The 67,853-nt window shown below is 36.0% G+C and overlaps 21 protein-coding genes and 1 non-coding gene across 22 annotated transcripts; 14 read left to right on the plus strand and 8 right to left on the minus strand.

The window, feature by feature from the left end:
* The first annotated feature begins 8,207 nt into the window (after window positions 1–8,207).
* LOC132557297 (6-phosphogluconolactonase-like) lies at window positions 8,208–9,639 on the plus strand. Its single transcript, XM_060221783.1, has 2 exons — window positions 8,208–8,218; window positions 8,478–9,639. Exons 1-2 carry the CDS (start codon window positions 8,208–8,210, stop codon window positions 9,637–9,639), a joined length of 1,173 nt encoding a protein of 390 aa, XP_060077766.1.
* Window positions 9,640–9,745: 106 nt separating this feature from the next.
* Window positions 9,746–10,528, plus strand: LOC132557298 (uncharacterized metal-dependent hydrolase HI_0454-like). The gene has a single exon (XM_060221784.1). It carries the CDS (start codon window positions 9,746–9,748, stop codon window positions 10,526–10,528), a length of 783 nt encoding a protein of 260 aa, XP_060077767.1.
* Window positions 10,529–13,098: 2,570 nt separating this feature from the next.
* LOC132557299 (GMP synthase [glutamine-hydrolyzing]-like) lies at window positions 13,099–14,250 on the plus strand. Its single transcript, XM_060221786.1, has one exon. The coding sequence runs from the start codon at window positions 13,099–13,101 to the stop codon at window positions 14,248–14,250; it is 1,152 nt and encodes a 383-aa protein (XP_060077769.1).
* A 3-nt stretch (window positions 14,251–14,253) lies between these two features.
* LOC132557300 (probable transcriptional regulatory protein Dole_0371) lies at window positions 14,254–14,991 on the plus strand. The gene has a single exon (XM_060221787.1). It carries the CDS (start codon window positions 14,254–14,256, stop codon window positions 14,989–14,991), a length of 738 nt encoding a protein of 245 aa, XP_060077770.1.
* A 1-nt stretch (window position 14,992) lies between these two features.
* LOC132557301 (crossover junction endodeoxyribonuclease RuvC-like) lies at window positions 14,993–15,520 on the plus strand. Its single transcript, XM_060221788.1, has one exon. The coding sequence runs from the start codon at window positions 14,993–14,995 to the stop codon at window positions 15,518–15,520; it is 528 nt and encodes a 175-aa protein (XP_060077771.1).
* Window positions 15,521–15,543: 23 nt separating this feature from the next.
* LOC132557302 (Holliday junction branch migration complex subunit RuvA-like) lies at window positions 15,544–16,155 on the plus strand. Its single transcript, XM_060221789.1, has one exon. The coding sequence runs from the start codon at window positions 15,544–15,546 to the stop codon at window positions 16,153–16,155; it is 612 nt and encodes a 203-aa protein (XP_060077772.1).
* A 1,506-nt stretch (window positions 16,156–17,661) lies between these two features.
* LOC132557303 (DNA polymerase I, thermostable-like) lies at window positions 17,662–22,398 on the plus strand. Its single transcript, XM_060221790.1, has 3 exons — window positions 17,662–18,258; window positions 19,156–19,260; window positions 19,801–22,398. The coding sequence occupies exons 1-3, from the start codon at window positions 17,662–17,664 to the stop codon at window positions 22,396–22,398; spliced, it is 3,300 nt and encodes a 1,099-aa protein (XP_060077773.1).
* A 16-nt stretch (window positions 22,399–22,414) lies between these two features.
* Window positions 22,415–23,326, minus strand: LOC132557304 (delta-aminolevulinic acid dehydratase-like). Its single transcript, XM_060221791.1, has one exon. The coding sequence runs from the start codon at window positions 23,324–23,326 to the stop codon at window positions 22,415–22,417; it is 912 nt and encodes a 303-aa protein (XP_060077774.1).
* A 40-nt stretch (window positions 23,327–23,366) lies between these two features.
* Window positions 23,367–24,722, minus strand: LOC132557305 (probable M18 family aminopeptidase 2). Its single transcript, XM_060221792.1, has one exon. The coding sequence runs from the start codon at window positions 24,720–24,722 to the stop codon at window positions 23,367–23,369; it is 1,356 nt and encodes a 451-aa protein (XP_060077775.1).
* A 3-nt stretch (window positions 24,723–24,725) lies between these two features.
* Window positions 24,726–25,256, minus strand: LOC132557307 (inositol polyphosphate 1-phosphatase-like). Its single transcript, XM_060221793.1, has one exon. The coding sequence runs from the start codon at window positions 25,254–25,256 to the stop codon at window positions 24,726–24,728; it is 531 nt and encodes a 176-aa protein (XP_060077776.1).
* A 297-nt stretch (window positions 25,257–25,553) lies between these two features.
* Window positions 25,554–25,627, minus strand: Trnar-ucg (transfer RNA arginine (anticodon UCG)). The gene has a single exon. It is a non-coding gene; the product is annotated as a tRNA-Arg (tRNA).
* A 6,164-nt stretch (window positions 25,628–31,791) lies between these two features.
* On the minus strand, window positions 31,792–32,964 carry LOC132557308 (GTPase HflX-like). Its single transcript, XM_060221794.1, has one exon. The coding sequence runs from the start codon at window positions 32,962–32,964 to the stop codon at window positions 31,792–31,794; it is 1,173 nt and encodes a 390-aa protein (XP_060077777.1).
* Window positions 32,965–33,376: 412 nt separating this feature from the next.
* Window positions 33,377–34,648, minus strand: LOC132557309 (probable cytosol aminopeptidase). Its single transcript, XM_060221795.1, has one exon. It carries the CDS (start codon window positions 34,646–34,648, stop codon window positions 33,377–33,379), a length of 1,272 nt encoding a protein of 423 aa, XP_060077778.1.
* Window positions 34,649–35,620: 972 nt separating this feature from the next.
* Window positions 35,621–36,013, minus strand: LOC132557310 (uncharacterized HIT-like protein Mb0782c). Its single transcript, XM_060221797.1, has one exon. It carries the CDS (start codon window positions 36,011–36,013, stop codon window positions 35,621–35,623), a length of 393 nt encoding a protein of 130 aa, XP_060077780.1.
* Window positions 36,014–36,051: 38 nt separating this feature from the next.
* On the minus strand, window positions 36,052–36,966 carry LOC132557311 (ornithine carbamoyltransferase-like). The gene has a single exon (XM_060221798.1). The coding sequence runs from the start codon at window positions 36,964–36,966 to the stop codon at window positions 36,052–36,054; it is 915 nt and encodes a 304-aa protein (XP_060077781.1).
* A 51-nt stretch (window positions 36,967–37,017) lies between these two features.
* Window positions 37,018–37,794, plus strand: LOC132557312 (uncharacterized oxidoreductase YgfF-like). Its single transcript, XM_060221799.1, has one exon. It carries the CDS (start codon window positions 37,018–37,020, stop codon window positions 37,792–37,794), a length of 777 nt encoding a protein of 258 aa, XP_060077782.1.
* A 2,651-nt stretch (window positions 37,795–40,445) lies between these two features.
* LOC132557313 (uncharacterized) lies at window positions 40,446–41,075 on the plus strand. Its single transcript, XM_060221800.1, has one exon. The coding sequence runs from the start codon at window positions 40,446–40,448 to the stop codon at window positions 41,073–41,075; it is 630 nt and encodes a 209-aa protein (XP_060077783.1).
* Window positions 41,076–49,843: 8,768 nt separating this feature from the next.
* Window positions 49,844–51,130, plus strand: LOC132557315 (uncharacterized). Its single transcript, XM_060221801.1, has one exon. It carries the CDS (start codon window positions 49,844–49,846, stop codon window positions 51,128–51,130), a length of 1,287 nt encoding a protein of 428 aa, XP_060077784.1.
* Window positions 51,131–56,108: 4,978 nt separating this feature from the next.
* LOC132557316 (tRNA U34 carboxymethyltransferase-like) lies at window positions 56,109–57,038 on the plus strand. The gene has a single exon (XM_060221802.1). It carries the CDS (start codon window positions 56,109–56,111, stop codon window positions 57,036–57,038), a length of 930 nt encoding a protein of 309 aa, XP_060077785.1.
* Window positions 57,035–59,761, plus strand: LOC132557317 (DNA mismatch repair protein MutS-like). The gene has a single exon (XM_060221803.1). The coding sequence runs from the start codon at window positions 57,035–57,037 to the stop codon at window positions 59,759–59,761; it is 2,727 nt and encodes a 908-aa protein (XP_060077786.1).
* Window positions 59,762–61,345: 1,584 nt separating this feature from the next.
* Window positions 61,346–62,374, plus strand: LOC132557319 (ADP-L-glycero-D-manno-heptose-6-epimerase-like). Its single transcript, XM_060221804.1, has one exon. It carries the CDS (start codon window positions 61,346–61,348, stop codon window positions 62,372–62,374), a length of 1,029 nt encoding a protein of 342 aa, XP_060077787.1.
* A 3,590-nt stretch (window positions 62,375–65,964) lies between these two features.
* LOC132557320 (type I restriction enzyme EcoprrI methylase subunit-like) lies at window positions 65,965–67,512 on the plus strand. The gene has a single exon (XM_060221805.1). It carries the CDS (start codon window positions 65,965–65,967, stop codon window positions 67,510–67,512), a length of 1,548 nt encoding a protein of 515 aa, XP_060077788.1.
* The last annotated feature ends 341 nt before the right edge of the window (window positions 67,513–67,853 follow it).

Consider the following 67,853-nt stretch of genomic DNA (forward strand, 5'->3'; position numbering starts at 1 on the left):
CAAAAGGGTTAAGTGATTCTTGATGTCTTCAGTAAAACTTTTTTTGAAATGTTGTTTTTGAAAATCTTCTTGTTGTTTGTTTACAAATTTCCCATGCATTGAAAAAATGATTTTGTTTTTTGGATGATAGGTTGCTTTTTTGAAATGATGAAAAGGATTGGAATGATAAGAAAGTTTTTTTGAGAAACCTTTGTGACGGATAGATGAGGTGGATGAAAAAGAATCTTGATTTGAAGATTTGTTTTTTTTGCTTCCCGCATAAAGGTACGATGCTCCTGTCATGATGGATACACCGTGAAGGGAAAGTAATGCACAGATAAGAGAAAAAACTCCCATGTGGTCATTGGTGATGATATCCACCTTGATGGATTCTTTATCTTTCTTGTCCAAGGTCACTTCTATTTCCAAATTCTCTTTGTTTTTTTCTAAAGAGACCATTTGCTTGATATGCTTGAGAATTTTTTGTGAAGAGAAATTAATAAAATAATCGCTTTCAAGTTTTTGAATATGAAGATTAAAGTATGGGATAAGTAAAGATTGATCTTCCATGGTTTGAATTCTTTCACTAACCTCTTCTAATTTTTCATAGAATGATAGGGTTATTTCAAACAAGGCAGTGAATAGTTCTCGGTTTTCCAACATGATGGACTGAACTTTTTCGATAAACTGACCTTTAGAAGACTCGGGAAAGCCCATCAAGTGTTCGATGAAGTCTTGAAATTCGGGTTTTTGAGGGACTTCCCTTATGGGCAAGAAATCTTGTAGTTGGAGATAGTGCTCCACTCTTCTTAGGAAGCAATAGTTATTATATAGGCAGTTATACTCATTTTTATTGATAATTTTATAAGATGCCAGTTTTTTGAGAGTGGATAGGGTATCAGTTGAGTTCAAATAGTCGGTAATTTGACCGTGGCTAATTTGGAGAAATTGGACAATAAATTCGATGTCTCGAATTCCTCCTGGAGAGAGTTTGATGTCCTTGAAGTCTTGGGAATTGAAGAAGATTTCAATTTTCTTTTTCATTCTTGCAATGCTGAAAAGCATTTTCTTGGATGAGTGATTTTGATTGAAGACAAATTCTTTTCTCAATTCTTCAAACTGTTTACCGACCTTTTCATCGCCTCCGACCATTCGAGCTTTGATGAGGGCTTGGCATTCCCAAGAATCGGCTCTTTTTTCATAGTACTTCCTGTATTGTTTAAGGGTTAAGAAGAGAGGTCCTTGGTTCCCTTCTGGCCTTATCCTTAAATCCACCTTGAAAACAAAACCATCCGAAGTGAGTTTATCCAGTAGTTCAATGAAGAGGTGAATTTTTTTGATAATGGTAGGATAGGAAGAATGAGATACTTTGTTTTGAAGGATATCTTCTGGGTCTGCGAGAACAAACATTAAATCAATGTCGGATTGGTAATTGAGTTCTCGTCCTCCTAATTTGCCCATTGCGATAACGGCAAGAGGAAATTCTGATAACCCGATCACATCAATGACAAATTGAATGGTAGCTTCTGCAAATGAGGAAACTTTATTCACTGTTTCTTCAAAACTGTCCATTTTTAAGTAGTCCGAAATACTTATTTGTGTGAACTGCTTAATCTTAGCGACTCTTAAATAACGGTAAAAATAAGAAAGATCAGGAAGCCCACTGGGTTTGGAGGTTAAATGATTAGTTTGGTAGATCTCCCATTCATTTTTAAATTGCTTTTTCACCCTATTATCAAAATCTTGAGTGGATTCTTTAACAATTGGGAAATCATTCAAGAATGGAAATTTTAGAAAATATTGTCCTAATATATCACTGTTAGAAAATAAAGTGATTAGTTGAATGAGGGATTTAGAATTTTCTGAGAAGAGTTTTTTAGAAAGCTCTAAGAGTGTGTTTGTTGATTCATTCTTGTCTTCAATCTTTTCTATTAATGAAACTATTCTTAATACAGCTAATTTGGGGTTAGCGCAATTTTTTAGGGTTTGCTTTAAATAGAGTGAAACCTTGTTTGGATTTTGAACAGACTTTTTAAGGTAGGGGAGAATTTTATTCTTCACCGCTTGATCGATGTGGCTATTGTGTTTGGTGTCGATTAACAATGTTTTTGTTGTCATTGATCAGCGATTAGTGGCTTTTCAAATTTATCATAAACTTTAATTGTTAAGCGTTTTATTAAATGGTAAAAAGGGGTTGCAATAAAAAACTTTTTTCAAGAATAATGCATGAGGAGGCACTCTTTTTTTAGCAAGGGTGCAATCTCTTGCTTTTAAAATTTTTTTAATATGACTTGCAGGTAATCCCTTTTCATAAGTAAAGAATGCATTTCCAATTATGGATCGCACCATGCTTCTTAAGAATCCATTTGCGTAAATGTCAATCCACAACTTCCTGCCTTGCAAGGTCAGATCAATTTTATAAATGGTTCTTCGGTAATTTTTTTCTTTGCTTTGAGTGCTTGTGGAAAAACTACTGAAATCATGATGCCCTTCTAACGGTTTAAAATAGTTTTGAAGTTTGTTTAAAACCGGTTTAGGACTTGCAATGTAATAGTAATACTCAATATGATTGGCTTTCAAATAAGGTGTGGATTGGTCGGGATTAAGAAAAAAAATTTGATAGCGATAAAAACGCAATTGTGCCGAATACCTTGGGTGAAAAGATGCATCAACTTTTTGGAGTGAAGTAATTCTAATTTCTGCAGGGAGTTGGTGGTTTAAAATTCGAATTAGTTTTTTTAAAGTTATTTTTAGTAGGAGTGGAGAATTAATTTCAGCTGTGAAGGTTTGATGATCGGCATGCACTCCACTATCTGTCCTGCCCGATACAAGAGTTGGAATTTTTGAGGAAAAAAAATCTTCTAAAACTTTTTCGATATACCCTTGAACGGTAGCAAGTGAGGGTTGCTTTTGAGAACCATGAAATTTTCTTCCATCATAGGTGAGGTGAAAAAGTATTTTCAATAATTACAATAGAAGAGAGTTTAGACTAAGAATAAAAGTCTTCTTCTTGAAGAGGTGATCCTTGTAGCTTTTCAATGCTTCTTTTAATTTGTTCGTAGACAATACGAACTCTTTCAACAAGCGGGGAAGGGGATTTTTTAGAGATTTTCCCAACTCCAAAAACTTTTGAAAGTTTGATTCGCAAGCGATTGAGTTTTTCAATTTTTTCATCGTCGTTTTGAATCAAGTCAAGAAATTCATTGGATAACAAACAATTGAGTAACACCATTCCTTGAAATCCAAAATCATGATCAATATCAGGACCATAGTAAGAAATATCTATTTCGTTTGTTCCTTTTTCAATTTCTTCAGCGGCTTCTTCATAAAAGATGCTTGCTAAATAACGATAATGAATACATAAGGAATTATAGTCTTCATTTTCATTTTCCTCGGCAATTTGTTTTGCACACCAGCTGGCTCTTAAAGAACAAAGTCCCTTAAAGAAATTACTTGAATTTTTTTGAAGTACAAAACTATAACAGTGAATAGCTAAGAAATAACTAATTAGTCCATGCTGGAGATTCCGGTTTTTTTTAAAATTAAGAGGTTCTCCCTTATTGAGGGTGAGGGCTTGCTCCTGCCTTTGATCTTTAAAATATTTGATTTTTTCATTATCGTGGATTCCACTAACAAAGTGTTCTTTCAAAGAAGCAAACCAGCATGACGGACAGACAATAATGCTATAAATCAATGGGTAAATTAATCCAAATTGCTTGCTTGGAATGTAATTCCTTCTTAAGTCCAAGTCAAGAGAAGAAGTATTGAGTCTGCCTCTTCCACTTCTTAGCATCTCAATATGGAATTGGGTTTCACAAATGGGGCAAGAAGTGGCATCCTTGGAGAAGAAAGAAATAGTATTATCCATTCTTATTAATGCTTATTTTAAGGTTTAAGGTAATTGATGATTTCACTACTACCAACTTCAACATCATTAAACAACTTATCTGTCCATCGAACAAAAAAATTATAAGCGACCACCGATGGAATTGCAATGACAAGTCCTATTGCTGTGGTGATGAGAGCATCTGAAATTCCAGATGCAACGGATCCTTGTTCAATATTGCCTTGTGAGATAACGACGAATGACTTGATCATACCTAACACTGTACCTAAAAGACCAAGAAGAGGTGCGATAGTTGAGATTGTGTTAAGGGAATTGAGAAATTTGTCAAATTGCTGTAATTGTTTTTGTGTTTCAATTTGTACAATGCTTTCTAAATGTTCTTTACTTTCATTAATGTTTTCAAGGATGACCTTCACCACATAGGCCAAGGGGCTTTGGCGAATTGAATGATTACAGGTTTGCATGGCTAACTTTACTTTTTCAGTCGTCAAGTGTCCTTCCAATGTAAGTTTAATTTCCTTGATGAATTGAGCACGATTACTTTTAAATCGAATGAAAAAAAATATTCTCTCCAAAATGATTGCCAAAGTAACAATCGAAATACCAAGTAAAATCAATACAATGTAATTCTTAGTGTTTAAAATTTCCATGTTAACTTTTATTTGTTTTTTAATTTTTTTTTCTTTTCTGTCAGCAGGCTATCGATTTCGTTGAAAAGTTTTTTTATTTCATTAATATTGAGAGAAACGACTTTTTTTTTTTTTAAAACGGGTAAAAGCATTTTCTCCTAATTCCCGAAGTTTTTTATTTATTTTACTTTCCAAAATTTCAACTTCAATTTTCCTTAATTGAAGTTGAAATTTATCGGGATCGTTCTTTTTCTTGTCTTTTTGAATGGTAATCCAATCATCAAATTTTTTTCTAATTTTCATTGATTTCTTAAGGTAAATAATAACATAGAAACTGTTTTTAGCATTGATAAAACTTAAGTTAAATTGAAGCTTTTTTTAAAAAGTTTTCATTAAAATATGTTAATCTTAACTAAGTTTTTAAAACAATTATTTGACTATATTACTTTAATAATATAGATGAGCAGAAAAAAATGAATAAAAAGAATAAAGTTAACATGGTAAACAAAGATTTAGAAGCTAATCGAATTATCTCAAATTCACTTAATAAATTTAGCTTATCAAAAATAGCACTCTTTTTAATATTGTTAGTTTTTATACTTATTGCTTGTAGTGACACAGACAGTGGTGGTAGCATCATCGTGTTTGTGCCTATTACAGACAGTGGTGATAGCACCCCCGTGCCTATTTACACCCTCACCTATTCTACCGCTTTTAAGGACAACACCAATGATATAGACGGATTGGGTGGGGCGCTATCTGTTGCCGTTAGTCTTGATGGAAGCAATGTCTATGTGGCAAGTTCTTTCGATCATGCTTTGGCAGTGTTTAATAGAAATACGACAACTGGCGTACTCACCTATTCCACTAATTTTAAAGACAATACTAATGGAGTGGACGGATTGGGTGGGGCGGAATCTGTGACCGTTAGTCCTGATGGAAACAATGTCTATGTGGCAGGTCGGGATGATGATGCCTTGGCAGTGTTTAATAGAGATACGACAACTGGTGCACTCATCTATAGCACCGTTTTTAAAGATGGACAAGGTGGAGTGGACGGATTGGATGGGGCGGAATCTGTGACCGTTAGTCCTGATGGAAACAATGTCTATGTGGCAGGTCGGGATGATGATGCCTTGGCAGTGTTTAATAGAGATACGACAACTGGTGCACTCATCTATAGCACCGTTTTTAAAGATGGACAAGGTGGAGTGGACGGATTGGGTGGGGTGCAATCTGTGACCGCTAGTCCTGATGGAAACAATGTTTATGTGGTAGGTCGGGATGATGATGCCTTGGCAGTGTTTAATAGAGATACGACAACTGGTGCACTCATCTATAGCACCGTTTTTAAAGACGGACAAAATGGAGTGGATGGATTGAATAGTGTTCGATCTGTGACCGTTAGTCCTGATGGAAACAATGTCTATGTGGTAGGTAATAGCGATAGAGCCTTGGCGGTGTTTAACAGGAATAAGACAACTGGTGTACTTATCTATAGCACCGTTTTTAAAGACGGACAAGGTGGAGTGGATGGATTGTATGGTGCTCAATCTGTCACCGTTAGTCCTGATGGAAACAATGTCTATGTGGTAGGTGATTTCGATGATGCCTTGGCAGTGTTTAATAGAAATACGACAACTGGCACACTCATCTATTCCACTAATTTTAAAGACGGACAAGGTGGAGTGGACGGATTGGATGGGGCTCAATCTGTGACCGTTAGTCCTGATGGAAACAATGTCTATGTGGTGGCAAGTTTGAACGATCATGCCTTGGCAGTGTTTAACAGGAGTAGGATCCAGTGAAAATGTTGATTCTCGGCTTTATTTATTTGACTTTATTTAGTAATAAGCGGTGTTTTTCGAGCTCGAGCTTAATTCCACTTGACAAAATCATTTTAAAAAGTTTTCATTAAAATATGTTAATCTTAACTAAGTTTTTAAAACAATTATTTGACTATATTACTTTAATAATATAGATGAGCAGAAAAAAATGAATAAAAAGAATAAAGTTAACATAGCAAACAAATATTTAGAAGCTAATCGAATTATCTCAAATTCACTTAATAAATTTAGCTTATTAAAAATAGTACTCTTTTTAATATTGTTAGTTTTTATATTTATTGCTTGTAGTGATACAGACAGTGGTGGTAGCACCACTACGCCTATTTACACCGTAATCTTTAATACAGACGGTGGTAGCACGGTTGTTTCCCAGCAAGTCAATTCTGGTGAGAAAGCAACTGAACCTACCGATCCTACACGAGCAAATTACAGCTTTAGTGGATGGTACGAAGATGAATCATTGACCACTATTTTTTATTTTGAAAGTACGATAGTTACTAACGACCTAACTCTGTATGCCAAATGGAACATAATAGAATATACTCTCACCTATAGCACCGTTTTTAAAGATGGACAAGATGGAGTAGACGGATTGGAAGGGGCATTTTCTGTCACCGTTAGTCCTGATGGAGAAAGTGTCTATGTGGTAGGTTTTGACGATGATGCCTTGGCAGTGTTTAACAGAGATACAACAACTGGGGCACTTACCTATAGCACCGTTTTTAAAGATGGACAAGATGGCGTGGACGGATTAGATGGGATAACCTCTGTCGTGGTTAGTCCTTATGGAAACAATGTCTATGTGGTAGGCTATAATGATAATGCCTTGGCAGTGTTTAACAGAGATACGGCAACTGGCGCACTTACCTATAGCACCGTTTTTAAAGATGGACAAGATGGCGTGGACGGATTGAATAGAGCATCTTCTGTTACCGTAAGTTCTGATGGAAACAATGTGTATGTGGCAGGTCGGGATGATGATGCCTTGGCAGTGTTTAACAGAGATACGGCAACTGGCGCACTTACCTATAGCACCGTTTTTAAAGACGGACAAGGTGGAGTAGACGGATTGGGGGGTACTCTATTTGTCACCATTAGCCCTGATGGAAACAATGTCTATGTGGCAGGTCGAGATGATAATGCCTTGGCAGTGTTTAACAGAGATACGGCAACTGGCGTACTCACCTATAGTACCGTTTTTAGAGACGGACAAGATGGCGTGGACGGATTAGTCACCTGATGGAAACAATGTCTATGTGGCAGTTGATGACGGTGTTTGACAGATGATAACTGGTGCCTTACCTATAGCACCGTTTTTAAAGACAGAGATACGGCAACTGACCGGCGATGGAAACAATATCTATCTGATGGCAATTTTTAATAGTTTTGTTGATGCCTTGGCAGTGTTTTTAGTACTCACCTATAGTACCGTTTTTAAAGACGGTAATAAAGGTGTGGACGGATTGGGTGGGGCGAAATCTGTGACCGTTAGTCCTGATGGAAACAATGTCTATGTGATAAGTGCTTCAGGATGATGCCTTGGCAGTGTTTAACAGGAGTAGTAGCCAGTGAAATTGCGATTCTCGGCTTTATTTATTTGACTATATTACTTTAATAATATAGATGAAAAAAAAATGAATAAAAGAATAAAGTTAACACAGTAAACAAATATTTAGAAGCTAATCGAATTATCTCAAATTGACTGGAAATTTAGCTTATTAAAAATAGCATTCTTTTTAATATTGTTAGTTTTTATACTTATTGCTTGTAGTGACACAGACAGTGGTGGTAGCATCACCGGACCTATTTACACCTTTAACTATAGTACCGTTTTTAAAGACGGACAAGGTGGAGTGGACGGATTGGGTGGGGCGAAATCTGTGACCGTTAGTCCTGATGGAAACAATGTCTATGTGGTAAGTTCTCAGGATGATGCCTTGGCAGTGTTTAACAGGAGTAGTAGCCAGTGAAATTGCGATTCTCGGCTTTATTTATTTGACTATATTACTTTAATAATATAGATGAGCAGAAAAAAATGAATAAAAAGAATAAAGTTAACACAGTAAACAAATATTTAGAAGCTAATCGAATTATCTCAAATTCACTTAATAAATTTAGCTTATTAAAAATAGCATTCTTTTTAATATTGTTAGTTTTTATACTTATTGCTTGTAGTGACACAGACAGTGGTGGTAGCATCACCGGACCTATTTACACCTTTAACTATAGCACCGTTTTTAAAGACGGTACTAACGGTGTGGACGGATTGGGTGGGGCGAAATCTGTGACCGTTAGTCCTGATGGAAACAATGTCTATGTGGGAGGTTGGGATGATGATGCCTTGGCAGTATTTAACAGAAACACGACAACTGGAGCACTTACCTATTCCACTAATTTTAAAGATGGACAAGATGGACAAGATGGAGTGGATGGATTGGGTCATGCAATCTCTGTCACGGTAAGTCCTGATGGAAACAATGTCTATGTGGCAGGCTATAATGATGATGCCTTGGCAGTGTTTAACAGAAACACGACAACTGGTGCACTCACCTATAGCACCGTTTTTAAAGACGGTACTAACGGTGTGGATGGATTGAAAGGGGCATATTCTGTCACGGTAAGTCCTGATGGAAACAATGTGTATGTGGCAGGTTTTGACGATGATGCCTTGGCAGTGTTTAACAGAAACACGACAACTGGTGCACTCACCTATAGTACCGTTTTTAAAAACGGTACTAACGGTGTGGATGGATTGGATGGTCCAGCCGCTGTCATGGTTAGTCCAGATGGGGAAAATGTCTATGTGGCAGGCTATAATGATGATGCCGTGGCAGTGTTTAACAGAAATACAACAACTGGTGTACTCACTTATAGCACCGTTTTAAAAGACGGAGTAAATGGTGTGGACGGATTGGATGGTCCAGTCGCTGTCACCGTTAGCCCTGATGGAAACAATGTGTATGTGGTAAGTCTTGTCGATGATGCTTTGGCTGTGTTTAACAGAAATACAACAACTGGTGTACTCACTTATAGCACCGTTTTAAAAGACGGTACTAACGGTGTGGACGGATTGGATGGGGCGAAATCTGTGACCGTTAGTCCTGATGGAAACAATGTCTATGTGGTGAGTTCTCAGGATGATGCCTTGGCAGTGTTTAACAGAAACACGACAACTGGGGCACTCAACTATAGCACCATTTTTAAAGACGGTACTAACGGTGTGGACGGATTGGATGGGGCATATTCTGTCACGGTTAGCCCTGATGGAAACAATATCTATGTGGTAAGTGAGGAGGATGATGCCTTGGCAGTGTTTAATAGGAGTAGTAGCCAGTGAAAGTTAGTGGTATTGCTTTAGTGAATTATATAGAATATAAGAATAATCATGCACATTAGCTTATCGTGGCATTTTAAAAAGTTTCTAAGAAAGCTTATAGTTCCCGATGGCAATTGTTGATACTCATTCCCATCTTACTTTATGCAAATTGCCTGTTGAAGACCATCTTCGATTAGCAAGTGAAAATGGGATTACTCACATCCTTGATCCTGGACTTCATTTTGAAGATTTTGAAAATCGTTATCAAAACCTTCAATACTTTCCAGAAGTATTGTTAGGATTGGCAGTAGCACCCCATTCCAGAATTTCTGAAAAATTTAAAGAAGAAAGTTTAGAAGAATTGATAGGGGGTATGGAGGCAGTCCTCGAGAGGTATAAGAAACACATTTCAGCAATTTGTGAAATTGGGCTTGACTACTATCACCTGAATCGTACAAAAGACTTCCAGAAAAAACTTTTTTTGGAACAGTTGAAATTAGCCGAAAAATATGACTTGCCGTTCTTTTTGCACATACGCGATGCTTATGAAGATGCTTTAGAGGTCGTTAAACAATCGGGTTATCAAAGGGGGGCGGTACATTGCTTTACAGGGAATGAAAATAACGCCAAGGCATGTTTAGAATGGGGACTCTGTCTTTCTTTTTCAGGAATGGTGACTTTTAAGAAGAATCTTAGTCTACAAGAAATTGCAAAAAAAATTCCTTTGGATAGAATCCTCACCGAGACGGACGCTCCCTTTCTGTCGCCTGTCCCCTTTCGAGGGAAACCTAATCAGTCAGCTTATCTTCTCCATATACAGCAATTCATTGCTCATCTTCGAGGAATAGAAGTGGAGGCATTGAACAAGCAATGCTTTAAGAATTTTAAAAATCTTTTGAAAATAGATTAAGTAATAGAAGGGTAGGATTTTAAAAAAACTAAAAACTAATAACTAAAGATGAGAAATTCTTTTGGATCTAGTTGGTAGTTTCCTATTTTGATTTGATAATTAAAAGGGTAGCTATTTTTCTTATCGTTAGAGGAATGATTGCCGACTTCTCCGATAACCGTTCTTGCTTCAATCAAGTCACCCTTTTTAAGGTTCACTTTGTTGAGTCCTTTGTAAACAGTCTTAAACCCAAATTCATGGGAAACGATGACTTCCTTACTGGTTCCCTGGTCAATGATGTCTTCTATCCGTCCTCGTGAGGTAGAAATAACGGAGGAAGTATTATGGATGTTTAGAGACAAGTTTTGGGAGTTCAATTCTTTTTCATTGATCGTGTAAAAAGGAGCAACCATTTGATCTTTGCTTGGTGTTTCTGAATTGGCTTTTTTAATTGGCCAAAGGACAGGTAGGCTTCTAATCATTTCCTTTCTTCTACTAATAAAAAATTCAAATCGACTGATTTGATTTAATATACTATCCATCTCTTCGATGTCTTGGTCCACTACTTCGTAAAAATTGTTGTCCATTCTTTCAAAAAACTTGTCGTTTAAAAGAGGTAGGTTATTGATCTGTTGAGATTGTAGCTTCTCATTCTTTGCGGGGTTAAGCAATCTTCCACCGATGGCTTTTTTAGTAAAACTTTTGTCGAATAGGATGGCAATGTTGTTTTTAATATAATTTTCTTTTCTTGCATGATTGTAGAAATAATCTTTCATTAGGCTTTTATAATTTTTAGCCAGTTCTTGTTTGTGATCAAGTAATTTTTTTTGTTGATACAATTGATAGGAAATTTTGATTTGCTTAAAACTGAAAAATGTGATGAAGAGAAGAAAACATAAAAAAAAAATGAAAAAGCTGGAGGCAAGCCAACTTGGTTTAGAAATTCGAATACTTTTGCTCTTGGAATGCGAGTAAATATAGATATAACTTCTTCCTCGATTAAAAAATTTTTTTAGAAATTTCATAATAATTGATTTATTTTGGGAATTTATGGCGGTATAAGAAGCTGACCCTCTCTAAGAATTTCTTTTCTTTTTCATTTAGTCCATTGATGCCTTTTAAAGATATGATGTCAAGTAGTTGATCAATTTTATTTTCAATTTCCTGTTCGTTCATTTTTGTTTCATCAAGATTGGTCACATCATTTTTAGGATAAAACTGGGAGGAACTAAAGAAATTCTTATTATTTTTTGTTTTCCTAAAGGAAATTATCGTATTTTCCCACCATCGTTTAAGAGAATAATGAAGCGATGAAAAGTTACGGTTTTTTCGGAATAAAATGATGAAAAGTAAAGCTGAAACTACCCCTCCAATGTGTCCAGAATGGGAAATTCTCATATTACTACCGAATAATATAGGAATAAAAACTGACAAACCTAATGCAATAAGCAATAAATTTTTGCCTTTGATAGTAACTGGAAGAATGAAAAACAATAATAAAGTAATTTCTCGATCTCGAAAAAGAATAGAAAAAGCTAAAAGCAAGCCAAAAATGGACCCACTTGCTCCAACGGTATACCCTAAGGTTGTTATATTATTAGAATCAATTAAAACCAATAGTGCATCTACAAGAAAAATGAATAATCCAGCACCCAGTCCTGAAGCTAAATAGAACTGTAAGAAAGGTTTTGTGCCTATTTCTCGTTCAATATCAGAACCAATAAAAAACAGCGCCAACATATTTAGAAATAAGTGCCACCAGTTGGCATGAAGAAACATGTAGGAAAAAATTTGCCAAATTTTATATTCATAAACAACGGAAAGGTAGTCTAATGCAAAATTTCTTTCAAAAGAAAGGGGTGTGCTTGCTAATACGGAAGAGATGTTTTGTATGAGAAATATTCCAATATTGATAAAAAGAAGATTTTTAATACCATGCTCCATTTTTCTATTATAATACACCTTTATTTAAGCCTCACTAACCCGTGGTTATATAATTATAACCTGTTTATAGGTCCTTTTTCTAATTCTCGGTATGTTTTAATGTCTAATTGAATATTCTTAACCTTTATAAGAATAAGTAAAATTCATCGGAAAAATAAGGTTTTGACCATTTCTTTATTACCTTGTATTAAAATCTCACTTATATTACAATTAAAATAACAATAAACGATCAAATAAGCAAATAATCAGTGGGAAATGATGTTATCATTCTTGATTTTGGCGCACAATACAGTCAATTAATAGCCAAAAAGATAAGGAAAATAGGTGTTTATTGCATTATTCTTCCTTATAACACTCCTCTTCCTAAAATTCTCTCTTATGAACCTAAGGCAATCATCCTTTCAGGGGGACCGTCTTCAGTGTACGGAGAAAATGCTCCTCAATGCGATCTCCAAATATTTGATTTTTCCATCCCTATTTTAGGAATTTGCTACGGGTTTCAATTAATAGCCCATTTTTTTAATGGAAAAGTTAAAAGTTCCTCAGAAAGTGAATATGGTCTTTCCAAAGTAAAGATTTTAGACACACAAAACTCCCTTTTCTCGGGAATTTGCAAAGGACAATCATCCAAATCGTTGAAGGTTTGGATGAGCCATGGCGATGAATTGGACCCCAAGTCTATAAATGATTTTAAAGTGATTGCCACGACTAAAAACAGTGTTGCTGCTATTGCCAACCCTAAGAAAAAAATTTATGGTGTCCAATTTCATCCAGAAGTAAGTCACACCGAAAAGGGTGAAAAAATTCTGTTGAACTTCATTACTAAGATCGCAAAATTGAAATTGGATTGGAATATGCCTTCCTTCATCGAAATGGAAACCGAGAAAATTCGCAAACAAATTGGCAATAAAAAGGTTATTCTCGCTTTAAGTGGAGGCGTGGATTCTTCGGTGTTGGCAGTCTTCCTTCATCGTATTATTAAAGATCAGCTTTTATGTGTCTTCATTGATAATGGATTGCTTCGTTACAACGAAGCTAAGGAAGTAGTGGCACAGTTTCGCAAGCATTTTTTAATTCCACTTAAATATGTAAATGCGAGAAAAATTTTTTTAAAAAAACTTAGATGGGTGAGTAATCCAGAAAGAAAGCGTCGAGTTATCGGAAAATTATTTATTAAAATCCTTAAAAAAGAGTCTAAAGGTTTTTATTATCTTGCCCAGGGGACTCTTTATCCTGATGTAATTGAATCAGTTTCTCCTCATGGTCATTCACAGACGATCAAGACCCACCACAACAGAGTGAAACAAGTTTTGAAGATGCAGGCACAAGGGCGACTCGTTGAGCCCTTTCAGCAGTTGTTTAAGGATGAGGTACGTGAAATCGGCAAGAAGTTCGGATTGCCTGATTCGATTATCCATCGTCAACCTTTCCCTGGTCCTGGATTAGCCGTGCGTATCATAGGACGAGTTACCCTAAAACGATTAGTCATGTTGCGGAAGGTGGATTGGATTTTCCAAAAAAAATTAATGGAGTATAATCAACAAAAAAATTTTTGGCAGTCCTTTGCCGTGCTTCTGCCTGTTAAGTCAGTTGGTGTGGTCGGAGACAGGCGTAGTTACGGGTATACAGCTGTGTTAAGAGCCGTTTCTAGTTTAGACGGAATGACAGCTGATTTTGAAATATTAAGTAAGGAAGAGCTTACCGAAGTAGCAAATGAAATCGTTGGTAGAGTGGAAGGAATTGCACGTGTTGTTTGGGACATCACCTCCAAACCGCCTGCTACAATTGAATGGGAGTAGGGGATGTCTGGTCACAGTAAATGGGCGACAATCAAGCACCGCAAGGGTTTAGCTGATGCCAAGAGGGGAAAACTATTTAGTAAGATTGCACGAGAAATCACTGTAGCAGCGCGCAATGGTGGTGGAGATACAGCATCTAATCCACGACTTAAAACTGTGATCATGACAGCTCGAAGTGCTAGCATGCCAAATAAAAATATTGAAAATGCTATCCGCAAGGGTACAGGTGAAAGTAAAGATGGGGTTGATTACATGGAAAGTACCTATGAGGGATATGGACCTTATGGAGTAGCAATCCTTGTCAATTGTCTTACTGACAACAAAAATCGAACCGTAGCAGAAGTCAAGAAGGTGTTCTCTAAAAATACAGGCAACCTAGGAGAGATTGGATCAGTCGCATGGCAATTTGAAAAAAAAGGCGTTATTCATATTGAAAAGGGATCAATTGAAGAAGATCAAATTTTGGGAATAGGTCTGGAGCTTCCTATTGAAGATGTGATCTCTGAAGAGGAAGGTTATATTATCTACACTACTATAGAGAATTTCAATGAAGTCTATGAGCAGCTTAAAGAAAATAAAGGAAAATCTTTTGAATTAGCGCATGCCGAAATTTCAATGATCCCAAAAAATACTATTGAAATAAATAAAGATCAAGCCGAGAAACTTCAATCATTAATCGATCAATTGGATGATCTTGATGATGTTACATCTATTTCCTCAAATGAATTGGTGAGGGGATAGAATGATTATTGGGATAGACCCTGGCTTTGCTACTATCGGCTATGCTTTCATTGCACCTTCTAATAATGAGCCTCGCATAGTGGACTTAGGAATGATTGTTACTGACAAAAAAAAAAATTTTTATGATCGTTTGACAGAGATTGAAGAAAACTTGCATCAACTTCTAGATCGTCACTTGCCTTCTATTAAGCATATTGATTGCGATGCTGTGGTGGAAAAAATATTTTTCATGAAGAACAAAAAAACTGCTATTGAAGTCGCCCATGCTAGAGGAGTGATTTGCAACTTATTTAATAAACGTGGCATTAGAATCTTTGAATACACTCCTAATGAAATTAAAAAGGCTATCACTGGTCACGGTCAATCTTCTAAAAAAGAAATTCAATCCATGGTGATTCGATTGCTTAATTTGAAAACGCCCATTTCACAAGATGATATTGCTGATGCTTTAGCAATGACAATATGTCACTGGTTCTATCAAGAAAAGAATTGGGGTTCTCAACCCATGAAAAGTTTTCCTAATCATTAATAATTTGTAGCGGATTGAGTACGATGTTTGATTATCTTTTTGGTAAAATTACTTTCAAAGAAGAGAGTGTGATCACTATTGACAATCAAGGTGTGGGTTACCTTGTCTATGTGCCATTAATTTTTGCACAGGAATTAGCAGTTGAAGAAGACAAGAAAGTTTATATCCATCAAGTGGTAGGTGAGAAAGAAAACACACTTTATGGGTTTCGGAGTCGATTAATGAGATCACTTTTCCAATCTCTTATTGGGGTTTCTGGTGTGGGTCCTAAAATGGCGATTAAGGTTTTAGATGACTTTTCTCCCGAACAACTCCTTGACATTTTTGCGAACAAAAGAATTGAACAATTAAAAAATGTAAAGGGATTGGGAAGCAAGACACGAGAGAAAATTTTTATCGATTTAAATAAAAAAGCAAAGGAAATGATTGTTCTTTTCAAGGTGGAAAAAAATGTTTCCATACCAAATTCCTCACTGGAGCAAGAAGTCAAAGCAAGTTTAATACAGCTAGGTTATAAGGAAAGCGAGTTAAAAGATGTCGTGCCTTCTATCATCCAAGACCTCTCTTCCGAGGGATTGCCCACCATAGAAAGAGTAATCAAGGATACCTTAGAAAAATTATCTAAATTAAAATGACTGAAGACAAAAATAAAAAAAGCGGATTAGATAAACTTTACGAAAGTTCCATTGAATACTTGGTACACCCAAAGAAGCATTTGAAAGAATACTTATGGGCAATTATTATTGTTCTTCTAATTCGATCCACCATTGGGGTTGTCTACCAAATCCCGACAGGGTCAATGATACCTACTTTCAAGATAGGGGATACCCTTTTAGCTAACCGATTCTACTATGGTCTTAAGATCCCTTTTACGGAAGACAAGGCGGGGTTTCGTTTGCCAGCTATTCGAGATCCAGGAGTGGGAGACATCATCATTTTTAGAGGACCTAAGGAAGAGAATTTCTATGAATTCAGGTTAGACTACGATCCGCGAAAACAAAAATTCTTAAACCAAATCAATCAGGAATCATCTTTCAAAGGGCTTATCTCCCATGATGATTATGACATCTTGGACAAACAGGAAAACTATATTATTCTCCATCGCTCTCAAGCAAATGTTTGGATTCGGCTTCATGAGAAAATTTACAATACCTACAAGAAAGAAATTCAAGATTTAAACATCGGTAGCTTAGAAAAACATAAAATTACAATGACTTATCAATTTAGCAAGCCGTCATCTTTTATTAAACAAGTTTTCAACACACCTGTAGCTGGAGTGAGTATCATTGCTACAGTCTTGTTCAAAACCCCCTATTTCTATCTCTATCAAAAAGCCTTGGCCGTTCTTTCTCCTCAGTTGAAAAACAATAAAGGAGAAGTTGCTTTTTATCCAAATGATTGGGTGGATCTAACCAAAGAATATGTTAAGCGGGTTATTGCCAAAGAAGGTGACAAGGTGGAAATTAAGAAAAAAGTAGTTTATGTCAATGATGAACCTTTAGTTTGGGCTAAGGAATATGAAATTGACGAGGAAAGTGCAGGATTCCTCATCACCAAGGAGACGCTTACCCATTCAAAAAAAAATGAAGATGGCTCTTTTAATCATCCATTGAGAGTTTCAACATCACTCATAGTTCCTGAAATTGAATTTGAAAAAAAACACTGGCCCTACGATACGCAGACTAAGACTGCTTCACTTTTTCGGGATAGCTTCGGACCTATCACAGTTCCAAAAAACCATTTCTTTGTAATGGGTGATAACCGAGATGAATCTTTGGATTCCCGCTATATTGGAAGTGTTCCTAAAATGATGATCAGTGGGACACCAATGTTTATTTTCTATCCTTGGAGCCGAAAAGGACTTGTGAAATGATTTTCTGTAAGTTAAACCATTAATATAACTTTTATCCTTTGCTGAATCCTATAATTTCCTAAAAGATTTAAAAGATGCTTGAAAATATCTTTTTAAACGGGTTGCTTAATAGTACACTCTTTAAAAAAATTTGGAAACAAGATTTTCCTTTCATGATGAAAGAAATTTTGGTAGTCATCCCATTGAATATAAATTTGGAAACAAAAACAAAAATTCTTTTCAATCATTCGTTCAATTAATTTTGTCTACTTTTAAGTATTATCGAGGCATGCCATTTGAGTATATTTTTGGGAAGGCTTCATTTCTCGAAGACGAATTTATAGTGAACCGGCATACTCTTATTCCCCGTCCTGAAACGGAGGAATTAGTTTCTAAAGTCATTACAGATCCTTATTTTACTTACCTTCTTGAACGTTCAAATAAAAAAAATATAAAAATTCTTGATATTGGAACAGGTTGTGGAGTGATCGGAATTACTTTGAAAAAATACTTTTCTAATGCCGATATAACAGGGGTGGATATTTCTAGTTCAGCTCTTCGAGTAGCAAAAAGAAATCATCAAAGAATTCTTCCTAAATCTATCAAGAATGGAATAAGGTGGATAAATGCAGATGTTTTTTCAGGGGAAGTTTCCAAAAAGTTGAATGAAGAAAGGTTCGATTTAATTGTTTCCAATCCTCCCTACATTGGTTGGGAAGAAAAAAAAGATTTATCTTCTTCAGTTGTCGACTATGAACCTTCCATCGCTTTATTTGCAGGATGGGATGGATTGGATTTTTACAGGAATTTGTCCTATCATCTTGATGGGTGGCTTGAGAAGGAGGGAATGGTTTATTTAGAATTGGGCTGGAAGCAAGGAGAGAAGGTAAAAAGACTTTTCCCTTTTCTCAAAGGAGAACTACAAGAAGACATCTTCGGGAAAACTCGTTTTTTCCGTGGGCTTTGTAAAAATAACAATTTTAAAGATAAAAAATAAAAAATTTTAGTTGTAATCAGAAAAATTCCAAATAATCTTTTTTTCCAAACTCTCTTCGTCAAATACTTAAAATTCCATTAATTCCTAATACGCAGATATTCACTGCTAATCAAAATAAAAAATTTATGGGAATTCGATGATCACTGTCTCTAAAGTTGTGAACTTTCTTAGCTGATTCTTTGAATTGAATAAAAATCAAAACTAATTTTTCTAACTTTGAATTTCGATATTATAGAGATGGTGAATCATACTGAATTGAATGAAGTAGCTGAAAACGAAGAAGTTTTGCAGGAAGAGGATCAAAATTTAAGACAGGAATCTTATTACTATATTAAGGTTAAATACGGAAATTCAAAAGGTAGAATGAAAGCCTTCCAGATTTTTTTATGTGGACTTTTAGGTATAGAGATAAATAGAAATTTTAGTTCCGATTTATTTGAAGTTACCTTCCTTAATCAACCTAAGATTATTTTTTCGAACTTTGAAATTGTTTTTGAAAAATTTAATGTCAATATGGGATTTCAAGAATTTTTAGGTGAACTGGAAAAACTTTATCTCACTACTGTTAAGAATCATTTTTTTGTCTACAATAACTTTATTAAGCGAATGAAGAAAGAATTTTATAACAAAAAATTTGAATTTAAAAAAAACTTATCACACCAAAAAATTTTAGAAATGCTTTATGAGCGTATTAATTTTTTTTTTGAAACTCAATGGAACCTTAAAGATGCTGAATTAGAAATGAAGTCAGAGAAGGTTAGTAAAGATAAATTTTTTAATTTTAAGGGAAATACTATGGATGAAATCAATAAAGAAAAAGAAACCAATGAAGACAAAGAAATCAATGATGAGTCAGAAGAAGAAACTATTCAATGGAATTTAGATCCAGAGGTAGGTGTTAAAACATACCTTCCTGTCATTGATCCTGTTCATGGAAGGGTGGCTACTGATTTAAAAAAAAATGACAAGATCTATGTTTCTCTTAATAAAGATAATGAAAAATCAATTTATCCTTACCGTTACTCTGATGTGAAGTTAGGAAAAATTATAGATATTAAAAGAAATGAGAAAGGTATTTTACACTTTTTAGTTGAATTGGATTCAGGTAAATTTGGAGATGTTGAAGTTGATGATGAATTTTTTAAAATTAAGAAATACCTTAATGGAGAAGCAACAATTAAACGGGAAAAGAGGAAAAACATACAAGTGATTCTTGATTTTTGTTTAGTGTTTTTTTCTATCATGATGATTTACTCTTTTCTGTTTGTCTCTATCTCTTTTATTTTTTAATTAATAGTGAGGAAAACAATTCTTATTGATTGCTATGGTCTTTTTTATAGGTCCTATTATGCCTTTATAAAAAATCCCCTTGTAAACAGTAAGGGCGAAGAAACCTCTGTTATTTTCTCTTTTTTTAATTCACTACACAAGGTGATTAAGGAACGGGAGCACGATCATCTTGTTTGTGTTTTGGATTCCAAAGGCAAAACATTTCGTCATGAAATCTTCAAAGAGTATAAGGCTCATCGTCCACCTATGCCGAATAGTCTTTCAAAGCAGATAAAAGTTATCGTTCAAGTGCTTGATTTCTTGGGCATTCCAGTTGTTTCAAAAACCTCTTTGGAAGCTGATGATCTCATTGCTCATTACTCGAGACAATCACAAGAAGAAGTAGAAATTTTCTCTCACGATAAGGACTTGATGCAACTAGTCAATGAAAGAGTCCGTGTTGTTCAATTAGATCGCCAAAACCAACAGTATGTGATTTTTGATCAAGAGAGAGTCGAAAAAAAATTCCAGACACCACCCAACCATCTTGTTGACTACTTATCCTTGATGGGGGACAGTAGCGATAATATTCCCGGTGTAAAGGGAGTGGGTGAGAAAACCGCTGTCATGCTCATCAATGAATTTGGCGATCTTGATTCCATCTATAAAAATTTAGATAAGATTCCAGAGAAACATAGGAAAAAGTTGATTCAGGATAAGAACTCAGCATTCATTTCTAGGGAATTAGTTTGCTTGAAAGAGCAATTAAATCGCCTTGACAAGTCTTTCATCGAAGATCTTCCTTCACTTAATGATCTCACTTATCAGTCTTGTCAAGCTGAAAAAATAAAAGACATTTGGGAACTACATGAATGCACTTCCTTGATTAAAAAGTATTCACTCCTCCCACCATTTGAAAAAATTGAAGGGAAAACCATCCTTGAGATTTTGAAAGGTATCTCACCAACTGAAATTACAGAAGATAAAAATCACCTGAAGAGGTTCACTAGACACACCCTGCATCATGAAGAGTGGGGGGATCTTGTTGAAACAATAAAATTACAAGGACAATTCGTCTTCGATTTGGAAACAACATCTTTAGTTCCTTTCGATGCTAAGGTGGTGTCGGCTGTTATTGTATTGCCAAATCAACACAGTTATTACATTCCAGTTGTGACCCATAAACTAGACTTAGAAATGAAGTGGATCGAAACTTTTAAAAAAGTGCTTGGAAGCAATGAGATAAAAAAAATTGGACATAATCTTAAATTTGAATATTCTATCTTAAAAGAAAAGGGAATTGAACTTAACGGAATCGAGCATGACACAATGATTCATGCTTACATGACTGAGCCAGACCTCAATGCATTCAAGTTAGAAGACCTGATTCAAAGTCATTTTGGGGTGAGTAAGCCTAGCTACAAAGAGATGAGTAAGGGGTATGAAAGCATCCTTGATATTCCAAAGGACCTATTGGAGGATTACACTTTTCAAGATGGGGAGTACACGACTTTACTTTATGAAATTCAAGTAAAAGGAAAGGCACTTAATGATAAGGAGTTGGACATTTACAAAAACTGGGAATTGCCTCTTCTTGTGGTACTTGCCAATATGGAATTTGAAGGAGTTGTTATTGACACGAACTATTTAAAAAATTTAGAAAAAATTCTCCAAACAAGTTTGTCGATTACTGAAAAAGAAATTATCGAATTAGCTGGCGAGGATTTTAATATTAATTCGACTAAGCAACTTCAAACTATTCTTTTTGAAAAATTGTCAATTAATCCTGTTAAGAAAACAAAAACCGGCTATTCCACGGATAACTATGTTTTAGAGAGATTAAAAAAGAATTATCCGATTGCTGAATCTTTATTGCAACACCGCAAGACAGCTAAACTTCTCAATACTTATGTGGAGGCACTTCCCAAATTAGTTCATCCTCGTACAGGTCGTATTCATACTCATTATAATCAATCCGTTACGGCTACAGGTCGGCTGAGTTCCACTTCTCCTAACTTGCAAAACATTCCAGTTAGTGAGGGAAGCCAGGGCATCCGTCGTGCTTTCGTGGTTGATTCGGGTTACGAAATTGTATCCATTGACTATTCCCAAGTAGAATTAAGGATTGTGGGTTTTTTATCTAAGGATGCCAAACTTCTAGAAGCCTATGAAAGTAATCGGGACATTCACACTCAAACCGCTCACCTATTATTTGGAAAGCCGATGGAGGATGTTCTCTCGGAGGAGAGAAAAATTGCCAAGACGATTAATTTTTCAGTTATCTATGGCATATCGGCTTTCTCATTAGCAGAAGACTTGGGCATACCCCGTAACGATGCTCAAGTGTTTATTGACATATTTTTTTCAAATTACTCCAATGTGAAGAGTTATCAAGAAAAAATCCTTCACCAAGCTAGAACAAATGGTTGGGTGGAAACTTATTTCGGAAGGAAACGTTACATCAAGGACATTAATTCTGAAAACATGATTGTAAAAAACCGTGCTGAGAGAATCGCCTTCAACACGGTCATTCAAGGGACTGCTTCCGATATCATTAAACGAGCAATGGTGAATGTTCAAAAAAAATTTGTAGGTTCACCGATCAAAATGGTCATGCAGGTGCATGATGAATTGGTTTTCTATGTGCCTACAGATTTAGTTAAAAAGACCGTCCCTCAACTTGAAAAATTATTAATTGATATTACACCTTTTGACGGAATATTAACCGTCAATACTACAATAGAGAAGCATTGGGGGTAGTTCCATCATCTAGGATTTAAAGATCCTGGATGATGGATTCTGTGAAATAACTGATAATCATATTCGCCCCTGCTCGCTTAATAGAAGTTAGCGATTCTTCTACGATGGCTTTTTCATCAAACAATCCTTTTTCACAAGCAATTTTAATCATGGAATACTCACCCGAAACTTGGTAAGCAGCAATGGGACAATTAAAGCGGGTTTTAAGTCGTTGGAGAATGTCAAGGTAAGGGAGTGCTGGTTTCACCATTAGGATGTCTGCTCCTTCTTCTATATCTAATTGGACTTCATGCAAGGCTTCGTCGGAATTTGCCCCATTCATTTGATAGGTTTTGCGATCCCCAAAACTCGGGGTAGACTCTGCTGCTTCTCGAAAAGGTCCATAGAATGAAGAAGCGTATTTGACCGCATAGCTCATGATAGGTGTTTTAGTAAATCCATGATCGTCGAGCTCCTTGCGAATGGAAGCTACCATACCGTCCATCATGCCAGACGGTGCAATCATGTCAGATCCATTTTGGGCATGAATGAGTGATTGTTTAGCTATAAGAGGAAGGGTTTCATCATTACCTACATCATCATTTATTATTAGTCCGCAATGTCCATGATCGGTGTATTCACAGAAGCAAATGTCGCTTATAACCAATAAAGAAGGAAATGTATTTTTGATTGCTTGAATGGTTTTAATCAAGAAGCTGTTTGGATTGCAACCTTCACTACCCCATTCATCTTTTTTTTCGGGAATTCCGAAAAGAATAATGGAATGCACCCCTTTGCGAACCCATTCTTTCAAGGTAAGAAGTGCTTGATCAGGGCTCCATTGATATTGTCCTGGCATGCTTTGGATTGGATGCTTAATGTGAGAACCTTCTTTAATAAACATCGGCATGATGAGATCACTTGGGTGAAGGCGGTTTTCTTGTACCATGTCCCTTATCACAGGATGGTAGCGAAGTCTTCTATGCCTTTTATTGAATTTCAATGGATTCATGACTTAAAAACTTTTCTGCTAATTGAATGGCGTAAAGGTGATCTTGAATGCCAGCTGTTTCTCGAATGCTATGCATGGCTAACATTGCACTTCCAATGTCAACAGTTGGTATTCCTAATTGGCTACTCACCAGTGGTCCGATAGTTGAACCACATGGAATTTCTGCTTGCTGAACATACTCTTGATAAGGTAGCTGGTGGTTTAACATGATTTGTTTGATGATCGCTGAGCTGCTTCCATCCGTTGCGTAACGTTGATTGGCATTGTATTTGATAACAAGCCCTTGATTCAAGATAGGCCGATGGTTCTCATCATAAAGCGATTCAAAATTAGGATGAAAGCCATGTGCCATGTCTGCAGAGATCATAAAACTTTTAGCTAAGCAATCGTAAAAATATTTTTCACTTGAAGTTTGATTTTTATTTCTTGCTGATTGTGTCAATTGAAGTATTTCGATTAATGCTTGAGTTAGAAAATTGGAAAGAGCTCCTTGATAGGTTTGACTGCCAACTTCTTCGTGATTAAAAAATACAACAGCGGGTATGATTGAATCTTGGGACTTAGTTTTCTTGGCATCCAGTTTGTTTTGTTGTTCGGCAACTTTTAAAAATCCCTCTAACCCCGCATGCACCATTGCAAGGTTGTCTAGACGAGGAGAATTAATGAATTGCTTTTCTCGACCAAAAATTTTAGGTGGTTCAATATCGACCAAGAATAGGTCATGGGAAAGGATGTCTTTAGCCTTGCAACCGATGTGTTGAGAAAGGATTGAATTCAAACTTTCATTTCGATTCGAGAAAAGTGCATTGAGGTGGGTCGCTTTGTTAATAGAAAATTGTTTATTCACCTCTCGATTGAGATGAATGGCAGCATGCGGGATGACCATGAGGGGATCATTGATGAAAAGGAGTTTTTCTTCAATACCTTTTTGGTTTTTCTTATTATTTTTTTGAACATAGACTTTGCCAGCCATTCCTAAGGGACGGTCCAACCATGAGGAGAGAATGGCACCTCCATACACTTCTGTTGAGATCATTTGATAGCCCTTCTTATTGATCTCACAAATAGGTTTTACGTGCAGACTGGGTGAATCGGTGTGAGCCCCCCATATCCTAAAAGAAGGCGTGTTTTGAATTTTTATGCGAGGAAGGAGAAAAGCAATGATGCTACCGTTCTTGCTGATGAAATATCCTGCTTGATTTGGTTTTTTATTGGTGTTTTCGTCAAGGCAGACAAATCCCCCTTTTTTTAGTCGCTTTATAACTTGATCAACCGTGTGGTAGGAAGTGGGGCTATGCTCAATGAACTGCATCCAGCTTTCAATTTCAGTCATCGCTTAGTTTTTTACAAGATGTTGAAAAGAATTTTTAAAGGAGAATTGTGGAGCGGCGAATAGACCCTGTTCAAGTTGAAAATGGTTATTAGGGTAGGTGAGCTCATTCCCAAACATATCACCGATCACTCCTCCAGCTTCTTGGAGTAGGAGTTGGACGGGAAGGACATCCCAAATTTTTAAATAGCTATTGGTGTTCAAGTAGTAATGGGCTTTTTTTTCGGCAATTGAACCGATTTTAAGTCCAATGCTTCCCTTAATTTGGTAATCATGAATCGCTTGCGACTCGAACCATTCGACTTCTCGACGATACTTTTTCATACTGCTAATTAAAAAAATTCGGTTTTCTATAGGGGTAGCTTTGTCCACATGAATTCTATTTTGTTCAAACACCTTTTCATTAGGAATCGCTTTAAAATCCTTTTTGAAAAAAAGGTATGCTCCTTCCCCCTGTGCTGCAAAATAACCTTTCCCATAGGCAGGAGCATAGATGAAACTCAATAAGGGAACTTTGTTTTTCACGAGGGCTAACATAATAACGAAATCCTTCTCCTGCTTTAAAAAGTGCGATGTGCCGTCAATGGGGTCAACGATCCAAGTCGCTTCCTCTGATAGGAATTGGTGGGGGTTTTCTTCGCTAATGATGAGATGGGAGTATTCTTTTTTTAGAAAGTCATGGATTTTTTTTTCACAAAAAAGATCCGCTTCACTCACCTTGGTGCCGTCTTTCTTATTGCTAATGTGGAGGTCTTTTTTTTGAAGTTGAAGGATGTCCTCACCCAAATCGATTAAGAAAGATTGGATTTGGCTTAATTGATATTCCATAAAATGCGCGTCCGGTAGGATTTGAACCCACGACCCTCTGATCCGAAGTCAGATGCTCTAATCCGCTGAGCTACGAACGCTTTTTTAAATTATATCATTAGTTGGAATTTTTAAAAGTGTTAATGAGGTGTGTGAAAGTGATCTACTGATGAACTTCTAAACACTCCTCACCAAGCATGTCAATAATTTTTATAGCAACTTTTCCTTTAACTTCTATTTTATATTCACCTTTAATTAAATCTTTTTTCTTTTTTGGCACATCACTATAAACAATGTTAAAAACTTTTCCATTATAATTATTATCTATTAAAACACAATCAATCATACTTCTAAAATCTTTTATCTCTTCTTTTAATAAACCTTTTTCATTTGACAATCTTTTTAGAATTGTAGGACTTGCAAAATTATTTATTTTAATAGTATTGTTTTTCAATTCCACTTGAGCTTTACAAGGTTCGTGGATCATAAATTCTTTATCTTCTAAATTGATAACTTCAAATTTATTGATACTCGATTTTTTATTCCACTCTTCAATTTCTTTTTTAGTATCTTCTCTTTGTCCTAAACAAATAATTTTTATATTCCTATCTTCTTCAGGTCTTTTTTTCAATTCTTCTTTAATATCTGTTATATCAAATAAAGATAATGGATGATTTATTTCAATTATTTTAACTAAACTATTTCCTATCTTCCCTTCAAAAAAATCATCATTTAATTTTTCCACTCCAAGTTTTTCAAAAGCCAGTTCAATAGCTTCAGTTCTTAAAATTTGTAAATCATAATCATTAACTTTGAAATGAGAAAATCTATTACAAAAATTTTTCTCCTTGATTAAATCCTTTTCCTGCTCTTTAATGATTTTTTGAATTCTTTTAGCAGTGGTTTGAATAGCACCTTTATTTATATCTGCCCCAATCCATTTTCTACCTAATTTTTGAGCAACTGCTTGGGTCGTTCCACTTCCCATAAAACAATCAAAAATGATTGAATCTTCATTAGAAGATGCTTTGATAATTCTTTCTAATAATGCTTCTGGTTTTTGGGTGGGGTAGTCTAAAATTTGATTGTGTGCATATCCAATAGTTGCCACATCACTCCACCAGTCCTCTAACAATTTACCCCTATTCTCAATCAATTTCACTTTCTCTTAAAAACTGATATTGCCTGTAAATGAACTACTTCCTGATACTGATGTTGATTTTTTATATTTTTTTCTTAAATTTTCTGTATCAAAAATGTGTTCTTTAGTTTTTGAATATAGTAATATATTGTCATGTTTTCTTGGAAAATTTCTATTTTTTGTGACCACCACTATAACACCATACAATTTCATTTCCAAAATTCTCTTCTCCAAAAACTTCATCTAATAAACATCGTAAATGATGAGATTTATGCCAATCACAATGCAAGTAAATGCTTCCTTTATCACTTAACAATTCTTTTAGTAAAATTAATCTTTCATACATAAATTGTAAATAGTCATCATTTTTCCATATATCAAAATATTGTTTTTGTTCTAATTTGTTATGTCCTTCTCCCTCTAATTTTTCATTATTTTCATCCCCTCGTAATTCTACTTTTCTAATATAATCTGCTTTACTATCAAAGGGAGGGTCAATATAGATGAGGTCTATTTTTCCTCTAAATCCATTATTTAATAGATTTGTTAATACTTCAATATTATCTCCATGAAATAATAAATTACTCCAATATTTTTCTAAATCATTGAAATTTAATTTTATTTCTTTTTTATCATTGTTAAAAGTTCTACCAATTGTGCTGGATAATTTTCTTCAATATTGATTGTTTTTTTCCCAATCCAGTTAAGCATAGGTCTTCCTTTAACTTCATTTATTTTTTCACTCATTTTAAAACCTCATATTTATAAATTGTTTATCTCCATAACTATGTTTGAATTCTCATTTAATAATAAAAACAATGCTAAAACGTATCGAAATTTTGTCATTTTTTCGACATATCACCAATAATATGTCGAAATTTTGTCATTTTTTCGACATATCACCAATAATATGTCGAAATTTTGTCATTTTTTCGACATATAATTTTAATCCCTTATTTTTTTATATAATCCCCATATTTCTTCCCTTACTATAATAGCTTTTTCAATGAGTTTTTGGTTAATGTAGTAATTACTCCTCCCCTTGACTTCTTTTTCTAAGATTTTTTCTTGGGTTAAAGTCTCTAAATAACGACTAGCCGTTTGGCGGTGGACTTTTAAATCTTTTTCAATAAACTCTATTTTTGTATAAGGATATTTGAATAAAGAATTAATCAAATCTTGACTATACATTTTAGGATATTTCTTTCTAATCGTTTGTTTGTGATCCTGCATCAGTTGAACAATTTCCTTTGTTAATAAAGTCATTTCATAAGCACAAAAAACAACCCCCTCCAGCATAAAAACAATCCAATCTTCCCATTTATCGCTATTTCTTACTTCCTGTAGTAATCGATAATAATCATCTTTAAATTCAACGATGTAACGGCTTAAATATAAAACAGGGATATCTAATAATCCCTTAAGGGACAAATACAATATATTAATAATCCTTCCCGTTCTACCATTGCCATCATAGAAAGGATGAATGCTTTCAAATTGATGATGAATGATCGCCATTTTTATTAAAGGGTCTAATTCGCTAATAGAATCATCATTGATAAATTTTTCTAAATTGGTCATTAGGTCTTTTATTTCGTTATGGTCTTGAGGAGGAGTATAAACTATTTCTCCATGATTATTTCTTAGTTTTGTACCCAGTTGTTTTCTAAACCCAGCGTTATGATTTTCTAATAAAGTTTTTTGTATAGAAAGAATAAGGTTATTGTTTAATAGTTTATTTTTTTTAATGCCTGTGAATCCTTGTATAAGGGCTTTTTCATAGTTCCTTACTTCTTTGATATTGCTCGTTAAATTATTTTCAATTTTACTTTTATATAACTCGTCCATAGTTGTTACAATCCTTTCAACTTCCGAGCTAGCCTGAGCTTCTTGTAATGGCAACAAGTTTAATAGCACTGCTTCATTAGGAACGGTCTTAATGATGCCATTTAGTTCTCCTAAACGCCTATGTGCTTCTGCTGCCTTTTTTAAAACCCTTTTTGTCTCTATGTCTTGGGGGAGTGGTAGTTTTTTTAGTTTGTTAATCACCATCTCTCCTTCATTTTAAAACCTCATCTTGAATAAATTGTTTATCTTCCATAACTATGTTTGAATTCTCACTCAATAACAATTTATACTTAAATTTATTAGTCAAGTATGCTTTAAAATACTTTTCTTTTATTTTAAAATCTTCTTCTAAATGTTTTCCCTTTGTCTCTAAAAATATAAATTCTCCATTTTTTTTAATAATTAAAAAATCTGGGGTGTAATTTCTTAAAACTCCCTTTTTATCTCTATATTCAAAAACTAAATCAGTTTTACTTTTATCAGTAATTCCACCAACAAATAAAAAATCTTTTATATTTTCTCTTTTCTCTTGAATTTGATTTAATACAAATTCAAACAAATCTACTTCTAAATTTGAATCGAATTTATAAGGGGTATAATGAAAACTTAAATCATTTAAATTCGGATAGCTTGCTTTATCTTTTAATAAAGCATCTAATTTTTCTTTATTAACTAAAATTGTAGTGGTATAAATTTTAACTCCATCATCATTTGTTTCTTCTTTAAACCCTTCTTTTTTAATAATGGTTAAAAGTTCTTCAATTTCTTTTTCTTCTGTTTTGTAATTATCTATTTGCTTTTCAATTTGTTTTTTAATATCTTCAAATGCTAAAATTGAAATTTCATTTTGAAATAATTCTTTCAATTTATCAAATATTTCAAAATAATCTAATGAATAAAGATTAACTAATTTTTGTGTTGCTTGATAAATATCTAAAATTCTTTGTTTTCATTTTTAATATCTAAAATTTCTTTTTCTGTTAATTCTCCCTTTTTAATTTTTGAAAAATCATATTTAATTAATTTAGATTTATTCTCTTCTATTATTTGCGGCTTTTCAATACTTATATTTTTAATAACACTTTCTTTCTTCAAATATTTTTTAATTTTTCTTTTTACTTTTAGCTGAGGTAATTTATCATCATATTTAATTAAAGTTATTTTTTTTTCTACAAATTTATTTTTACTATTTTTTATAATTTGTAAATCTTCTCCATAAGTATCTTTTAATTGATTTTCTAAAATAGCAGTATTTTTTTGTGATAAATAAATTCTTGCTGGCTTAGTGTTATTAACAATTTGTCTTAAACATCTAGTAGATGCTTGTAAAACAAAATTATTAGAATTTCCTAAGTCTCTTGCCAAACAACAAGAAAATAAAGAAGGACAGTTCCAACCTTCTTTCCCCATTCCAACTAATAGAAATATTCTATAAGGTAGGTTTTTATCATTTATTCTATTAATAAAAATATCTTTGTCTTTATCACTTGATTTTGAATTTACTTCAAAAATGCAATTACTATCTAAACCATATTCTAAAACTTTTTTTTCAATAAAAGGTTTTATTTTTTTGACATCTTCTATTGTTGGAAAATAGATGGCTATTTTTGATTTTTGATCTCCGTCAATTTTAATGTCTTTATATTCGTTAAAAAAATCATCTAAAACCATTGATATGAAATTTTCATCTCTAACTTCACTATAAGAATAAATATTCCCTCTAATATCTTTTAAAATATTTTCTTCTATTCCTTCAATTAATCCATACCAAAAAACAACATCTTTTAAGATTTGTTTTTTGAAATAAGGTGTTCCTGTGGTATTAATAACAACTTTTAAGTCTGTTTTATTTGAGAGATAATCAATCGTTTGTCTAACTTTTTTAAGCTCTTTGTCTAATTGTATTCCATAGGTATTGTGTGCTTCATCAGAAAAAATCCCTAAATTAGAAAGAGTGGATAGTGTTAGCAGCCTTAGATTATAAACATTTTCATTTTCATTTTCTTGTATTTGTTTTTTTGTGCTTAATAAATTTTGTGTTATTTTTTTAGAGAGTATTCTTATTTTTTCAATATTGGTTATTATAATGTTATATTCACTCTTTTTGATAATGGGTATATCTTTTTGATTATCTTGGGTATAGGTTATTTTAAGGTTATTTTTTAATATTGTAGAAAATCTTTTTGGAAGTATTAAATCAATATCAATATAAGAAATTTCTTTTAATGAGCCAATAATTGTTTTTCCAGGAGCAAATACAAGTGCATTTTTTAAAAATTTGTCACCTTTTGTTCTTAAAGATAGGGCAAATTCAATATAAATAATAGTTCCAATTAATATAGTTTTTCCAGCACCCATAACAAGAGAAAAAATATAACTTGGATAATCTAATAATAAACTTTCTTTTAAATTTTCTAATTTGTATTTTTTTACAAATTCATTATCATTTTTAATTTTATCGAATAAATTATCAATTCCTCCATTTGATAAAATCTCAATTAAATCATTTTGTTCTAATTCTATGCCTAATGATTTAAATAAATTATTAGACTCAAAATATTCTTTGTATAAATCTATAATTTTTTTATTATCTTTTTTAAATCTTAAAAATAAATATGTTTCAAGAGCTTCAAATTGTGGTTTTCTTAAAAATTTTAATTTTTTTTTCCCCTCATCTAAAAATTGAAAATCTAAAATTTCTTTAATCTCTTCAAATTCACATCGATACTTTTGCTCCCTCCATTTTTTTACACCTTCTTTTATTGTTTTGTATAAACTCATTTGATTCGACATTTTTCTTCTTCTGTATATTCTTTGATATTATACAATATGATATTTATACTACTGTACTTTGCTACACTTCGTCCTAATTACAAATTAGGGAAACTATTTCAAAAGTTTTGCGATTTTCGCTTCCATCTCAGTTTCCGTGATAGCAAGATGTGAAGCATGCCAGATGGCTTTTGAGTTTTCGATAAGAAATATTTGCGGAGATTGGTGTGTGATGGAAAAAAAATCAGCGATATGGTTGGACAGTGGGCGCCCTTCAACGACTAAGACGATGTAAATGAGGGTGTCGGGATTCCTGCCCTTGTATTTTTCTACATTACGATGAGCTTGAGCTGAGAGCGGGCAGATAGTAGAGTGTTTAAAAAGAAAAAAAGGTTTTTTTTGACTTTCTATTAAATGATTGAAATCTTCAATGGTTTCTAATAGCTTCATAGATGTTTAATTGATGGAGATTGATAATCTTAATGCTATTATCGTTTTAATCATTTAGGACATTAGAGATTTTTCTTCTTTTAATCTCATTGAGTGGATCAGATCGGGAAATAGGATTTGTTCAATTCTTTTTTTTACAAGATCCAAATTAATATTTTCTTTGGCTGAAATCATGATGCCAGAATAAGTGTCCACCCATTTTTTGACCTCTGCAATTTTTTCTTCACCTAAGAGATCCACTTTATTGAATAAATATAACATAGGAATGGATTGAGCATTAATATCATGAATGATCTCTTCAACAAACTTAATTTTACTGATGAATTCCTCGTCGCTGGTATCAATCACTTGGATGAGGAGGTCAGACTCAATGGTTTCAAGAAGGGTGGATTTGAAGGCATTGATCAATGTGGGGGGTAGGTTGCGGATGAATCCAATCGTATCAGAAATCAAGACGGTTTGTTGCGTCTTGGAAAGGTAAAGACGCGTGGTGGTAGTGTCTAAAGTCGCAAACAACTCATCTTTTATCAAAACATTGCGTTTGCTCAAGGTTGTGAAAAGATGGGATTTTCCAGCATTGGTATACCCCACAATGGAGATGCACTTGAAACCATTTTTTTTGCGTCTTTTTAAATTGTTGTTTCTCAAGCCCTCCAATTTTTTTAACCGATCCTTAATAATTTTCTTCTGCTTAGATAAGTGACGCTTCATTATTTCTGTATTGGTCTCACCAGTTCCCCGTGTTCCAATTCCAGCACCTTGTTGACTCAATTCGGTGCCCATCCCGTAAATGCGTGGTCCGAAATGTTCAATGCGAGCCAATTCTAATTGCAATTTGGCTTCGGCTGTTTTAGCATGCTTGGAAAAAATCATCAAGATCAAGTCAACGCGATCCCAAACCTCAATTTTCTTTTTCTTTTTTTCAATGATTTCTTCAATGGCATAAATCTGCCTTAGTAGAAGGGTATCGTTAATAATTAATAGATCCGCTTTGATCTCATCTCCCAATTCTAAAAGTTCTTCTAACTTGCTAAGACCAATGTAAGAGTTGCGGGAAGCATGGAATCGTCTCTGAATAATTTTGTAATGAGTTATACCTCCATAGGTTTTAAGAAGGCTTTCCGTTTCCTCCATTCGGCTTACCACCTCACCCCTAATCTCATGGGGCAGGATAATGTCGAATACAATTGCATTCCGCAGTTTAGGAGTATTGGCTATTAAATTCATGGATGCAGGTACTTCTTAATAAACCCAAGAGAAAAAAATGGCATCAAATAACTGATAAGAGGGTAAAAATCCATATAAAAGAGTGGATGACTATAGCGATGAATACCGCTCCACAACCCAAGTCCTTTACTTTGCCTGCTAAATCGTTTGGATTGGGAAAGAGGTAATCAGCAAGGTTTTCTAATGCCGTATTGATTAATTCAATCATCATGATGACCAGGTAGGACAGGAGAAGAAGTAATTTATTCCACCTACCAATTTCGGAGGGGAGTAAAATTAATAAAATACATAAAACCAGAAGCCCCACTGTCTCTAGACGAAAAGACATCTCTTCTTTAAAGGCGATTTTCAATCCCTTTATAGAATAGATAAGAGATTGAAAAAGTTTTTTAAAAACCTTCAATGTGTTCGCTTATTGCTTTTTCTTCTTATGGTTCATGAAACGGTAGGCAAAGTCAACAAGTAGACGAACGCCAAAACCGCTACCCCCTTTACTCGAATGCCCTTGAGATTGGGTGGATTCCATCACGGGAGCAATGTCAAGGTGTGCCCATTTCCCGCGATATTCTTCGGGGATGAATTGCTCCAAGAATTTAGCTGCGGTACTTGCTCCACCGTAGGGGCTTCCGATATTTTTCAAGTCGGCGACATCGGATTGCAACTCCTTGAGATAAATGTCATCAATGGGGAGTCGCCATAGAGCTTCGTCAACCTGGCGAGAGGAAACAAGCAAATTCTCGGCCAAGTCATCGCTCGGCGTGAAAAGACCACCATAGTGTTGCCCCAAGGCAACGATGCAAGCACCCGTTAAGGTAGCGAGGTCAACAGTGCAGTCAGGATTATATTTTTTAACACCATAATTTAAGGCATCACAGAGAATGAGACGTCCTTCCGCATCAGTATTTAATACCTCCACACTTTTTCCAGAATAAGTTTGGATAATATCGTTCACCTTCATCGCTCCGCTTCCTGTCATGTTGTCAGTAATGGGGATGATTGCCACTACACGCGACGAGTAGCCGGTCTTAACCAATGCTTCAAAAGCAGAGATGACAGTAGCCGCTCCAGCCATATCCATCTTCATACCAATCATGGCATTGGGTGACTTGAGTGAAAGCCCTCCGCTGTCGAACATCACTCCTTTGCCGACCATCATAAAGGTAGAGGTGTTTAGATTGTTAGGTCGGAAATTGTCTAGGATAATCATCTTCGCTTCGTGTTTGGATCCCGCATTAACCGAAAGGATGGCATTCATTTTCATTTTTTTAAGTTCTGCTTTGCCGAAAATCCGACAATTAACTTTCAAAGAATGAGCCATTTCCCGTACTTGTTTGGATAGGCTTTCTGTATGAAGAACATTGGGAGGTTCATTCACCAGATCGCGAGCACGGAATACACTTTCTTTAACAGCTTGGGCTTGCTTGAGTAGGTGGTTGATATCGCATTGTTTTTTCAATAGAGTGGGAATGGTGATGATCACTTCAAATTTATTCGATGGAGGGTTTTTTTTAGAAGAATTTTTATCGCTTTTATATTTTGAAAACTGATAACATCCCAAGTGCAATCCTTCTACAAATGCCGTTAAATATCGTATGGTTTCTTCATTGCTGAAATGGTTAAAAGAGGAAAGATCAACAACTTGGGGAAGATCGCTTTTTTTTGCAAATGCTTGTTTTGAAATCATGCCTCCAATAGAACGAAAATCATTCGTAATGCTTTTAATGGGACAGCTGTGATAGCTTTGTTTTTTCCGTAAGCGAGGAGATTTCCCCAATGAAAAAAAAGTCATTTGTTCAAAATTAAATTCTTTTTCTCGATAGAGGACGAGTTGTGAAGTTGCATCAGTTTTTAAATGTTTGTCCTCTACTGACTGTTTTAGCAGTTTTTGAAAATGAACAGAAGAAAGAAGAAGGGTTTTCAAAGGATTATTTTTTATATTCTTGTTTGAAGGGGTTTCTTTTAAGTCATTCTTGTCATTAAAGAACAGAATGATTTGATTAATCTTTTTTTTCTTTTCTAATGTGGTTTGGATGTTAATTTTGAGATTTGTTTTCATAGTTTTTTTTCTTTTGGAATAAAATTGAAATGATAAGTGCAAAAAAGCCACAGGTGATGAACACATCAGCTAAATTGAAAATGGGCCAAGGGTTTAAAAGTTTTATATCGGAATCAGGTATGTACCACTTCACATAATCGATGACATAGCCATGAGTGAAACGGTTAATGACATTGCCTAACCCTCCAGCGCAAACAAGTAGGAAAGGGATGAAGTTTTCCATTTTTTGGAAGAAGAAAACGAGCAAGATGACTGTTAAGCCAAGTAGTTGAAGCAGTTTGAAGAACCAACTAAGGGTTTCAGGTGAAAATCTTTTTTCAAGAAAAGATAGAAGAGAAAAACCAATGTTATAGTTACGGACATAAAGGAATGACCAAAAATTATCAATGACTTTGATTTCTTGAATTATATATTTTTTGTTTTCTGGGTCATTGCCGAATACCACCAAAGATTCATTCTCTTCCAAGTTGATTGAGATAGATGGATTGGCTTCTCTCACCCAGTTGTCCTCCACCCAATCTTTTACAATGAGGTCAATTCCTGTCAGTATGGCAATGCCTATTAAGAAAAAAGAGGTTTTTTTTTTCAAATGTAATTCGACTATCGATGACCTTTTTGGTAATTCGTCACTAATCGTTGATAGTCTTCTTCACTAAAAGAAAGTTTGGGATTAGAGAAATTTATGTCGGATACTTTATCGATCGGGACGAGATGAATGTGCGTGTGTGGAACTTCCAATCCAACCACGGCAACCCCGATGCGTTGGCAAGATACGATTTCTCTTAGACGTTGTGAAACCTGTTTGGCAAACTTTTGTAGTTCTAAATAATCTGTTTCTTCAAGGTCAAATAAGTAGTCGATTTCTTTTTTGGGTACTACCAGGGTGTGCCCCCATTTAATGGGTTGGATGTCAAGGAAAGCAATGCAATGTTGATTCTCTTCAAGAATGTATCCTGGCAACTCTCGGTTAATGATTTTAGTAAAAATAGTCATTTTGTGCTTCTTTTAATGATAATTAATTTATTGTCAATCTATCGTCTCTTTAGCTGTGTGAACAAAAAACTCAAAATAGCTTTTTGAACATGGAGGCGATTCTCAGCTTGGTCAAAAACTTTGGAATGCTTCCCATCAATGATTGACTCACTCACTTCTAATCCTCGATAGGCTGGGAGACAATGCAAGAAAATATAATCTTTTGTTGCGTCTTTTAGTAAGCGATCGTTCACTTGAAAGCCTTTGAAAGCTTTGAGTTTGTTTGCTTTAGATTCCTTGTCTCCCATAGAGAACCATGTGTCGGTATAAATTACATTGCACCCCTTAACTGCCGATTGGGGGTGATGGTTAAACTCAATCCAACGGTCGTTCACCAAGCAATCTTTCAACACCGATTTTGGACAAGCATGGGATGGAGGGGTTGTGACTCGCAGAGGCCATTTTAATAAACTGCAGAGTTCAATCAAGGAGGTAGCAACATTGTTTCCATCACCGACATAGGCGATCTTGGGTTTAGCAACATGTTCATTGATGGTGAAGGCATCCGCTAACACTTGACAGGGGTGGTGTCGGTTGCTCAGCCCATTAATGATTGGAATCGTGGATGTCTTGGACAAATTTTCTAACACGTCATGATCATTGTTACGGATAATCAGGCAGTGAAAATAACGCTCCAATACGCGAAAGGTATCGGAAAAGCTTTCCCCTCTTTTAACCTGCGTATTTTCTCTTGTTAAAAAGATATTTTCTCCTCCGAGTTCCTTGATCCCCACTTCAAAAGAAATGCGTGTACGAGTAGACGACTTTTGAAAAAACAAACCAATGATTTTGCCAGTGAGAGTCTTTTTCCTTATCGTCTCCCTTCTTTTTTTGAACAACAGAGTTTCTTTGAGGATCTGATTAATCTCAGAGTAAGAAAAATCGGAAGGTTTTAAAAAATGCCTTTGTTTCATTTTAAAATTAAAGAATTAATTATAGAATAAACTATATTAAAAATCAAGAATATGAAAAAGAAAGACACTAAACAGATTAAACCTCTTTTACTAATCACTGGTGGAACCAGGGGTATTGGAGCCGCTCTTGCTTGTTTGTCTGTAAAAGATTATCGGCTCGCCCTTGTTTATCATCGAAACCACGAGGCTGCTCATGCCCTACAAGATCGGATCTTTGCTAATCATAAGAAAGTGAGAAAAGAAGAAGTCCAGGTTTATGCAAGTGATCTCTCTAAGCCGTTGCAAGTTAAGAAAGTTTTTGCACAGGTTCGAAAAGAAATGGGTCCCGTCTCTTACTTGGTAAACAATGTTGCTAAGATTGGAGAAATTGCTAATTTTGATAAAATAAGCCTGCGGCGCTTTCAAAAAACCTTCTCAACAAATTGCTATAGTGTTATTTCGTGCATTAAGGAAGCCCTTCACCAAATGAGGGAACATCCACGCAAACAGGACAAGTGCATTATCAATATTTCGTCAGGAGCGGTTAGAACTGGTGCACCCCATGAGTACATCGACTATTCCATGAGTAAGGGAGCTTTGGAATCCCTCACTTTTGGATTAGCAAGGGAATTGGTTGTAGATAACATACGCGTCAATGGAGTTCGACCCGGAGTTATAGACACCGACATTCACCCTAATAAAGAAACTCGAATTCAAACAAAAGTCCCTATCATTCCTATGGGACGCATCGGCAAGGCAGAAGAGGTGGCAGAGGGCATTTTGTGGTTGCTTTCTCGAAAAGCATCCTATGTAACAGCAACTTTTCTCGACATAGCTGGGGGCAAATAAAAATTTAAACATTTAATTAACTGGATAAAATTTAATAACACAAGTTATTTTTTAACTTGTATAGTATAATTAAATAATCATTCGGGAAATGGGAAAGATTGTCGATAATTAATGAGTTGAAAATTCCATAATGAAGAATCAATCTTTTTGCGACATCGTTATTATTGGGGGTGGCATTGGTGGACTTTATTTGGCTCATCGATTGGAAGAAGAAAAGCAAGACTGGATGCTTTTTGAAGGATCAGACCGTCTAGGTGGGAAGATTGAAAGTGTTGAATACCCTTATCAAGAAAGCGAAGGATCACTTAAGTTGGAGTGGGGTGCGATCCGTTTCGAGTGGGGATGCCAACCTAAATTTGAGTCCCTAATTAAAAAAAACAAAATTAATCTTAAAGGATTCCCTGCCTTTTGTTCCGATAAGGGATGGGAGCTTGGTTTTATTAAGGAAATGTGTAGTCATCTTTGGCGACTTTATCTTGATTATCGTAATTTACCATTTGCTTCTTTGAGTGACGATGAACTGTGGAATCTCTTAAGAGAGAATCAGTCTTCCTTTCTCAGTGAAGAGAGAAACCAACCTTGGTCAGACTTGGATGTTCACAAGTGGCTTCCTTTAAAGTTTGGAGAAACAGGAAAAGAAAGTGGGGTTCAACCTTATCAATACCACTTTGGAAATTGGCTTCAGGTCTACCACTCCGATTGGTATCATAAGATGAAGAAGGCGGAAAAATCCATTAAGGCTTTCATTGTTTTAGAGTTTACCGTCATGGCATGGCTTATGAGATGGACGAAGGTTTTGCTGGCTAATCACATGATTAAAACTTGTATAAATGGGAATGATGACATTACGGGTCAACTGGGAGAAGATCTTCCGATTGATCGCATTTCCCTTCGCACTTCTTTAAATGGGTGGGTCTTTGACAAGGAAAATGGCACTTATGAGTTGCATTTTAACGAAGGGGCGCCAGTCATTTGTCGAAAACTGGTTCTTGCCATTCCACCACGGTCGATTCAAAAAATCATAGGTATTCCTCAAGAATTGAAGACTTTGTTTAGGAAAATGAAAGGTTTTTCACTGGGGAGACTTTTTGTGGAGATTGCTGATCCGTGGTGGGGTGAGAATGATTTTTTTACTACCCAGCACAATTTGGCTGAAGAACTCCAAACAAGAGAGGTGTATTATTATGGAATGCCTGCGGAAGAAAAGCGAGGTGTGATCATGATGTACTTTGAAGATTCTTTTATTAGATATTGGAGTAAAGTTATTCAGGAAAAACAACTTGTTCCTCATCTTGCGCAATGCCTTCAAATTCCCGAAAAACAAATTTTGAGCACTCAATATCGTTTTTGGGATGGTGTTCACAGCCCGTATGCATTTAATTACCTTCTTCCTGGAGTTTGCCCTCGTAAAGTAATTGAAGAGGTGTCACAACTTAATGCTGGGACGCTTTCAGTGGTGGGGGATACCTACTCTTTCGACTCTGGATTTATTGAAGGTGTGCTTTCTTCTTGTGATCAAGCTCTCCAAAACTGTCTTTTGAAAGAAGAAATAAAAGGACAAGAAAAGTCTAAAGTTTTTTCTAAAATATAATATCAAATATCAATTAACCGATCCTAAATGGTCGTTAAGATTTGAGTTTCTTTTTTTTAGATAACTTTCAATACTCACCAAGGCAATAGCCACCCAGATAAAAGAAAAGACGATAAAATCCATGAAGCCAAAGCTTTCAGCGTAAACAAAGATAGCGATCAAGAAATGTAAAGTAGGGGTGATGTATTGGATGAACCCCATGATAGACAAATCAATGTGCTTAGCGGATCGGCTAAAGAGAATAAGAGGTAGAGATGTAATGGGCCCTAATGCGATAAACAGAAGGTTGGTTTGTTCCCAGTCTAAGAAAAAATTTGATTGTCCCGTATTGAATAAGTAGAGTACATACCCTAGGGCAGGGAAAAACATGAAAAAAGTTTCGATAAAGAATGTTGTAATGGAGTTAGCTTTAACCGTTTTTTTAATTAATCCGTAAAAGCTAAAGGTGAGGGCAACCCCTAATGAAATCAAGGAAAATTGTTGTGCCAAGAAAGCCTTAAATATAAAAGCAAGACAGGCAAGGGTAATGGCTATTTTTAGACGGGGTCGCTCTTTGAAGACTAGAATACCTAAGGAGATGGTGATCAACGGTGAAGCGAAATAACCCAAGCTAACTTCTAAAATTTGTCCTCGATTCACAGCGTAAACAAATACAAGCCAGTTAGAAGTGATCAGTGAGGCTGCAATGAATAATTTCCAAAGATAGTTTTTGTTCATCAAAACTCTTTTAACCTCTTTGGTTTTCTTAAAAAGAAAAATCAATACCCCTACAAATAGAAAGGACCAAATTCCTCTGTGGGCAGTAACTTCCAAATGTGAGGCAAAGTCAAGGGATTTAAAATAGATAGGAAAAAGTCCCCAAAATAAAAAACCTAGAACGGCAACAAAAATGTGATGGTTTAGATAACTGGAATGGTTGGGAATATCAGTTGAAAGTTTCAAGAGATTTTGTGTGGCTTATAATTCTATCATTCACCTATCATTCACGTCGATGAGAACTAGAAATTCCAAGAGATAATTCATTGTAGAATTAAATGTCTTTTGGGTATTAAATATTGAAATGAAAATCAAACAAGTTTTTGAAAACAATCGACAATGGTTAAACAAAAAACTTGAACTTGATTCCAATTACTTTAAAAAACTTTCTCAAGGTCAAAGCCCCAAACTTCTTTATATTGGTTGTGCGGACAGTCGGGTATCTTGTGAGGAAATCATGGGACTTTCTCCAGGTGAGGTTTTTGTTCATCGCAACATTGCTAACCTTGTTCCCAGCAATGATTTAAGCTCCATGTCGGTGATTCAATACGCCGTAGAGCATTTAAAGGTAAAACATCTCATCGTGTGTGGGCATTATGAATGTGGTGGGGTTAAGGCAGCACTGGAACCACAACATTTTGGGTTGCTCAATCCATGGTTAAGAAATATTCGGGATGTTTATCGTACTCACCAAGAAGAACTTGACTTGATCCAAAATCAAAATGAACGACATTGTCGTTTAGTGGAACTTAATGTTCGAGAACAGTGTATCAATGTGCTTAAGGAAACAGTGGTGCAAGAAGCCATTCGCCAACGAACTTTAAATATTCATGGTTGGGTTTTTGATGTTCATACAGGTAAGCTCATTGATTTAAAAATTGACTTCAAAGCCCTTTTAAAAAACATCACCAACATTTATCGGTTGGATGGTTAGGATTAAATCCGATAATACTTTTTTCCTGGCAATTCTCCAATTTCCCCAGCTAACATGCCTTCCATTACCAATTTAATCAGGTCTGGAATTTGTATCTTTAGGTTTTCTGAAAGGTCGTTAATTGTTTGAGGGTTCTGCGAGATTTCATCCATCAGTCGTTTTTCAACAGAGATTGAATCCAAATCTTTGTTGCGTGAAAGATCAGATGCCGATTCATTTTTTTTATTGCTTGGTTTGTAATGATTATTCGCATCTTTTTTTAAAAAACCAAATTGATGATCTAAAATATCATCAAGCTTCTTCACTGGAATGCCACCCTCTTGGAAAATACGATAATTCCCAAGGTTGATTTCAGGAATGTTTTCAAAGGTTTCATTTGAAATATTGTAGTCATAGACATAAATCGTCTTGCCTTGTTCAAGACCGCAGTTAACGGTAATAAGTGCTCCACTTTTAAGGGGAGCTTGCATCAGAAGAACACCTTCGCTTAATGCGGAAATGATACGGTTGCGACGGGGAAAATGCATGTAATGTGGTGGGGTACTTGGAGTGAATTCTGAAATAATGCAACCTCCACGATCAAGGATTTTTTTATAAAGAGGTTGATTCCCAAGTGGGTAGTAAACATCCACCCCGCATCCCAGTACAGCTGTAGTAGAGCTATCTCTACCTTCAATGGCTCCTCGATGGGCACAAGTATCCACTCCGATTGCTAAACCCGAAATCACATGTCCCCCTACAGAGGTGAATTGTTTGGTGATTTGATGTGTGGTTTGGTTGATAAAAGAGTCACTTCTCCTTGTACCGATAACAGATAGGCAACAGGAAGTCGGTTGGTCTAAATAATAGGTAGGAAGATCACCTTTATAGTAGAGCACTAGAGGCGGTTGGTAAATTTCTTTTAAAATCTTAGGGTAGTGCCTGTCTGCGATGGTAACCCATTGAATACCCAATTTCTTGCATTCATTCTGTACCGTTTCACTTTTTTTTAAAAGTTTATCTCTGCCTTCATATTTTCGATCCTTCCTAATCAGGCCGATTTTATTAAATTTGGAAGGAGGTAAATTCAAAACAGTTTCATATTTATCAAAACATTTTTGATAAATATCGATGTGCCTTAAACTCAATGCTTCTGACATACTGATTGCAAAAGCGCTTTGTGATTCACTGTATTTCATAATCATACCTACAAAAGTATTGTATTGATTAATGAATTTTAAAGTACTATTTGAAATTTTGTAGGGTTAACTGAAATTATCCGAGGAATTAAACTGAAAGAATTCCTTCATTAATTCCTTCCTTAATTAATTGATTGAGAATCTCCCCAATTAAGCGAAACGAACCACTATAAACAAATAGCTCATCAGGTGAATTTTGCCATGGAATTTCACTTAAACTAGTGACGGTTTCCACCTTTTCACCTCTTGTTTCGTCGATAATATTTTTTACCCATTCGACTTTCCTTAATGGAACATAGTGTAATCGGCAGTCAAAAAATACTAAATTCCATTCATTCGGAATGATCTTTATTAAATGAGCGATGTCCTTATCGTAAAGGGCATAAAAGTAGAAATGAATTTTTGAATACTTTTGCAATTCGGGATCATTTACAATACAATCAATCAAGTGTTTAAAAGACTGTGGGGTATGAGCTCCATCAAAAAGTAAGTTTCGTATTTTTTGATAACGCCCAATAATGGGGAGTTTCTTCAATACTTCTTCAAGGTGTTTTTTTTGAAAAGAATAGCCTTCACCTTCTAAGGTGTGCATAACCAAACTTAAATTCATTTGAGTGGAGGAAGGGATAAAGGATGGTGGATCAAGAAGCAACGGGTGAATCTCAATCGAGTGGCAGGGGGAGCCTTGTTGATGGGCGGTGTTTTCAATCAGATGGTTTACCTCAATGTTTTGTCGAATATAATAGATAGGAACTCCGGGCTTGATAATACCAGCCTTTTCGTGTGCTATTTCGGGTAAGGTTCCCCCTAACTTGTCTGTATGGTCGTAGTCGATCAATGTGATCATGCTTGCCAAGGTTTGGGAAGGGTTTAGACAATTAGTCGAATCCCAACGCCCACCTAATCCAGTTTCAAGAACAGCAATTTCTATACCGTTATTTTTAAATAAGCACATTGCGATAGCGGTAAACAAGTCAAAGAGGGTAGGGTTGAAGTCATCGACATTTTTTTTCAGTGTTGCTGCTACATCCAAAACTTCTTCCATAACGGGAAGTAATTCCTCCCAAGATACTCTAGATCCTCTGATTGAGAAACGATCTCTTTCATCGAGAATTTGCGGAGAAGTAGTGTGACCCGTTTGATGTCCGAGTACTTCTAAAAAGTAGGCGAGCATAGTGGTAGTTGTGCCTTTACCTTTTGTACCAGCAATGTGAAAAGACTTGAAGTGATTTTGGGGATTGCCAAGAGCGGTTAATAATTGCTTGATTTGATCTAAATTATAAAAAGTTTTTGTGTAGGGGGTTGACCTTCTTTTTTCAAAATTGCTATAGCTGTAGAGCCTTTTAAAAAGAGAGGTGAACGAGTCCAATAATTATTTAGAAAAAGAGTAGAGAATAACATTTAGTCCGAATTGAAGAGCTTGCTTGCGAACAGATTCGGGGTTTTTATGTACTTGATAGGGTGCCCACCCGTCTCCGATGTCTGTGTTCTTAGTGTAAAGAATGACTAATTTGCCATTATGATAAAACCCTAAGACCTCAGGTGCTCCTCCATCATGTTTGTGGATTTTAGGGACTCCTTTGGGGAATGAGTAATAAATATTGAAGATGGGATGATTGAGTGGAACTTTTTCCCATTCCTTGTAAGGAAGAACCTTTTTGATTTCATTTTTCACCGAGCTATCTAACCCGTAATCATCGTTAATAAAAAGGAAGCCTCCCTGCTCAAGAAATTTTTGTAACTTAGTCACTTCCGATTGGCTGAAAACGAAATTCCCGTGACCCGTCATGTAAAGGAAGCTATGATCGAAAACGTTATATCCATCCAGTTCAACTTCCACTGGGTAAGGATAAGCATTAATTATATTATGCTGATTAACAAATCGCATGAATTCAATAGCTCCGACTTTTCCCTCATACCAGTCCCCTCCTCCTCGGTACTTCACGACTGCAAAGATAAAATCATAGGTTTCCAAAGAAGGTGGGATGCGATCATTTACGAAAGACTTCTGTGAGGTTCGGTTGTTTTGGGCGAGGAGAAACATTGTTGTGAAATAGAACAATAAAAAGAGCAATCTACTCGTTTTTAAGCCGATGAAAATCAGGGATACAGAAGGCATTAAAGATGATTTTATCATAAAATAAATGGTGAGTTTAAAACTGGTGTTTTGATTTGACAACCTATTTAAGAATATGAAATTATTTTTCGATTCTAATAATAGAAGGATAAAAAATAAGCTTGTATAAATTTTATTGATTTTATACCATTACATTGTAAGGAAAATGTGTTGAAATTATTAATAAATAAAAAAAAATGCTATAAAGAATGTTATAATATTTTGGAATATACACATTAATTAATGTAAAAATATGTGAATTTAAAAATTTATTTTAAATCTTATTTAAGATAGTAAAAAATGAATAAAACCAGTAAAATTAACACAACAAACAAAGCTTTAAAAGCTAATCAAATTACTTTCCATTCATTAATAATTAAGTTCAGACTCTCACAATTAATATTACTATTATTGTCTTTTCTTCTTCTTACATCTTGTTTTTTTGATAAAATTAACCCCACTTACACAACAACTTTTGACAGTCAAGGTGGAAGCACGGTTCCAGATCAGCAAGTCAATTATGGCGAGAAAGTAACTCAACCTTCTAATCCTACACGAGTAAATTATAACTTTGGTGGATGGTATGAAGATGAATCATTGACCACTATTTTTAATTTTGCAAATACAGTAATCACTAGTGATCGAACTTTGTATGCCAAATGGAACGCAGGTCAAAACGCAGTTCAATATGCCGTAACATTTGATAGTCAGGGTGGAAGCACGGTTACAGCGCAACAAGTCAATTCTGGCGAGAAAGTAATTCAACCTTCTAATCCTACACGAACACATTACAACTTTGGTGGATGGTATCAAGATGAATCATTGACCACTGTTTTTGATTTTGAAAATACAGTAATCACTAGTGATCGAACTTTGTATGCCAAATGGAACATAATAGAATACACCTTCACCTATGGTGCCGTTTTTAAAGATGGAGTAAATGGTGTGGACGGATTGAATCATGCAGAATCTGTTGCCGTTAGTCCAGATGGGAACAATGTCTATGTGACAGGTTTTAAAGATGATGCCGTGGCAGTGTTTAACAGAAATACAACAACTGGTGTACTCACTTATAGCACCATTTTAAAAGACGGAGTAAATGGTGTGGACGGATTGGATGGTGTATATTCTATCACCGTTAGTCCAGATGGAAAGAATGTTTATGTGACAGGTTATTACGATAATACTTTGGTAGTGTTTAACAGAAATAGGACAACTGGGGCACTCACCTATAGCACCTTTTTTGAAGACGGACGATTTGGTGTGGACGGATTAAATGAAGCAGCTTCTGTCATCGTTAGTCCAGATGGGAACAATGTCTATGTGGCAGGTTATCAAGATGATGCCGTGGCAGTGTTTAACAGAAATACAGCAACTGGGGCACTCGACTATAGCACCATTTTTAAAGACGGAGTAGATGGTGTGGACGGATTGGATGGAGCTCAATCTGTCACCGTTAGTCCAGATGGGGAAAATGTGTATGTGGCAGGTTATCAAGATGATGCCGTAGCAGTGTTTAACAGAAATACGACAACTGGTGTACTTACCTATAGCACCGTTTTTAAAGACGGAGTAAATGGTGTGGACGGATTGGATGGAACTCAATCTGTCACCGTTAGCTCTGATGGGAACAACGTGTATGTGGCAGGTTATGAAGATGATGCCGTAGCAGTGTTTAACAGAAATACAACAACTGGTGGACTCACCTATAGCACTGTTTTAAAAGACGGGCAAGGTGGTGTGGACGGATTATTTGGTTCAACTTCTGTCATTGTTAGTCCTGGTGGAAACGATGTCTATGTGGCAGGTTATAATGATTCTGCCGTGGTAGTGTTTAACAGAAATACGACAACTGGAGCACTCACTTATAGCACCGTTTTTAAAGACGGAGTAAATGGTATGGACGGATTGGCTGGTGCTCGATCTGTTGCCGTTAGCCCTGATGGAAAAAATATCTATGTTGCAAGTGAGAATGATAATGCCTTGGCAGTGTTGAACGGTAGCGAGTGAAACTAGTGGATAAAATTATCTTTGGTCAAAGAAATTATATAAAAATATACGCATTAATTAATGTAAAAATATGTGAATTTAAAAATTTATTTTAAATCTTATTTAAGAGAGTAAAAAATGAATAAAACCAGTAAAATTAACACAACAAACAAAGCTTTAAAAGCTAATCAAATTACTTTCTATTCACCCTCACAATTAATATTACTATTATTGTCTTTTATCCTTCTTACATCTTGTTTTAAAAGAATTTACCCTACTTATGAAATAACATTTGATAGTCGAGGCGGTAGCATGATTCTTCCCCAGGAAATCAATTATGGCGAGACAGTAACTGAACCTTCTAATCCTACACGAGTAAATTATAACTTTGGTGGATGGTACGAAGATGAATCATTGACCACTATTTTTGATTTTGAAAATATGATAGTTACTAACGACCTAACTCTTTATGCCAAATGGAATGCAGTTCAATATACCATAACATTTGACAGTCAAGGTGGTAGCACGGTTCCAGCTCAGCAAGTCAATTATGGCGAGACAGTAATTCAACCTTCTAATCCTACACGAGTAAATTATAACTTTGGTGGATGGTACGAAGATGAATCATTGACCACTGTTTTTAATTTTGCAAATATGGTAGTTACTAACGACCTAACTCTTTATGCCAAATGGAACGCAGATCAAAACGCAGTTCAATATACCATAACATTTGACAGTCAAGGTGGAAGCACGGTTCCAGATCAACAAGTCAATTCTGGAGAGACAGTAATTCAACCTTCTAATCCTACACGAACACATTACAACTTTGGTGGATGGTATCAAGATGAATCATTGACTACTGTTTTTAACTTTGCAAATACAGTAATCACTAGCGATCGAACTTTGTATGCCAAATGGAACAGAATTGAATATACCGTAACATTTGATAATCAAGGTGGAAGCACGGTTCCAGATCAACAAGTCAATTCTGGAGAGACAGTAATTCAACCTTCTAATCCTACACGAACACATTACAACTTTGGTGGATGGTATCAAGATGCATCATTGACTACTGTTTTTAATTTTGCAAATACAGTAATCACTAGTGATCGAACTTTGTATGCCAAATGGAATGCAGTTCAATATACCATAACATTTGACAGTCAAGGTGGAAGCACGGTTACAGCGCAACAAGTCAATTCTGGAGAGACAGTAATTCAACCTTCTAATCCTACACGAACACATTACAATTTTGGTGGATGGTATCAAGCATCATTGACTACTGTTTTTAATTTTGTAAATACAGTAATCACTAGTGATCGAACTTTGTATGCCAAATGGAACAGAATTCAATATGCCGTAACATTTGATAGTCAGGGTGGTAGCACGGTTCCAGATCAACAAGTCAATTCTGGAGAGACAGTAATTCAACCTTCTAATCCTACACGAACACATTACAACTTTGGTGGATGGTATCAAGATGAATCATTGACCACTGTTTTTAACTTTGCAAATACAGTAATCACTAGTGATCGAACTTTGTATGCCAAATGGAATGCAGTTCAATATACCATAACATTTGACAGTCAAGGTGGAAGCACGGTTACAGCGCAACAAGTCAATTCTGGAGAGAAAGTAATTCAACCTTCTAATCCTACACGAACACATTACAACTTTGGTGGATGGTATCAAGATGCATCATTGACTACTGTTTTTAATTTTGTAAATACAGTAATCACTAGTGATCGAACTTTGTATGCCAAATGGAACAGAATTCAATATGCCGTAACATTTGATAGTCAGGGTGGTAGCACGGTTACAGCGCAACAAGTCAATTCTGGAGAGAAAGTAACTCAACCTTCTAATCCTACACGAACACATTACAACTTTGGTGGATGGTATCAAGATGAATCATTGACCACTGTTTTTGATTTTATAAATACAGTAATCACTAGTGACCAAACTTTATATGCCAAATGGAACATAATAGAATACACCTTCACCTATGGTGCCGTTTTTAAAGACGGGCAAGGTGGTGTGGACGGATTGAATCATGCAGAATCTGTTGCCGTTAGTCCAGAGGGGAAAATGTCTATGTGACAGGTTTTAAAGATGATGCCGTGGCAGTGTTTAACAGAAATACAACAACTGGTGTACTCACTTATAGCACCGTTTTTAAAGACGGGCAAGGTGGTGTGGACGGATTGGATGGTGTAGATTCTATCACCGTTAGTCCAGATGGAAACAATGTTTATGTGACAGGTTATTACGATAATACTTTGGTAGTGTTTGACAGAAATAGGACAACTGGGGCACTCACCTATAGCACCTTTTTTGAAGACGGACGCTTTGGTGTGAACGGATTAAATGAAGCAGCTTCTGTCATCGTTAGTCCAGATGGGAACAATGTCTATGTGGCAGGTTATAAAGATGATGCCGTGGCAGTGTTTAACAGAAATACAGCAACTGGGGCACTCGCCTATAGCACCATTTTTAAAGACGGAGTAGATGGTGTGGACGGATTGAATGGAGCTCAATCTGTCACCGTTAGCTCTGATGGAAAAAATATCTATGTGGCAGGTTATAATGATGATTCCGTAGCAGTGTTTAACAGAAATACGAAAACTGGTGTACTTGCCTATAGCACCGTTTTAAAAGACGGGCAAGGTGGTGTGGACGGATTGGATGGAGCTCAATCTGTCACCGTTAGTCCAGATGGGGAAAATGTCTATGTGGCAGGTTATCAAGATAATGCCGTGGCAGTGTTTAACAGAAATACGACAACTGGGGCACTCACCTATAGCACCGTTTTTAAAGACGGAGTAAATGGTGTGGACGGATTAGTTGGTTCAACTTCTGTCATTGTTAGTCCTGGTGGAAACGATGTCTATGTGGCAGGTTATGAAGGTAATGCATTGGCAGTGTTTAACAGAAATACGACAACTGGAGCACTCACCTATAGTACCGTTTTTAAAGACGGAGTAAATGGTATGGACGGATTGGCTGGTGCTCGATCTGTTGCCGTTAGTCCTGATGGAAAAAATATCTATGTTGCAAGTGAGAATGATAATGCTTTGGCAGTGTTGAACGGTAGCGAGTGAAACTAGTGGATAAAATTATATTTGGTCAAAGAAATTCTATAAAAAATGTTATAATATTTTGGAATATACTCATTAATTAATGTAAAAGTATATAAGTTTAAAATTTATTTTATAGTATTTTTACTACTATAAAAAAGGGAAAAAATGAATAAAAACAATAATATCATCAAAGCAATTAATCATTTGATAGCTAGCCAAATTAGATTAAATTCGCTAATTAAGTTTACTGGATCACCATTAACCTTCTTCTTTGTTTTATGGACTTTTATAATCCTTACATCTTGTGGAAGTGGAATCGTAGAACCTGTTCACACCGTAACATTTAATACCGACGGCGGAAGTGCAATTGCTTCCCAGCAAGTCAATCACCGCGAGAAGGCTACAATGCCCACCGAGACCCCTACCTTTAGTGGTATGACATTTGAAGGGTGGTACCAAGATGCAGCAGTGACCACTGTTTTTAACTTCGAAAATACAGAAATCAGAAGTAGTCTAACTGTGTATGCTAAGTGGAATGGGCATTCTTATTCCACCGTTTTAAAAAATAGCGAAAATGGGATACCTGATAACCCAAATTATAACCAAGCTAATAGAGCAATTACTGCTACTGCTAGCTCTGATGGAAAAAATGTCTATGTAATGAGTAGTATATTGGGACTGGAGGTTTTGGTCGTGTTTAATAGAGATGCGACTACTGGTACACTCACCCATTCCACTAATATCTTTACGGCAGATGTAGGTGGAGGGACCGAAATGATGGGTGGTAGGGGTATCACCGTAAGTCCTGATGGAAAAAATGTATATGTATCTTTGTTCTCCTCTACTGCTCCTGCACCTGATGATGGTGATGGCTTGGTAGTGTTTAACAGGAATACGACAACTGGATCACTCGCCTATAGCACCGTTTTAAAAGACAACAAGAATGGTGTGGATGGATTGGCTGGTGCATATACTATTACCGTTAGTCCTGATGGGAAAAATGTCTATGTGGCAGGTAGTACAGATGATGCCTTGGCAGTGTTTGACAGAGATACGACAACTGGGGCACTCACCTATAGCACCAATTTTAAAGACGGAGTAAATGGTGTGGACGGATTGGAAGGGGCAATCTTTATTGCGGTGAGCCCTGATGGGGAAAATGTCTATGTGGCAGGTTTTGACGATGATGCCTTGGCAGTGTTTAACAGAGATACGACAACTGGTGCACTCGCCTATAACGCCGTTTTTAAAGACAATCAAGGTGAAGTGGACGGATTGAATGAAGCATTTTCTGTCACCGTTAGTCCAGATGGGAAAAATGTCTATGTGGCAGGTTTTGAAGATGATGCCTTGGCAGTGTTTAACAGAGATACAGAAACTGGTGCACTTACCTATAGTAACGTTTTTAAAAACGGTACTAACGGGGTGGACGGATTGAATGGAGCATTTTCTGTCACCGTTAGTCCAGATGGGAAAAATGTTTATGTGGCAAGTGATGCAGATAATGCCTTAGTTGTGTTTAAAAGAAATACGACAACTGGTGCACTTACCTATAGTACCGTTTTTAAAGACGGAGTAAATGGTGTGGACGGATTGAAAGAAGCCCAATTTGTCACCCTTAGCCCCAATGGAAAAAGTATCTATGTGGGAGGTAGAGGAGATGGTATTCTGGCAGTGTTTCACAGGAGGTAGTGAAACTAGTGGATAAAATTAATTTGGTTAAAGAAAATGAATAAAAACAATAAGGTTAACACAATAAACAAAGCTTTAGAAGCTAATCAAATTAGTTCAATGATTTATCAAACTAGTTCCACTTCATACTATTACCCTTCTTCTTTGTTTTAAATAAAATATATTTTGGGATATATTTTTCAATAAAAAGCTTTACACTGCTTCCAATACTCTTTCATATTGTAAGCAGTTTTATTTATTCCTTTCTCCTCAAACGAGTTTCTTTTTGTCTTCTTAATTTAAAAAAATAAATAAGAATTAATAGGAACTAAAATTTACGGAAGCTTTGCTAAAAAAATTCAATCCATTTAATTTTTGATTGGCTGACTTCTTCATTGCGAATAAGATTAATTGAATTAACACCAAGGACTATTACAAGTCTTTTAATAAATATTATATAATTAGAAAACTACAAAAATAGCTACAGGCTTATAATATTAAAATCAAATGAGATTTTTTTCAACAGGACTCCTCCTTTTTAGTTTACAATTTTTTACACTATTCCTACAAGCTGAAACATTTATTTCGCCATCTCAACTTAAAAGAGGAGATTTTTTAACTGGCAAAACTCGGATTGACGGCAATGAGATGCATGAATTCTCTCTTGAAATCATTGCCATTCAACACAGAGGACGAGAAGAATATAATATTTTTGCCACCGTTAAAAGCGATTTCCTCAATGAAACAGGTGTCGCTGCAGGAATGAGTGGTTCTCCCGTCTATTTCAAGGGTCAATTAGTCGGTGCAGTAGCATCAACTTTTTCTTTCCTTAAAAAACCGATTGCAGGAATCACGCCAATTAAAAGTATGCTCAAGGTCTTTAATCATGTAGGGAAAGAACCCCCTGATATTGCCTCCATTTCAGACTTATCATTTGACCAATCTTTATTTGTTAAAATGGGTTTCTCTATTGACCCTAATGATCCATCATTGGCTTCCATGAACCATTTATTTGAAATTCTATCAAAACGTTATTCTCCCACTATGATGCAGTCCGCAATTACTTTTGAAGCCTTTTTGAGATTTTTATCTCAACCACCTAGGTCTTCGATCTTAAACATTGAAAAAAAGGAGTTTTATAGCGAGGATGATGGCCAAAATAATCTTGAAGGCTTGGTTTCCCGACCAATTTCTCAGCCTTTTACTTTTTCTACCCCTTTCCCTATAAGCATTGGGGGTCTTGGTCACTTAAAAGACATCCTTGGTTTTAAGCATGCCACCTTTATTCCAGGAGGGGGTGCACCTTCACTTAAGAACAGCTCGAAGAAAAACTCATCAGCCGATGCATTTTTAGAAACGGACAAGCTTGAACCGGGAGACTACATTGGAATTAATCTTGTGAGAGGGGATATTAACCTTTCGAGTTTTGGAACAGTGACTTATGTGAGCAACCATTCCATTCTTGCTTTTGGTCATTCGATGAGTGGCATTGGAGCAGTGGAACTTCCTCTCTACAAAGCAAAGGTAGAGACCTTTATTCCTCTTCAAGTTGTGTCTTTTAAGTTAGGTAGTTTAGAAAAAGAAATCGGTAGTTTGGTGCAAGACCGTCAGGCTGCCGTATCAGGTGTCATAGGAAAAATGGCAGAATATGTTCCCGTTAGATTAGATTTAAAAAGCCCTATTCAAAATGAAAGCTATCGTTTTGAAGTTGCTCAAAACTTAAACTTTTTTGGTCAATTAGTATCTTTTTTATTAATCAATGTTTTTAGTTACTTTGAAAATACTGGGACTTTCGGTAGTTTTGAATATCGACTGCAAATCGATACAGATCTTCATTCCGATTCTTCTTCAAGAAGCATTGTTTTTTCTAATCGGATCAATGCTATGAACACAATAGGCAAGTTGTTTGGAACAATGTTTTTAATCGATCAAATCGACAGAGAAATTAGAAATAATCGCTTTTTAAAGACGAAAATTACCAATATTCACCTGTCCTTGGAAACGAGTCCTGAAGTTAATTTTCAATGGGTTGAGTCCGTCAAAAAGAAAAAACAATTCTACAAACCTGGGGAAGTCGTCCAATTTCAGGTGGAATTCAATCAGTTTAGGAAACCAAATCGTATTGAGGAATTCTCCTTTACTTTACCAAAAAATTTATCTGAAGGACAGCACTATATCATTGTGAGTTCTGAATTCGATCGATGGCTCTTTAATTTATTTAATTATTACCGTGCAAAAAAAAATTTAACCCTCAATGAAAAGTTTGAATTTTACGAAAAAATCCCTCGTGATAACTTGCTTAACATTTGGATGGTACAAGAAGAACCATCCTTTGTATTTGATCAAGAAGTTTATCATCGCTTGCCAGCAAACCCCAAAAACTTATTGTGGAATTCCTTCCAATCAAGTAAAGGTACTTTCAATCGAGTGATCCACCAAGCGATTCCTCGATCCGGCTTTGTCAGAGGATCTGCTGTATTGGATATTCAAGTAAGAAAAAAATTAAAAGACTAACATAAAATAAGTAATATAAAAAATTATTAACTCACATGCAATACTCAAACCAAGAACGAAAACCATTATCTTTTTTTAGAATGATTTTTTTATTATTCTTGACAACCATTTTATTCTCTCTATCTTTTTTATGGTCTGAGAAAACACAATCAGTTACTATTAACGGTGCGGATTGGATGGATCAATCCAAGTTCGAAAATGCCTTTATTAATCAACTTGAAAATTTACAACTCTCTTATGAGGTGAAAAAAATCATTTCCTTAAATGAAATGAATACTGATAAGTCCAATTCCACCACTCCAGTAAATGAAGAAGGTGAAATCTACGAGTTGTCTCAGTCGCCATCAGTTATTTGGGATGTTTATAAAGACCGCGAAGGCATTATCATCGCCACAGGTAGCAAAGGTAATCTTTTTTTCTTTGACAACAATAATCGCTTTCAAAAAAGCCTCTCCCTTCCAGCATCTGAAATTACTTGCTTGGTCAAAGATTCCAAAGGCAACCTATATGTTGGGAGTGGGGTAGAAGGAAAGATTTTTCGGATTAATAAGCGACATGAAGTGGAAGAATGGTTCAACACAGAGGAACAGTTCGTTTGGAAATTACGAATTATTGGGAATAACCTTTGGGCTACCACAGGAGGAGAATCAGGTAAAGTCTTTAAAATTCCTTTGTCATTTAAAAGCAATAAAGACAGTTCTAATAAACCCGATCCCATTGTTAAAGTCAATGAGCCGAATATTATGAATATTGAATTTCAAGGACAAGATTTTTGGATTAGTACTTCTTCGCCTGGAAAACTTTATAAAGTCAATATTGAAGCTGGATCTAAAAAAAGTAAATTAGAAGTGATCTTTGATGCGGGAGAAAAAGACATTGCCGACTTCACTTTTATTGATGAAGAAATTTTTCTTCTTACTTCAGGGCAAGAGATTACCTCTTTACAAGAATCCCCTCTGCATAATGGTGGGGAAAGTGTTGCTGATGAAAATCAATTGTCTTCCGAAGATCTATATCCAGAAAGTAATGGTGCGGAAGGTGGTTTTGCGAATTTTGAAGGATCATTTCCCGTGGATAAAGGTCCTTCTTATCCAAAGAATTACTTGGTTAAAATCGATAAAAACTATCAAACAACTTTCATCTATCACTTTGCCAAGAAAAATCCGGTTAAAGTAAACTATAAAAAAAAGGATAAGAAGCTTGTCATCGGTATCTTAGAAAATTCTGAGATTTATCAAATCCCGATCAATAATCTTAATACGGTAGAAAAGATTTTTTCTAAGGAATCGGCTAGTCTATCCAGTTTTTTTTTAAGTGGGGACAATCTTTTTTTTACAATAGCGAATCTTGGAGAAATTTATCAGATGAATTCTACTTTTGTAGAAAAAGGTCGATATGAAAGCAAGGTTTTCGATTTCAAGGAAAATGCTAATTGGGGCAGGGTGGTCTACGAAAACTACTCCAAAAACAACGATATCAAAATCTATTCACGAACGGGTAATACGCAGAATCCAGAAGAGTATTGGAGTGAGTGGCAAGAGGTGAAAGAGAAAATCGACAGTCGATCGGCGAGATTCCTTCAATTGGCAGTTGAGATGAGAAGGAGGCGGGATAGTAGCCCACAAATTCACGAAGTGAAGTTTTTCTATGGGGTTCCAAACAAGCCGCATCGTATCTTGTCTCTTAAAATCTTCAAACAAAACCCCTTGATGCCCTTACCTCTTGAAACCTTCAATCAAAGCGGTGAAGGTGTTTTAGAGGTTTTTGACATTGATAAGTCGCTTAACACAACCTTCTCAACAACGGGAGACAGTTTAATTTCTTCCTTAAAAATAGATGGATCTCCCGAAGCTCTTCTCAATCAAGTTGGAAAGAAAAATTTTGTAATGAACTGGGAAGTAGAAAATCCTGATATGGATACCCTCACCTATCAAATTTATTATCGCATCAAAAAGAAGTCTAAGTCTTCTTCTTCGCAGTTTTCTCAGTGGAAAGTTTTTAGGGGAAATTATCTAAATAATTTAATCCTTCTAGATGGTTATAAATTCATTGATGGAATTTATCAGTTTAAACTTGTTGCTGAAGATAATCTCAACAATGAAATAGGAAAATCTTATAAGCATGAGGCTCTTTCCGCCTTCCATGTCTTTGATAACAAGCCACCTCATGTTAATAATCTCAAATTGACATCAAGCTCCATTTCATTTAAGGCAACAGACAATCTTTCATCCATCCAGTCCGTTAAATACACTGACGATAAAAAAACCGTTTACCTAATCAATCCAGTTGATGGAGTGTTTGACGGACTTACGGAGGAATTTTTTTTTAAAAGCTCGGCAGATGAAATTGTCTTAATCATTACGGATGCATCTAACAATATTTTGTATCACAGCATAGAGAGATAGAAGTGTATCCAGAATGTCGTTTATCGACCAATTTTGAAAAAGTACTTCCCATCATATCACTGGAAAAAAAATATCAATTGATGGAAAAGCAAGCTTATCAAGAAATTCTTCTGCAACAGGAATATGCTGATCTTCTCAATCAAATTTCCAACTTCAAGCAATTGACTCAACTTTTAAACCCTGTTTGTTTTGATCATACAGAAAATCCAATCCGATTTTCGTTTAAAGAAGACAAGATTGTCGATAAAGCAGAAATAGAAAAATTTCAGCAAAACAAAAGTCAATTGATTGAGGATCTCATTCCGTGGAGGAAAGGACCAATTGATTTTTTTTCGACACTCATTAATTCAGAATGGGATTCCTCCATCAAGTGGGATCGCCTTCGCGAAATCCTTGACATCAAAGACAAAGTGGTCTGTGACCTTGGATGCAACAATGGTTATTTCATGTTAAGACTACTCTCGCTATCTCCTTCATTAATTGTAGGGATGGATCCAGTTTCCAAATATTTTCTACAATATACCTTTTTAACTTCCTTGTTGTCCTCCTCCATTCTTAGTCGTCTTTCATTTCTTCTTATGGGGTTCTCCTGTCTCCATTATTTTAAAGCGAGTTTTGACTGGATACTTTGTTTGGGTATTCTCTATCACCATCCCAATCCTATTGAAATCCTACAACTTATAAGAAATAGTTTGAAGCCAGGCGGAAAGGTCGTGATTGATTGTCAAGGAATTGCTGAAGATGGGAATGTTTGTTTATTTCCTGAGAAGACCTATACTGGCAAGAAGGGTTTTTGGTTTCTTCCCACACCGACTGCTCTTGTCAACTGGATGAAGCGGACTAATTTTAGTCACATTGAAATCCTTGCACAAGAGCCTATCCTTCCAGAAGAGCAACGCAGAACCGTTCATTCTCCAATCGACAGTTTAAAAGAAGGGCTGGCTGAAGACGGTCAAACCACAGAAGGTTATCCGCCACCCATTCGCATTTATCTATTGGCTCAAAAATGAAAGTATTAACTCCTATGATGAGGCAATACTTTGAAATTAAAAATCAACATCCCGACAAGTATATTTTTTTCCGCTTGGGTGATTTTTATGAAATTTTTAGCGAAGAGGCCGTTGAAGTTTCTAAAATCTTAAATATCACTCTCACTAAGAGGAATAACATTTACATGTGTGGTTTCCCGCACCAACAACTCCATCATTACACTCAAAAGGTGATCTCCAAAGGCAAGAAAATTGTCATTGTCGAACAAATGGAAAAACCAGAAGACTCTTCTCAAAAATTAGTTGAAAGGAAGGTTTCACAAATCATCACACCCGGGACAACCTTGGATGATTTTAATTTGTTGGAAAAAGAAAAAAACTTTATTATTCACCTTTCCTTTAATGAAGCGGCTTTGAATCTTTTAGTTTCTACCCATTCCTATTTTTTGGTTGCTCTTGATATTTCAACGGGTGAAACGATCTTTGTTAGTTTACAAGACAAGCAGGATTTGGAAAACGAAATCGATAGATTTTTTGAAAACTATTCTCCTAAGGAAGTTATTCTTTTCAAAGAGGACGAAACAGGTGGATCTCAAGAGAGTTTTTATAATATAGAAAAAATCAAAAATAATTATCCGAATGCGATTATTAACTACTTGGATAAACCAGACCATGCCACCATAACTAATCGTCTTAACAGGGTTTTTTCGAAAACCCCGTTAGATTCTCAAGACTCTCAAGAAAATGATTCCTCATCATCTCCATTAAGTAATTTTTGGAGCGATCCTCAATATCCCGATTATCCTCTCGCTCAAGGATTGTGCCTCTTACTTAACTATGCTGAAAGCAACCAAAATGAAATCATCACCTATTTACAGAAACCCAAATGGATATCCAAGAAAAACTACATGGCATTGGATTTCCAAACACTAGTCCACTTGGAAATTTTTAAAAACAACCTTGATCACACTTCAAAATACAGTTTAATTTCCGTTATTGATTACACTCTTACTTCAATGGGAGCACGAAAACTCCAAGAATCGATTGCCCTGCCATCTCTTAATGCCGAACTCATCAATTATCGCCTTGATCAAACCGAGTATCTCTACCTTCACCCCCATACACTTAAGGAGATTCGTAGTCAATTAAAGAACATTTCCGATTTGGAAAGGATAGGGTCTCGCATTGTTTTAAAAAAAGTTTTACCAAGGGAATTCATCTCTTTAAAGCAATCTCTTAGATGCATTCATCAACTTTTTTCATTAGTACTGGGGAAAAATCCTAATCTACTTGTGTCTTCACTCAACCATAACATTCAACTTTTTGAAAAAATGATGCCAGTACTTCTTCAATTGATTAAGAGGATTGATGATTGTTTGGTCAGCTCGCCTGGTAATGACTTTCAAAAAGGTGGCATTGTTAAACCCGACATTGACCCTAAACTTAGCGAATATTTTCTTATTAAGAAAAATTCCGAGGAACTTCTTAGCCAATTAGAAGCAAAAGAAAGACAAAAAAGTACTATAACCAATTTAAAAATAAAATATAACGGTAACCTAGGCTTCTTCTTTGAAACTCGCAAGCATAACTTAAAAAATATTCCAGAATATTTCATTCCTAAACAAAGTTTAGTCAATTGTGAAAGATTTACGACGAAAGAGCTCATTAAGCTTGAGGGGAAAATTATAGAAGCAACGGAAAAATCTTGCGCGTTAGAAAAAGAAATTTTCATGGGATTAAGAGATGAAATTGCTAAACAAGTAGGACTTTTTCAATCGATTGCTTCCTCCATTGCGGACATTGATTTAATTGCTAGTTTTGCTGAATTAGCAGTGACGAAAAATTATGTGAAACCTCAGGTGATTAATGAAGGAATGTTGTGTATTAAAGGAGGACGCCATCCTGTCATTGAAGAGCATATTCGAGAACCTTTTATCCCTAATGATTTGGAGATCGGAAATGAGGAAAATACAATTGAAATTATAACGGGACCGAACATGTCTGGGAAGTCAACATTCCTGCGACAGAACGCTATCATTGTTATCCTCGCTCAAATTGGAAGTTTTGTTCCCGCTCAATCAGCCGTTATTCCTATTTGTGATAACATTTTCTCTCGTATCGGATCGGGGGATCGCTTAGTGCAAGGAGAATCAACTTTTTTTGTGGAAATGAAGGAGACAACTAACATCCTTAGAAAACTGACATCGAAAAGCTTAATCATCATGGATGAAATAGGACGCGGAACCAGTACCTATGATGGGATCGCACTCGCATGGAGTCTGATTGAGCACCTTAATGAGGAAGGGCGAAAACCCAAAACTTTGTTTGCCACCCACTACCATGAACTTATTGTACTTAGTGAAAAAAAGGGTATCTCACACTACCATGTAACTGTTAAAGAAGAAGGAGAAGAAATCATTTTTCTTAAAAAAGTTATCAAAGGGATGGCTTCCAAGTCTTACGGTATCCACGTTGCTAAATTGGCAGGAATGCCATTTCCAGTTATTCAAAGGGCTCATGAAATACTTCATCGATTGGAAAGCAAACAGCCCGAAAAAGGAGTGGATCAAGTTTCTAAAAATTCTTCTTCATCTTCTAACCCAAAGCAATCAAGTATTCCCACCCCAATAGAAAAATCCTTATTGGAATTTGATATCAATACAAAAACGCCATTGGAAGCCATGCAGTTTTTATCTGAGTTAAACAGACAATTAAAGGATAAACCAAATAAAAATAGTTTTTGATCATTATTCTTACCCTTTTTTATTGATTATTGAAGTGGCATCGTTAGAGAGTCACATCCAAAGACCCCCTTCATTCATGATAAAATAATTTAACCGATGAATGATTCCAAGTCCCCCTTACCAAAGCGAGTTATCAACAAAAAAATAGAAGAGATGTTCAATGACCTATCATCGGGCTCCTCATCAAAAAACCCAGACCATGAAACTCCTAAGGAGCAACCTAACCTCATCAAGCAGTTTTTTTCACACAGGGCATTTGTCATTTTTGGACTTGTCATTCTCTCAGGTTGGACGTTTTATTTTATCAATTATTTTTCTAAACCAACACTTCAGCAAGTTCAAATGGAACGCTATTGGGGATGGGAGAGCCCAGCTCCTATTTTTTCCACTCCCATTATCATGGATGTGGACAAGAATGGGCTTCAAGATTTAATTTTTGTTGATAGTCTTGGGTTTATTCAAGCCATTGATCCTCGAACCAAGAAACAGCTTTACCGCACTCAGTTAGGGAGTTCAGCGGTTGCTTCGCTAGCTGCAGTTGATGTTGATGACAAAGATCCCGATGAAGTGCTGGTTGTCACCCAAGGCGGGAAATTCTTTACCATCAATCAAGACGGCAATTATTTTTATCAATCAAGAGAAGAGTTTTTTTCCGAGCCGCTTTACTCTAAACCCGTTAGTTTGTCGAAAAGTTTTTTTATTGCTGGTATGGAGGGAAGAATATGGGCAGTCAATTCTTCCTATGGCGAGGTTATTTGGGTGAACGAAAACTCTCCTTTGATTGGACAGAAAATCTTTCCTTCCCTCCTCTATGTTGAGCTGGAAAACCCTGTTTTATTTGCAGCGAGTGAGGAAGGGGGTGTCATTGCTTTAGATGCGACAGGTGGGGGATTGATTTGGGAAAAACAATTCGACACTGGTTTCAAGGCATCGCTTCTATGGGGACAGTTTATCGACCGAGAAATATTCACAAGAATGGGGGAAAAAAATGCCTTTAGCGATCATTCCTTATTTGCGAGCGGTTTGAATGGAGAGGTGTTCATCCTATCACCCCATGGGGAAATTCTTGGTAAGGGGAAAGGGGAAAAACCATTTATTAGTTCACCAGCTAAGGGGAGATTTAGCGAGAAAAGAATTGATCAAGCCGTATTGGCGAGTGAAGACGGCAAACTGTTTTTCACTCAAATTAACATCTCTCCCGAAGAAAGACAAGTCTCTATTGAATTAAAAAATATTTTCTCTCGTCCAACTGCCTTTATCAGCAGTCCAGTTGTTTTTGATTTCGATCATGATGGGATCGACGATATTTTGATTGTATCAAGAAAAGGAGATGTGTATTTAATCAATGGTAAGAATCATAACCTTTTCCTTCCCGCCTATGCACTTAATTTTAATGTGAGTAGTACACCCTTGGTTGCCGATCTTGATGGAGATATGGATATAGAAATAATCATCGGGGGAGAGAACGGCAAATTAGAAATCCTAACTCTCAAGACTACTCCAAAAATCTTTGAGAAATATGCTTTGATCAACACTCAATTTTTAAAAAACTCTATGAATCAAAACTAATAACCAAAACTAATTATGGAAAGAAAAAAAATTTTAATCACTGGGGGATTGGGTTTCATTGGTAGCGCCTTTCTTTGGTACCTTAACAAAAAAGGCTACAACGACATTGTTCTTTGCGACCGCTTTCGTACAGAGGAAAAATGGAAAAATGTCCGCAATCTCCATTTTAGTGACATTATCTTAGTTGAAAACCTATGGGAGACCATTCAAAAAAATAAGTTTGATGTGATGATCCATCTCGGTGCTTGTTCTTCCACCACTGAAAAGGATATGGACTTTCTCTTCTCAAATAATTATGAATTCTCTAAGAGGCTTTGGCAAGTAGCCACGGATCAAGGATCGACTTTCATCTATGCTTCTTCGGCTGCCACCTATGGTAATTTTCACCAATCAAAAGACTTCCCAAATTACCCCGACATCAAGAAGCTAACCCCGCTTAATAAGTACGGTTATTCCAAACAGCTTTTTGATCTGTGGGTGGAAAGACAGATCATTGAAGGAAACACCCCTCCCGAATATGCGGGCATTAAATTTTTTAATGTTTTTGGTCCTCATGAATATCATAAGGGGTCAATGGCATCGGTGGTCTATCATGCTTATCAACAAATGGAAAAAAAAGGGGAAGTCAAACTTTTTCAATCGCATAACCCCCATTTCAAAGACGGTGAGCAGAAAAGGGACTTTGTTTATATCAAAGATGTTTGTGTTGCTATGTATTTATTGATGACTCGATTAGGTGAAATTAAAAAAAACAAGATGAATGAACAGTCCTTTTTATTTGATTTAGGGACAGGAAAGGCTTCCACTTTCAAAGAATTGGTGATCCCCATTGCGAAAAAAAATATTCAATACATCCCTACTCCAGAAAGCTTAAGAAAAAATTATCAATATTTCACGCAAGCCAATATGGTTGACTGGAGAGAATATTTCAAAATTAAGCATACTTTGCAAGAATCTGTGGAGGATTACCTGCACAATCATCTTGAAAAGGAAAACCCTTTTCTCAATGTGTTCGAGAAAGATGATTATTTATCGCTTAAATAACAATTGATAGTCTTTATGAAAGACAAACTTTTTAAGAAGCCTCCTTATCCTACTTCCTTTGTGTTTGACGAAAGGGTTGCAGAGGTTTTTGATGACATGCTGCTAAGGTCAATTCCACACTATCACCATGTAATGAAATTAAGCATTTCCTTCGCTGAAATGATTTTAAATCAAATCCCATCGGTAAAACTCGCAACACGATCCAAATCCCGATTTAGTAAAAATGGAATTCACTCAATCTACGACCTTGGATGCTCTACGGGAAGTTTTTTGTTAGAAATGGAAAATTCTATGAATAAAAAAATCCAACGAGCACAATTTATTGGAGTTGACCAATCTGAAGCGATGATTACCCAAGCCGTGAGGAAGTTAGAAAGCAAGCAAAATGCTGATAAGAAAAAATTGAATATTGAATTTACTTGTGCAGACTTAAGAAAACTTGAGATGAAACCCTGCTCCATGATCTTCATGCATTACACATTGCAATTCATTCCCCCCAATCAGAGACTGAAGCTTTTGAGAAAAATTTATCAAGCACTTCAAAAACAGGGCGGCTTCGTCTTGAGCGAGAAGATTAAAGAGCGTGGTCAAAGAATGAATGAACATTTTCAAAAATCCTATTTCGATTTCAAGAAAAAAAACAATTACACCCAATCTGAAATTGCACGCAAAAAGGATTCTCTTGATAAAGTGCTCCTTCCCAATTTTAGTGATACCTACATTAAGCAATTAAAAGAAATTGGATTTAAAGAGGTCTCAATTACTTTCAAGTGGCATAACTTTATTACTTATTTCGCTATCAAGTAAGCTGATTTCGAAGAATTCTTTGATTTTTAAACATGTTAGAATTTGAACGGTGTTTAAAAGTCGTCCAGCTTCCAATTCGTCTTCTCTTGAATACTTTATTTCTCTTCTTTTAATTATTATTTTCATACTTTCAAGTTGCGGTTCAACGTATCCAGATGAGGACTCATTTAAAAAAAAATATCCGGGAACCGATGATTATTATCTTTTTGACGATCTCACTTATAATTTGCAATCCAGTGGCATAGCTAATCATGATTACAATATTCCCGTATTGGAGTCTACCAATGCTGGAGCTGATCGGCTTTTCTTATTCAATCAAAGAGATGACATTTATTATCACGATGGATGGAATGTTGATTTTAAAGAATACGACAGCAGACTTTTTATTAAATTACAAAATGCCACTTCAACGAACAATCATGTTTTTACCAATGATGCATTCCCTTCTCAGTTGGAAGTGTATTATTACAAATTGATGAATGAACCTACTCAATTCACGAGAGGAGAGGTTTATATTAGCAAGGAAAACGATAATGCCTGGTGGGTTTCAGTTAATCTTTCAGAAGGAGCATTGAATTTCAACTATAGCAATCGCTATGTGAAGGCAAGCTACACGAACGGAGGATTTACAGTCGATCCATAATTCCAATGATTAGTGTTGAAAAAATAGGCGGCACGTCAATGATTCAGTTTGACAAAGTGCTTAACAATGTCATCTTAAATAAAAGTAATTTCACCCTACCATCATCGCCCTACAACCGCATTTTTGTGGTTTCTGCCTATGCGGGAGTGACAAATAAACTTCTGGAAAATAAAAAAACCAAAGAGGGAGGTATCTACCATAAGTTTGTACAAAAAAAGGGTTTTGATTCCTCCATCCGTGCACTTTTAAAGAATTTAAAAACGATCAACAGCAAATTTGATGGAATAGGTTTAAATGTAATAGAGGCAAATCGGTTCATTGAAGAACGGATTAATGCGATCACATTTCTTTTAAAGGACTTGGAGAGCGTGCTCACCTCGGGCTATGTTTTGCGAGAAAATATCCTTCTGGCAGCTAGAGAAATTTTGTCTTCAATTGGGGAGGTGCATTCCGCTTACAATTCAGCTAAAATCTTGGAAGCCCATGGGTATCAAGCCGAATTCATCGATATGAGTGGCTGGAGCGATTCAAGAAACTTAACCGTTGATGAGCGATTGCTTGAAAGGCTACAAAAGGTAGATTTCTCCAAACAAATTTCTTTTGTAACTGGCTATGTGAAAGGAACGGAAGGATTAATGAGGAGGTTCGACCGTGGGTATTCCGATATTACTTTTAGCAAAGTGTCAATTCTTATTAAGAAAAAATTGAAAAAAACCATTCCCGAGGTCACCATTTATAAGGAGTATCACCTTTCATCAGCCGATCCGTCCATCGCAGGGGAAAAGAACACTAAGCCAGTAGGCAACACCAATTACGATGTAGCGGATCAATTAGCTGATGTTGGGATGGAGGCGATCCACCCCCAAGCCTCCAAACCGTTGGAAAAAAACGGAATCAACCTGCGTTTGAAAAACACCTTTGAGCCCAATCATTCTGGAACATGCATTAGAAGGGATTACAAGGGCATGAAGGCTAAAGTGGAGATCATCACGGGTTCCAAAGAAATGGTTTTAGTGGAAGTGCACGACCCCAAAATGGTGGGCACGCCGGGTATTGACAATGAGATATCCAATATTTTCTACAACCACAATATTAGTTATGTCATTAAGACGACCAATGCCAATAGTATTTCTCAAGTGATTTGGGAGAAGAGTCTAACTCGGGAACTCATTAAGTCTTTGAAGAAAAAGAAGTATCAATCACTCACCATTGAAAAGATCGCTGTCGTCTGTGTGATTGGAACGAATATCGCAGTTCCTGGGGTTCTTCAAAGAGCGGCGACTGCCCTTGGTGAAAATCGAATCAGTGTTATGTGCATGAGCCAATCATTAAGGCAGGTCAACATGCAATTTGTTATCGACCGAAAAAATTACGAGAAAGCAATTAAAGTATTGAATGATGCTTTTTTTAATCATCGATAGTTGGAAGTGATTGTTGTCTCACCATCGGGTAAGCCCACCCATGCCATTATTTTTCTTCATGGATTAGGAGCGGATGGACATGACTTTGAAGACCTTCCCCGTCTTTTGAATTTAGATTTGAAGGAGGTTCAGCTCAAATGGATTTTGCCCCACGCTCCTCCCATTCCTGTAACAATTAATGGGGGAATGGTGATGAGGGCTTGGTATGACATTCTTAGCATGGATTTTGAAAGGGAAATTGATAGGCAAAGCATCACTCATTCGGTGTCAATCATTCATCAACTCTTAGATGACTTGGTCAAGGAAGGCATCCCCGCCAAAAATATTGTATTAGGGGGCTTTTCGCAGGGAGGGGCAATGAGTTTGGAAGCAGGGTTGCACTATCCACAAAAGTTGGCGGGGCTTATCTGCTTGTCCGCTTATCATCTTAGTATCAATGAAATAGAGGATGGTTCGTTAGATCATTATAAAACCCTTCCGATTTTCATGGCTCACGGTCATCAGGATTTGGTGGTTCCATTCAAACTCGGGGATCAGCACCGCCATGTTTTCGCGGATAGGGGATTCAATATTAATTGGTATGAAGACGAAACCCTCGGCCACAGCCTTAACGACAAAGAAGTTATTTTGTTGCAGAAATGGCTTCGAGGGCTTTTAGATTCTTAGTGATGAAATGAAAAGTTATTGAAAGTAGTAGAAATCAAAGAGGAGACATCGTCATGACAAGTCATGAACAACGCGCTGAGCTACACAACAAAATATGGAAAATCGCTAACGATGTCAGAGGTGCAGTCGATGGATGGGACTTTAAGCAGTATGTGCTTGGCTCTCTCTTCTACCGCTTCATCAGTGAAAATTTCACTAGCCACATGGAAGCTGGTAATAAGAGCATCAATTATGCTGAGTTTTCTGATGATGCCATCACTCCCGAAATCAAACACGAAGTAATTAAAGAAAAGGGCTACTTTATCTCCCCTAGTCAGCTTTTCGTTAATGTCGTTAAAAATGCCAATAACAATGAAAGTTTGAATACCGACCTCGCCACTATATTTAAAGAAATCGAAAAATCAGCAAGTGACTACGATTCCGAAGATGATATCAAGGGTCTGTTTGGCGATTTTGATACCACCAATATTCGTCTTGGCAGCACAGTGAAAGAAAAAAACTCCCGCTTGAGTGCTGTTCTTAAAGGAGTTGCTGAGTTGAATTTTGAGGATTTTAATGGCAGTCAGATTGATCTATTTGGTGATGCCTATGAGTTTCTCATTCATAACTATGCCGCAAACGCGGGAAAGTCTGGTGGTGAGTTTTTCACTCCACAACATGTATCCAAATTACTTGCAAAGCTGGCGATGCATAACAAAACCAGGATTAATAAAATTTATGACCCCGCTTGTGGGTCTGGTTCATTGTTGCTGCAAGCCAAGAAAATTTTTAATGATGATATTGTGGATGAAGGTTTTTTCGGTCAAGAACTCAATCACACCACCTACAACCTTGCCCGCATGAACATGTTTTTGCATAACATTGGCTATAATAAGTTCTCTATTAAGCGAGGCGATACACTTATGAATCCACATTTTGGCGATGGCGAGCCTTTTGATGCGATTGTTTCTAATCCGCCTTATTCGGTGAAGTGGATTGGGTCGGACGATCCAACACTGATTAATGATGACCGCTTTGCCCCAGCCGGTGTGCTCGCACCAAAATCCAAGGCAGATTTTGCCTTTATAATGCATGCACTCAGTTATTTGTCCAGCAAGGGGCGTGCAGCCATTGTCTGTTTTCCCGGTATTTTCTATCGCGGTGGCGCAGAACAGCAAATCCGAAAATACCTCGTAGATCATGATTATATAGAAACGGTGATTTCCCTTGCGCCTAATCTTTTTTATGGCACCAGCATTGCGGTAACGGTTTTGGTGCTGGCGAAAAACAAGCCCGATACCAACATCCAGTTTATCGATGCTAGCGGTGAAGAATTTTTCAAAAAAGAAACCAATAATAATGTGATGACTGATGAGCATATTAAAAAAATCATGGATGTGTTTGATAGTAAGAAAAATATCGCTCATATCGCCCAATCTGTCCCTCTTAAAAAGATCAAGGAGAATGACTATAATTTATCAGTGAGCAGTTATGTAGAGGCAAAGGACACACGCGAGGTGATTAATATTACGGAGTTGAATTCGGAGATTAAAACGACAGTTAAGAAAATTGATAGGCTTCGTAGCGACATTGATAAAATTATTGCACAGATTAATAAATGAGCATTAAATGAGCAAGCCGAACTATTTAGAAAAACTATTGGATGGTGCGGAGGTGGAGTGGATGCCGTTGGGGGATATAGGCACATTGAAACGTGGTCGTGTGATGTCAAAAGAATACCTAGTTGGATAATATCTGGAAAATTCCTGTAGTTTACAACGGAGTCACCCAAAGGCTGCAAAAAATTATACAAGAAGAAAATAAAAAGATTAGTAAACGATTCTTGAGGGAGAATATATTTCTTGGACAACTGATGGTGCAAATTATTGGATTTGGTTTTTCATAGAACAGGAAATTCTACCATTAAAAATGTATGCGGTTATAATAAAATTGGTATTATTGA

This window comes from Ylistrum balloti, unplaced genomic scaffold (genome assembly GCF_031769215.1).
Source record: "Ylistrum balloti isolate Yb309-2 unplaced genomic scaffold, AGI_CSIRO_Ybal_v1 Utg370658, whole genome shotgun sequence".
NCBI classification, from domain to species: domain Eukaryota; kingdom Metazoa; phylum Mollusca; class Bivalvia; order Pectinida; family Pectinidae; genus Ylistrum; species Ylistrum balloti.

Excerpts from the sequence above, each read along its gene's own strand:
- LOC132557298 (XM_060221784.1), top strand. The coding sequence starts at position 9,746 with ATGGCAATTGTTGATACTCATTCCCATCTTACTTTATGCAAATTGCCT.
- LOC132557299 (XM_060221786.1), top strand. The coding sequence starts at position 13,099 with ATGAGCCATGGCGATGAATTGGACCCCAAGTCTATAAATGATTTTAAA.
- LOC132557300 (XM_060221787.1), top strand. The coding sequence starts at position 14,254 with ATGTCTGGTCACAGTAAATGGGCGACAATCAAGCACCGCAAGGGTTTA.
- LOC132557301 (XM_060221788.1), top strand. The coding sequence starts at position 14,993 with ATGATTATTGGGATAGACCCTGGCTTTGCTACTATCGGCTATGCTTTC.
- LOC132557302 (XM_060221789.1), top strand. The coding sequence starts at position 15,544 with ATGTTTGATTATCTTTTTGGTAAAATTACTTTCAAAGAAGAGAGTGTG.
- LOC132557303 (XM_060221790.1), top strand. The coding sequence starts at position 17,662 with ATGCCATTTGAGTATATTTTTGGGAAGGCTTCATTTCTCGAAGACGAA. Across the intron at positions 18,259-19,155 it reads GCTGGAAGCAAGGAGAGAAG|GGAAATACTATGGATGAAAT; the intron begins GTAAAAAGACTT and ends TTTAATTTTAAG. Across the intron at positions 19,261-19,800 it reads AATGGAATTTAGATCCAGAG|GTGATTAAGGAACGGGAGCA; the intron begins GTAGGTGTTAAA and ends TCACTACACAAG.
- LOC132557304 (XM_060221791.1), bottom strand. The coding sequence starts at position 23,326 with ATGGTACAAGAAAACCGCCTTCACCCAAGTGATCTCATCATGCCGATG.
- LOC132557305 (XM_060221792.1), bottom strand. The coding sequence starts at position 24,722 with ATGACTGAAATTGAAAGCTGGATGCAGTTCATTGAGCATAGCCCCACT.
- LOC132557307 (XM_060221793.1), bottom strand. The coding sequence starts at position 25,256 with ATGTTAGCCCTCGTGAAAAACAAAGTTCCCTTATTGAGTTTCATCTAT.
- LOC132557308 (XM_060221794.1), bottom strand. The coding sequence starts at position 32,964 with ATGAATTTAATAGCCAATACTCCTAAACTGCGGAATGCAATTGTATTC.
- LOC132557309 (XM_060221795.1), bottom strand. The coding sequence starts at position 34,648 with ATGATTTCAAAACAAGCATTTGCAAAAAAAAGCGATCTTCCCCAAGTT.
- LOC132557310 (XM_060221797.1), bottom strand. The coding sequence starts at position 36,013 with ATGACTATTTTTACTAAAATCATTAACCGAGAGTTGCCAGGATACATT.
- LOC132557311 (XM_060221798.1), bottom strand. The coding sequence starts at position 36,966 with ATGAAACAAAGGCATTTTTTAAAACCTTCCGATTTTTCTTACTCTGAG.
- LOC132557312 (XM_060221799.1), top strand. The coding sequence starts at position 37,018 with ATGAAAAAGAAAGACACTAAACAGATTAAACCTCTTTTACTAATCACT.
- LOC132557313 (XM_060221800.1), top strand. The coding sequence starts at position 40,446 with ATGAAAATCAAACAAGTTTTTGAAAACAATCGACAATGGTTAAACAAA.
- LOC132557315 (XM_060221801.1), top strand. The coding sequence starts at position 49,844 with ATGCCCACCGAGACCCCTACCTTTAGTGGTATGACATTTGAAGGGTGG.
- LOC132557316 (XM_060221802.1), top strand. The coding sequence starts at position 56,109 with ATGGAAAAGCAAGCTTATCAAGAAATTCTTCTGCAACAGGAATATGCT.
- LOC132557317 (XM_060221803.1), top strand. The coding sequence starts at position 57,035 with ATGAAAGTATTAACTCCTATGATGAGGCAATACTTTGAAATTAAAAAT.
- LOC132557319 (XM_060221804.1), top strand. The coding sequence starts at position 61,346 with ATGGAAAGAAAAAAAATTTTAATCACTGGGGGATTGGGTTTCATTGGT.
- LOC132557320 (XM_060221805.1), top strand. The coding sequence starts at position 65,965 with ATGACAAGTCATGAACAACGCGCTGAGCTACACAACAAAATATGGAAA.